Source organism: Chelon labrosus (assembly GCF_963514085.1).
Source record: "Chelon labrosus genome assembly, chromosome: 14".
Taxonomy (NCBI): Eukaryota; Metazoa; Chordata; class Actinopteri; order Mugiliformes; family Mugilidae; genus Chelon; species Chelon labrosus.
Window position 1 is genome coordinate 16,348,750 of NC_140347.1, and position 60,948 is coordinate 16,409,697.

The window sequence follows — 60,948 nt, forward strand, 5'->3', positions numbered from 1 at the left end:
TAATTGAGGATTTCCACTTCAGGTTTTACATGTAATTGTGTGGTGAAACTCTGTGAAAACACAAGTACACTCAAAGTACAGTCACGCTTTATTTATTTGCTACTAAGTATCTGAAATGTCAGTGATTTGGAGCTCTGCAGGCAGAGTTGCATGTGGTTTGGGAGAAAGTGACTGTACCAACGAGCTCACTAGGTATTTTGCAACTTAAACGAAAAACTTGAGCCATGGAGAAGTGAAACTACTTTTGGGGTTGAGCTGCTGGAGCAGCTGGAAGGCAGCGTGTTCCAAGGTTCATGTAACAGGAAAATAAAAGTGGTACTTCCCCATTTTTACACTATATGTAATTTCAGACTAAATAAAAAAAAAAATAAATGTCTACAGCAGAGACGGATGGGGGATGTGTAATCTATACCGTACTGAGTGGTCTGTAATGACTGGTCTCACCATTTTAAAAAGGTTTGCTTTAATACTTTGTGCTTTCCTGGGTCAGTGTTAAAACAGCATCACTCTTAAGGTCATTTAACTGGTGACTTGTAACTCATAATTTCTCCAGAAAACTATATTGATACCGCAGCATCTTTACTTCCTCATTCTGATAATGACACATTGTGACCGTTTCCTGTTTTATTATCATCAGCGTTACAGGCAGCAAAAGACTGACAAAGAAAGATCAAGATTAATAAAGTAGAAAAAGTAAGGTTAGGTATTTTATGTCACAGATGTATTAATAAATATGAAACGGTTATGATTTTGCTGTGACCATGTAATGTTGCCAATGTTGTGCCATGGACCACATGACCTTGAAGGGCAGAACAGCATGGTGTTTCTGACATTTTTCAGTTTACGCTCAGCCGGTCTGTGATGTGCAGCCAGACGAGAAACATCAGCAGGCATGAGGCGCAACAAGCAAAGAGGCCCGATGTTATTCTTTCTGCCCTACGGAGTGGCAGAGACGAGCTAAATATCTACCCATAAATTTGACCCGGTGTGGGTCAGGCTGCTGGCTGAGCATCAATAGGGTGTACCTAGTGTGTGCCAAGAAGCCAAGCCCCTTTAACCACAGAGCTGCTCATATATCTGACTCCTCACATCATTTTGAGCAGCTCTCCGCATGCCCACAGCACCTGAAATTGACATTACGATGGGTATTTTAAGATGGAATTCCGAAACACCACATTTCAGTGTTCAAACATGTCATTGTCAAAATCATTTTGATACATTGGTACTGGTCCTTGCCAAAATTAGGGCTGAATTATCCATTAGTCTAAAGAAAATATTGTTACTCAGCCCTCTGGATACTGACCTTTTGTCGGACTTGGCGATATTTAACTAATTTTACTGATTTAATTTATTGCTTTTATTACAAAAAAAAGCTTCAATTGCAAACATGAGACGTACAGCAAACACTTTTTCAGTCAAGTAACATACTGTGAACCTGTCTTAGTCAACAAAAAAGCTAAAAGCATCTTGCTCGCTGATCATTTAAAAGTACGTCATCCCAAGCAGTTTCCTCGTTTAGCGGTACCCTTTATCTGATTGCATGAGAATCTTTTTTTTTTTCTGTTTAACCTGTTGCCTAAATTCTCACATTAGTCAAGGCTGCAGATGTCAGAGGGTAAGGTGAAGGCCAGAATAGATACTGCATGGTCAACAAAAATAACAAGGCTACAGGTGATCGTAACCTAGGATATTTGCCATTAAGCCACACCACACACTTTCATTAACATATTTGTAACTGCCAGCTGAAGGACTGACAAATGTCGACTGGTACATTTTAGCATATGACCCAATCGTAAGTAGGTAAGAAAATAATGTGCATTCCTAATCCTGCTTCCAAACCTCAGATGAGTTCACCATCCATCAGACTGAAATAATTGTCTGTGGTCACAACACATCACCTATTTCATTCATTTTAACCTTTTTGCCGGCTGGCCAACTGGAAGTCAAAGTGTTTGTTGAAAGTGAGAGAAAAGTATGCCTCGTATGCAAAACAAATTTTAGGTAACTGATGATCCAGGATATTTTCATCATGAATTTCCATTTTTAAAGAGTTACCTAAAACAGTAATGGTTGAAAACCATATTTAAACGGGTCACTGTACTGGAAAAGTTTCTGTAACTTTCCTCCTTCATCACAGATCTTTTATTTGTTTTATCTTGGCTTTTGGATATATGAAAAGTGCTGCGCTGATCAGTCAGCACATTTCTCTGGTCGGGTAGCCTCCCTCAGATTTGCAGGGTTTCATGTTGACACGACCGCCATCACCATCATGACAAGGCACATGGTAACTGGGCTGCATCCAATTTCTTCATGCCGAGTTGACAAACAGTCACAGACAAGATTAAACACGTTTCAAAGGAAGAGGTTTGGGAACTATTTTAGCTGATGCTAAACCGCATTTTTCATACACGTATCTGCCAAGAGAGTAACACAATCTCACATCCCACTGGCAAAATTAATGTTTATGAGCATTTTTAATGGGCTACCTCAGACCGAAGCTTTTTAAAATTATGCCAGCGCTACCAGAGCCTGTGAAATGATTTCAGAGCTATAAAAGAAGCGTTATGTTCTACCACCTTCGCTATAATTAAGAGCAGCTCGCTTCAACAAGTCATGTGAGTTATGGGAATGATGGAGAGGCCTCATTATTGAACTTTAAGTAAATCAGCGCTGAAGGCTCTACAGTTAGGTCTTTTGAAAATAGAGTATATATATATATATATATATAGGTCTAGGTGTTCACTGACGAGTTTCAGAGTGATGAACTGTGCATGCCGTTTTTTTTTTTCACTATTGAAGCAAAGAAAGATTTTAAAGAGACACAAAGAGTAGACAAAATGGAGACCTGAATTTGCCCTGTGACTGACTGCTACTCCAAATATTTTTGACCTAAACATGAATCCTGGCTAATGCAATATGGTGTGGACTGTATCTTAACGTCAGCCCCCATATGACCCTCGTGGATGCAGACAATTGCTGCAGTCACAGAAAGAAAGAGACATAAACTTCATTTCAAAACCACACAGCCTATTCCAAAACTAAAGTTCAAAACGCTCCGCTAAAGGTCAAGCCAAATGCAAAATATATGCTTCCACGTTAAAAACTACATTTAGTTGCTCGCTAACCAACTGTGGAACAGCTGCAATACGTCAAATAAAGAAAATGTGTTGTGACAAACATGTTTCTTTTGGCTCCATTGGCACTTTGCAAGAAAAATGAAACCCACACCAACAGAAGACTATTGTAAGTGCCTTATTCGACATGCAATATAACTGACGTTGAGCCAGAAATACATGAAAAACACAGGGAAGTTTGGGTTCTGCAAATCTGCATGCATCCAACACTGATCGAGACTGAGAACTGCTCTTCACTATGAAAGTATTCGCCCCTTGTTAGTGGTTAGAGCGGAAGTAAAACGGGTCTCCTAGTCATAACAGGAATCATTCATTTTAATCACCAAGCACAGGAGACAATAGAGTTTGTCCTGTTGTCACCGGTTCTTAGACATTTTGAAAAAGTTCAGACTTTCACAGCCCACACAGACATAAGGCAATGACGCACAGTTCATGCTCTTATTGGCCTTATGGACGGCCGTTTGTTTACTATAAAGCCAATAATAGCATTTATCTAAAATCCTTTCAGACGTCTGTTTTCACTACTCTAAACATGCAGTTGGCTCTTGGAAATAGTAGGAAAAAAAAAAAGAAAAAAATAAGCTACAGCTTCATGGGCTAAATGGTTTCACACTTAATGCCCTGCACTGATTCCAAAAATAACACATTACATTAAAATTATATGCAAAATTGAAAGTAAAATGTTACTCACCAGTCATTAAGAGGCGTGTCGTTGACTGTACCTTAATGTCACGGCATTCAAATGTCTGAAGCAAATGAAAAAATCCACAGTATTACTAAATAAAACAAACTTAACAACAATAAAATTCACATATAAATCTGAACCAACGGAAAATACGTACCGACTTCCGCGTTAGCGACGTATTCTGCGTAATGACGTCGCGCGCTAGCTTAACGTTAGCACACTAGTAGCTAGCTTCATGGCTTCATTAGCTACTCCCGTCAAAGGTTAGCTGCTAATTTGGTGTTAGCAGCGGTTTGACTTTACTCGGAAACTCTACAGATAATCGTGAAAGTTCACCAGTGGTGTTGACGTTCATCTCCCCGCCAGTAAATCCTCTGCACGGTGAGTGGTGATGGTGAGTCGCACACGCACCTGTTTCCCATCTCAGCCAATTACAAATTTGCATTCACCGCTAGAACGCCTCATTGCTTTTAAATTAAATTGTTTTATTTTTACAAATACATTGGTTAACCTGCTAATTATTCTAAGCAAATACTTAAAACACCTTTTTTTTTTTTTTTTTTTACTATTTAAATGTATGAAAACACAATAGGCCTTTTTGACTTTTTTAATTAAGTTATGCCAATTTTGCATTTTATGGAATAAGGTTGGGGAAAAAATACACTATGAAAAACAGGATTTGAACAAAACTATATATATTACAGTGAGAAATTTAAAATTACAGCTTCATTAAAACATATTCTCACTGAATGATTTCAATTATTCATACTTACAGCACTTTATCCTCTAACATGAACCTTTATGACTGCAATGCTACAAGAACATCAGTACAAATAGAGAATCCAGACACATTTAGGCTATAGTAATACTCATTATTCAGAACACTCCAGCTACATCTTTTCCATATAACCTGGACATTTTTATAAGTGTTATAAAATTATTTTTTATAATGTTTGTTATAAGGATGTCTATAGGCCAGCTGCAGCCAGGTTGGCCATGGTCGCGTTTTAAGCTCTTGTAGTAGGGTAGGTGAAATGTTGCGTCAACTTGAATGGATGTGTGCGTATGGCCGGACCCCTGTGGGAGAATCTGGGAGCCCTTTATCACCTTCCCGAGCTGTTGAGCAAAAATAATGCCCCCTCTGTTATCCTCATCACCGACGCGCTGAGCACGTCTGAGGGGATATCCTGTTGGCCAAGTAAACGCATTCATCCTGCTCGCGGCGGTTTTGGTGACACAAGATTTACAAAATGTTCCACCGGCCTCCACTTACCTCTTTACAATACTCCATATATAGAGTAATGGGCCTTAGATCCTCTGTTATTTCATGAAAACGGGATACTAAAAATGGTGCCAACTTGAGCCGGCACAAAGACCAATACCAGCGGGGCTGCTCTCACTTACTTTGACAGCTAGGAGTTTGACGACACACTGCACTTTTTGTAACCAGAGCAAAACAGTCTGAGCTTAATTTAAACTTATTTATGACCCTTGTAAAATGTATATACACCATGAGTTTAACGTGTTAATTTCAGGGAAAATTAAACACCCTTCTTTGGGTTGGGCAAATTCTTTCACCTCTTGACTTTGACGTTAAAAACATTAAAAGCAAAGCTGTGTCAATAAAAAAAAAAAAGCATTTCTTTACTATTTTCCCTGAACTTTTAATATCTTTAAACACCAGCTTTTACGTAGACCACTAATATGTTTTATGCCCTTCGTGTTGTCTAATGTTAAAAATGTGTAACCTTAATAGCAACCTTAAGCAACTATGTAGCTTTTTAAGTGAAGAGAACAACCTACGTGCTTCAATGTGAAGGACAGGTTTAGAACGCAGATTACTCAACATCCAACTCAATGACTTAAGCAAAGTTTTAAAACCACTATGAAACAATTCTGTGGGCTGGGTAAGGAGGAACCATTAAGTAGTTGAAGTAATTCAAAACATCCACTAACCATAATACACCATGTGGTTTCTGATTTCTGGAAAAGTGAAGTACTTGAAAACAATCGGATTTGAAAAATTTCATCCTCCTCTTCATTCCTTCCCTCTCTGCGGCAGCCGGCTACACCGTGGGACAAAAATACCCAGATACACGCTGAGCGCATTTCTTCCTTTTCTTAAAAAATACATAGTATCCTGCTATCACAGCATGTCCCCTTTGTCTGACCCAAACCACACTTGTGGTGGAGCTTCTGTCATACCAGCAAAAGCAATGACATTAACATCAGAAACCAGAGGAAGCCCGGTTGCAGGCCACCCAAGTTTTCCTGGGGTCTAGAGAGCCAGGGAAAGTATATCTTGGACAAGTCACTGGACTACCCTTGCATTTCCTATTATTAATTTTACGCAGGCGACCAACCCCTGCTCTGTAAATCATACCTGTGGTTTAGGATGGGCTGATGTGTCTCTTCTTTCTAATTCATGATGAGTTCTGCTCATTGTCTGTCGTTCCCTGCTTATATGCCTATCCATCTAGTTATCCAGGAGATTATGCTTGTCACTTACAATACAACACACACACACGTGATGTAGTCCTGAAATGCTACAGCAATGATTGGGTTCAGGTTTAAAAGGTCTGGACATGTTGAAAGTACCCTTTATCCTCTCTTTGAGTAGCGTCTTTTTTTTTTTGGCAAATTTGTGTTATTGCAGCATCAGAGCTACTGAAGAGAGGAAACTGTGGTGAGAATTGGCAGCTCAGTTCACCCTTTGCCCTTCAACTTAAGGAAGGGAGGCATATAGAGTATTACGCTCTCAAGTCAGTATAACGCAGACACACAAGGTTTAACGGCAAGGTCGGGAAGGTCGTTAAACGCGTACTCAAAGGTCTCACTTTTCTTTAAGGTTTAAACTCAAATTTATTGTAGAGGGTAATTTTATTTTTGCAAGAAAATGGACTGCGAAAAAAAAAATAAAAATCCAACAAATTTCAGAGCTTTCTGATTCATGGTGCTTGGAGGAATTTCAAGGTTACACGGGATATTTCTGCCATTTTGCAGTTCAGTAGTCAAGCCAAGCACATAATATATGAGCCTGTCAATGTAAAAATAAATGAGATTGAGGCAGATATTTGATGCGCACGTCGAAGTCGAGTGGTCAGCTATCGATATATGAGCAAAGCTGCGTGTCGAGTGCCAGTAAAAACTGTATTCCCTCAAAACGCTTCACCCATTGTGGGCACTCATGTCTCAAAATAGAGACTTTTATTCTGACAATTTTAAGCAGCAGCTTGGCCCACAAATGACTAATCTTCCTCCAGAGTTAAATGGATCTGCATTTCAGGCGTCTCCATGCTGTCCACCATTTATCCAAATATGTTGAGCAGAAACCACACAGGGACTATCAGGTACATCTTTTGTTTAACACAGTAAGCCCATTCATCCCCCCTTCTGTTATTATATGTGCATTAATCCCATTTGCAAAAATTAGATTTTTATCTCCCCGGTGTGTTTAGCCCTACAGCACAGAGGGAGGCAAGAAACGGCCTGTGAAACCTCCAGTGATTTCTGGAGTCATTCATTTTAAGCTTCTGGCATGCTCACTGTAAGGATGTGGCAGCTCCCACTGTGACGCATTTACTTAACTGGAGTCCATCAGAACAGAACTGTAAGGTATAATAAGTGGAGCTTTTAGGGATTATCGGAGGGATAATGAAATAAGGGTTTTACATGGAAAGCAGAATGCAGATGAGACTAAATAATGGTTGTGGAAAGTACCGTGACTCTACCCAAGAACTAATCTGAGGTACTGCCCAACACTGTTTACACACTGATAACATTTAGTATGCAGTGTGGTAACACATGATTCTTAGTAATACAGATGCCTATGTTTTAAAAGGAAATTCTGCGTTATGAGTATGTTTTACTTTTGGTCTACATTGAGGCAGCTTGAAGTGGAGACTCTGCTCCTTAGCATCAAACTGGCCCATAAAGGTGGCTTCGGCATCTGGTGAGAATGCCTCTTGAGCGCCTCCCCTTGGAGGTTTACCGGTCACAGACCGCTAGGAGAAAACCTAAGGGTAGACATAGAATTTGGGATTACATATCTTGTCTGGCCTGGGAACACATTGGGATTCCTTGCAAAGGACTAGGAAGCATTGCGAGATACAGGGACGTGTGGAATACCTGTTGCCTGGGCCGACCCCGGAAGTGTGTCCGAATGATGATAACACGTTTTACTTTTACAAGAGTAAAAAATGTGATCGTTTGTTTTTTTTGTACTTTGGCATTGCTGCTACCTTTTACCTCCTGGTAACTCCAACACTGTCTCATTCACATGTACATAGTGTTCTTGTTAGCCGTAAAGCCTCACTGTGAAGACTCATTGAGTGGCTCATGCAGTGTTGGGTGCTAACAGCGGTGACAGTTGATGATCAATAAGTATCTCCAATTTTGGTTGAGTAATGAATGCGATGGAACTAGTTACTGTTACTGTTGGCTGATTAGTAATATAAAATATGTTTCCGGTGAGTAATATATAATGAGAAGTTAAGTAATTTTGCAAGTAACATGCCAAACACTGCTTGACTAGACAAAGAGGCGTCCACTCACAGTGCAGTGAAATGGTGCAACAAACCATTACTAAGGAAATTCATCATCAGTTGTAGTGATGGCATGCAAAAAAAGAACATTTGGTGATGTTAGGCGACAAGGTCAAACTTGAGGCGACGCGATTGAGGCAATGACCTGTTGGATAAACTGATACAGTTGAATGGCATATGTCACACAGTTCCCCAAGTGTTGAATGCATGGAAACTCCGCTTGTCCACAACTTTGGTTCCTACCATCAAATTCACCATGTTGATGCCGGGCACGGAGCATTGGAACCCAGATTCTTCTTAGTTCACTTGGAAACATTTGTGGTTTCCGAGTCTTTCCTAATGTTTTGAAGTTTTAAGAGGGTTACCTAGGCAATGATTGAATTGCTTTATATGTGGACAGGGCATAACACTTAATAAAAATATTTGACTGAATTAGTTAATGGCATGAATGAAAAATATTATTACTTTAATGCATCCCCCTTATTAATATAATAATATACTTTATTATGTAACAGAATGAAAGTGACAGGTGCCATTTTGCCATGAGTACTTTTATTGGTACTTTCACTCTTGATACCTTTTTAGCAAATTGCTTAATAGCTTTTTAAGCACAGAACTTGTGACAAACTGAAGCTAAATACTTCCTCCGCCTAAGCTAAATACTTAAACAATAAAAATTCCTCCTTTTAGGACTGAACATAAGTCAAATCTTTGTTGACTTAGCGAGCAACTGCTTATGTTTAAATGCTGACCGGTGAGAAACTTCAGCTTCAAGGCAGCTGGACTCATAAAGATGGACCTACTTGGAATGTGCCAGTAAAGCCGAGCAGTGCACCGTCTCTGTGTGAATATGTTTAGATTCAGTGTCATCTGAGTGCATTAGGTAGAATGTAAACACACGCAGCAGACATTTACTGAAACCAGTCTGCATACTTACTGGTGGAGCAAACAGGCAGCAATCGTAGCCGCATGCAAACCTCGAATCTATTGATTTAAACACCATAAAGCTTTTGTACGTTGAATGGGCTGAACGGACAGAGTGTAGTGCTCAAGTCATCATCTCCTCGAGACTCCAGACAGACAGCTCGAGGAATTTTTAAACAAAGTCGGAGAAATCCATCATATCAAAACCGTTTTAGGTTTTATTTGGGCCTCTGGTATCTCTCATCTCTTTTGGAACATGACAGTAATTACAGCCATCAAGGTGCTTGTCTGGAGCCAACGGCCAAGAGCGTGGAGACTGCTTCTCCTCAGAGGGTCCAGCTCTGACTCCTTACATCACCGCTTCGTTTGTTTTAACAGACCCTGAAGTATGTAATGGCGATAATCGCAGACAGGCCAGATTTATTCCGAGTTGTCGCCCTGATCTAATTCATACATTAAGTTAACAGTTACTGGGAGGATAATCTTATAAACAAGGTAAAGTATTAGCCGGGGTAAAGAATGTGCGGATAAACTGAGGTTGTGAAATGGTCAAGAAGGGAGTTCTCCTGCTCCGTCTGAAACCATATCAGTGATACGAGTAATAATTTTAAATGGGCACTGAATTTACACATGAAGCTCCATTTACTCAACATGAGGAGTCCTGCTTAGCCTGAGAAAACAGTTGTATAACATCTTCTTGGGCTCCGGATGAAGATGCTTTAATGTTTTAAGAAATATTTGAAAATAGTGGGCTTTTGGAAGGCAGGAGATGTCTAATTAAAGTCACATTAGAGTTGCATCACGGGACATGTAGTATCCAGTGTGTTTGGAGCTTGTGTCAATGTCTTGGCCTCCACGTGTGGTTGTTAGACCTTTTATGAAATTGGAGTACTAAATTACTGAACAACGCCTTTATCTAAAAGGTTACAGGTGGATCGCCTACATATCAGACCAGTTTGTGATTTTTTTTTACAAAATATTGGCACATACACCGATGAGGCAAAACATTATGACCACCTTCCTAATATTGTGTAGGTGTCTCTTGTGTCTCCAAAACAGTTGTGACTCATCAGTGAATGGACACGGGCCTTCTGAGGGTGTCCTGTGGTGTCTGACAACAGAATGTTGTTAGTGGGGGCCTTTGGGTCCTATGGGTTGAGGGGAGGGGCCTCTGTGGATCATCCCACAGATACTTGATCAGTTTGGGATTTAGCGAATTTGGAGGCCAGGTCAACACCTTCATGTTTTTTTTTTTAGTTGTTCCTAAAGCGTTTTTGTGTGTGTGCCTGTATCAGGCTGCATCCTGCTGGGGATGGCTGCTGCCATCAAGGAGTGTCATTGCTATGGGGTGGGGGTCCCTGGTCTGGTCAAGGTGGGTGCTACATGTCTAAGTAACATCCACACTAATGCCAGGTCCAAAAGTTTCCCAGCAGAACACTGAATTGTCACAAGATGGTCAATGTTGTTTACTTCTCCTGGTCATAATGTTGTGGCTGATTGGTGTACCATTCAAGTCAGGCACCTGAATGGCAGGCCATGAGACATTTTAATAAAGAGAAACTAAGACTAGCTTAGTTATTATGTTATTGGACTAATTTGCTTTATTGCCCAAACACATTGTCAGTTATTCAGGTATCCATGGTACATCCAAAACAAAGCTAAGATAGAAGCCACTTGGATGAGTAGTGAAATGTCTGTAAGTACTGTTGACTTTATTTATATTTGTGCCGAGCAAATTGAGTTTCTTTTCAGACCAGGAAAAAAAAATGCATTATCTGCATTAAAGATTTTAAATCTAATGACAAAACCAAATTTGCAATTGATAGCATGGAAATGTGCTGGGCACGTTCCCCATGTCGTACTGCTAGAGTCTGAGCTCTGGACGGTTGGAGGTTAAGTACCTTGCTCAAGGGCACCCCAACGGTTGCACCGCAGGCAGGACGAAGCATTAATCACTCGCTCTCCCTGCCAGATTTTCTGAGCCAGTCCAGAGCTTTGAACTGGCAACCATCCAGTTCCATCCGCACTGATATACAGTAGTATGTAGAAAATTTATGTTTATTTTGTTTTATGGTTGGATTCATGAGGTTCGGATTACACAAATATGCTGCAGTGGACTGAAACGGCAAACACAAATTTTCTGGATGCTGAAAAGCGGCCGTGATTAATACCGTTATTAAATCTTGTTAGCTTTGTGTTTTAATCAGCTTGTCAGCAAACAGAATCTCCAAGACGTGTAAGATATGACAACATACAACAGAAGTTACGAAAGAAAAACCTCATTGATAAAATCCATAAGACTTGGAAACTTTTGGTTGGATCTCCACTTGTGGGCTTTTAAAAACTCTGGCAAAAACACAAACCATCGTTTTGCAACCTTTTCTTAAAGACAGGGGAATTAATTTAGGTGATATACGCTGGCTTGTTGGTAACAGTAGGACAGAAAACACAGCCGAGCGGGACTTGGCAGCCTCACTCCGCAATGTTCCATGAGTGGTGAACTGTGCTCCAGTTTCATGCTTGTTTGACAATGTTGTCACCCTTTTTCCTCTTAAATATGAAACACTAAACACATGTGTAAAAATTATGGCGTTTTAACAGCTATTAAATGAAAAGACAAATTATTTTTCTGCATAAAAAAGAGCTGGCTGATTTGCGGCGCTCGTTACTGAGGTGTTACTCTATTAGGTTTCATGGTATTATGTCTAATGATGTCAACTTTTCCCTTCATGCGAATGTGCTCCACCGCGTATTCATTCAAAGGGGAAATGGCGCAGCTAAATCAAGTATAAAGTCTTTATAATGCTTCAATAAAACACAGGCCCAGATAGAAAAAAAAAGTCACCTCTGGAGAGAGAAATGTGCATAACATCAACAATCTGCTGTGAAATGTGAAATGAAGAAAGTGACCTCTAGTCCCACTGCTCCTGCCCCACTCCCATTCATCAGCTTCTAGTCTCCACTAAAAGCAGGCTTTACAGCCGGTTGGCGCTCCTACTCTAAAATATGTTCTACTGGATGGACACAAGTGTCGATGAGGTGGTATTTCTCAGGCCCCTTGTCTTTCCGTTATCGCAGGATGTGGAGTCGGGAAGAATGAGGGAGCAGAGTGGGGAGGACTGGAGCCCTAAAGCATGATTTACTTGACCTTGCAGTGCTGGAACTCACAGCCAGAACCTCATTAATTCCCAGGGTCATTCCGCTCGGACATAAATTGGTTAAAAATCGGAACGCGTGGATGACTTCCAGACATACACCAGGAATTATGAAATCTCTGGCCTTACCCCAGCCTCCCCGACTCTCCCTGTACCCACTCCAAAACCAAAGCATTTTCAGCTCGCAGGGTGTAAATCACGCCGGTCCGCTCGGAGGAGTCACCTAATCCTGATCGAAGGGAGGAGGCCGATGGAACGTTTTGCGCTTATTAGTCGGCAAATACGTCGTTGTTTTATGTGATTATCAACTGGGAATGATTTTTAACTCCCATCCATTCTGAAACCTTGGCCTGTCTTTTGTTTGGGAAAAAGGAGCTGGAGCAACAGCAGGGGAAGCCCAATAAATTACACTAATGCACACATTTAAAGGGGCTCATATTCCCTCTGGCCTGTTATCAAGACTACTCCAGTGAGAATGTAAACTACCTCTTTCTGTCCCCCTCCCCAGACCCAATATTTAATGTTATCATCCTTTAAAACAACTCTACTGTTTATGTTATCGCAAATAAAAGGGCAGATTATTTCAGCTTTTTCTCACTATTTCATATTGGCTCCAGATTAGTGAGGCAAATAGTTGTCTAATGGTGCTGCCGGCCTCATTAATTCAAGAAGATAGACCCAGAATTGTATAAACACAGTGCAGTCAGGGCTGGTGAATCACACCTTCAGTTTATAGAGGCCGACAGAGTGGGAGGATGCTCTATATGGGCCCACACAAGGAAAGTTGTGGAAAGGAAAACAAGCGTAATCCTGCTGATAAAAGCAGGATTGTTTCAGCGTTTATTTGGACATGCAGTGCCTGGCTGAGGTTAGACCCTAATGAGACAGCGGCCTGTCCAGGGTGGATTCATCACCACTGGATCGGGGTTATCTCCCTCTGCCGTGCCCCACTACTTTTAATCAGGCTGCTCTCTGGTCACTCCCTATCAGCAGCAGTCCATCTCTGGAGCCGTCGGCATCCATCAGGAGCTGCAGACAGACCCGGGGAGCACGGCCGAGGAGTGCATTAGTAAATTATTGCTTTCTAGTTCAGCTTTAGTGTCTGTCACGTCGCAGAGCACAGGAGAAGTGTAGCACGCACATGCACACACAAGCATGCATGTGTGCTTACATGCTTGAGACATTTATTTATGGGAGAATTGATAGAGATGAGATGTTGTAGTAAAACCAGCTGTCTGATACAAGCTCCATGCCGTCAAACCCTGCCGAGCTGAAAGTCAAGAACTCATAAAAGCAGCACCTGTAGAAGTTAACGCAATCCAGAACTTGCAATACGTGCTAACATTGAGGATGTTACGATGTTAAATTCCCGAATAAACACACGATTCAGATCTGACCCAGCGCAAACTCCGCAAAACATTTGTCCTCTGAAACACAAACCTATCCTCTGCCCTCACACAGTCATAATGCATGTCTCTCTGTTTGATTAGTTTACGGTGATTTACTGTTGTTAGTGTTACTCACTACCATGACATGACCCTCTCCCACCTCATCAACACACCCCCACAACCCCAAACAAGCACATTAAAGTCACAACAGCTTTTCGTCTCGTTTCGCAGAGATAAAGTGACACGACTGTGCAGCTCGTGGTCTGCATCTTCATCTGAAAGAATAAATAAAGATTCTTTTTTTTTCCCCCTCTCTTCTACCTCCGGTCAAGTTAAATACACAAATCTCAAAGTCTAAGGAGGGGGGGCCTTTAAATCACTCATTGTTGATGTTTAGACCAGTTAAGACAATAATCTCCATCTTGCCACAGTGATAAGTGATATTGCAGGGAGAGGCTTTGCCATTACTTCTCTTAGGGAGTTAGAGTTTGCTTATAGCAAAAACATCAGTTGGACCATGTGTTCTGAGTAATTGGTCCTGGGGGAGAAATACCCTAAAGAACAGTGTGGCAAGTTTCATTTCACTTTTTTGCATTTCATGGCCACAGAAGACAATGTCAGTGTTACCAAGTGGTTTTCGAGATGTCTGCGAAAGATGTACGGGCCTGTGTTGCAAGATGATGGCGACAGGACCGTGAGAAACTTAATGAGTGATGCTGGTTAGAGTAAATTCACTCTGACTCTCTCGTTGAGCGCTCAATAGTGGTTAATAAGCAGTAAAAGGGAAGTGTTTCCCCACTCTTTGCCTCATTTGGTTGCAAGAGTAGCGCGTTGAGACTAGATCAAGACGCATATCCATTACTCTGATAGTATATACGTAAAATGCCTAATTGGTGTTCCTAATTTTAGTTGCATAATAACCTACTAAGAATCTAAATTAGTCTAATTTAGGGCACATTTTGCAGAACTGACTCACAACATTTTTCCTTCAAAGATTTAAGACAGAAGAAGCTTTAATGAAACGTGAGTTATCCAGAAGATGCTTGATATAAGTTACTGGCATGAGGGACAATATTTCATTGTTGGTTTAGCTGCTGAGTGGGCCGTACAAGCCAGCAGCATTTACTTAATTCATTTAGCTTGTAGGTTTAATCATCATCTCTCATAACTGTAGGTTTGTTAGGGTTTCTCAGCTGGGCAGGGCCTCTAAATGTGTTTTGCCTGGGATCTTGGCACAAGGGATTCAAATATCTAATCCTGTGTATTAACGAATGCTTGATGTCAACAATAAAAAGTCAATGTTAAGTTCTGATCGGAAGTAGTTACAACTCTTTTACATTTTTACCTTGTAAACGTAACAGAGCAATATATATTTCAGTATGCCCCACATGTTAACTGTTAGCTACTTGAATATATGCATTAACAACATGTTAGCCTTAGACTGCTAGCACAATGGCTAGCGTGGTTAGTGGGAAACCAACTATAGACAACAACAAACAAAGGTTAGCCAATGTCACCAATAAAAAGTCATTATCGAGTAATGATAGGGAGCAGTTAGAACTCAGTAATTCATCTTGTAAACATATAGTTCACAAGACTAAGATTAGCAGAGTAAAATATAAAACAGAAAGCTCCGTATTTTAACAGTTAGCTACTTGAATCAATGTATTAGCAACACGTTAGCCTCTGACTGCTAGTGTAATAGCTAGCTGGATAGCGGTTCAATGGTTCTTTGGCAAGGGACTATTTCATAGAGTAGTGTATTGAGTGGTTTAGAGCAAACTTATAGTCTGACTTAAAGGGGAACTACTGTTTTTTATAACCTGGACCTTATTTCTGGCATAAAATACGATTTTTACTCACCCATATAACTTTGGTGTTATTTGGAGTCATTCGTCAGATATTCTCTGGACTCCATGGGGAATAGCACTAGTGTATCATAACAAAATATTGGTGAAATGAACGTCTTTAGTGGCAGATAATGCGTTATTTAGAGGCTGTGTTGCGGTGCCCCAGTCACTCCCACTACATGGATATACACTGATGTGTATATCTGACGAATGACTCCAAATAACACCAAAGTTATATGGGTGAGTAAAAATCGTATTTTTTGCCAGAAATAAGGTCCAGGTTGTAAAAAACAGTAGTTCCCCATTAAATTTATTGGAGTTAACCAATAAATGTATTTGTTGCATAAAGTTGTATAACGTTTTGTCTTTCTGGTAGAATTTAGCAAAAAACAACAACAAAAAAGGTCCAAGGTGCAAGCAACCCTCACAAAAAAAAGATGTTCAAAAAAGATGAGATGCAAATCAAGAAATATGTAATAAAAGAAAAAAAAAACAGAAAAAGCTGCAATAACAGTGCTGAAAAACTACTGGTGGACACAATCGGACCATATTTTGTCAAAAATGATTGTTTGATATGTTTCAATGCCAAGATTGGGTGTCACTTTGAAGTAAAGAAAGTCTGTACAATACAGTTTAATAAATTGGGCTTTAATTGATGGTGAAAATAAGTTTCAGTCCTACTATATACACTGCAAAGCCATGCTTTGTAATAACCAAATGAAGTCATTCAGCAGTTGGACAGGTATAAAAAATGAAAAGTTAAGCTTCCTTTAATATGGAAAATCCACGATAAACCTGTTTTGGGTTTAGATGACATAGCATCACTCCACAGCCCCCAGACTGTCCCATAGTCAGTAATTACAGGCTGTGTAGCATGTGTCTGTACGTCGTGTGGCCTGTGCTTCTGGCTGCCGAGGAGCCCTGCATCCCATCACAGGCCGTAATGGAAGCCAGATGTCTCCCTGTCTGTTTAAGACTCATAATCAATAGCCTCACTCAGAGCAGCTCTGACTTTCCCTGCGTCTCTCTCTCTCCCCTCTGACAGCTTGTTATGAGAGGATCTGTGTAGGAATGGCGTGTCTGTGCCGCAAACAAGGACAAGTGTGTCAAGAGTGAGATTAACTAATTGGATTCCCCACATGAGTTCTTGTTTGGGGGAGGAGGAGGGTGATGTGGTTGGGGTGCAAGGGAAGGGAAGTGATCCCTCCCTGTAGCCTCAACGAGCCACACGACACTGCAGACTTGTTCTTCCAACTCCCAGACATCAACTCTGGGAATTCAGGAGTAAAGGGATGGAGGGAAGGGGATTCCCATAAAAAAAAAAGGAAAATCTGTCCAAATAAATAACCTGAAGTGGCACTCAGAGCGACGCAGTGCATCTCCATTTCCTGTGACTGCTTCCTGCCGTCATGCAGGATCGCTTTATATCTCAATCCACGAACGTGGGCCAGGGGAAACATTATGGAGCCAATGACTTTTTGTTTCAGCGCGAGGGGAAGTGGAGGGTATGTATAGAGCGCTGGCTTACTGCAGGAAGAGGCAGAGGTGTGGTGATTGGAGTGTGCAGGTCGTGACCTCCAACTTGTAATGATCACCTGATGGATGTTGCGAGCCTGAGGTCAACTTTGTGTCAGGGTTGAACGGAGGAAAGCAGAGTGGCAGTTACGTGTGGTCGGGATGTCTGAGTGTGCTACACTGTGAAAAACATTTAACACCTCTTTATTTACTCCATCCTGTGACTATCAAGAATCAGAAGCGTCCTCTGGGTAGTTGGTATTCAGATAAAACACGTCACCCAAACAAAAACGATAAAGAGTTTTACAATGCTGCACGGGTTCCTTTCAAAATAAAAGCTTCGTATGGTAACTTTGGATCCAAATATAATTATTCCACCAAACATACGTTAAATAAGTTGTATACTCTGTGTAGGAAACCTTGTCACAATTACTTTACCCCACTATCTTTATTAAAGTGTGTACAGTTTGCATCCCAGTCCGAAACGGCAGCATTGGTAAAGACTAGTCGCTAACGATGGAGAGCAGAGGATTAATCTGATTTCTGCAGCGTTTCCAGCTTTCATATTCGCTGTTGTGACATTGCACATGTCAGTGTAACTCTTGACATTTGGCAACATGCCTGCCAATGTCACAAAGCCCAGCAGGGCAAGAAAAGAGACATTCATGTTGTGTATAAATAAATAAACGGTTTAGTGGTATTTCCCAAGTAGTTAGTTTGGAGCAAGAACAGAAAGTGAGAGCACCGCAAAATGTATGTGTTCAACATTTTTTTTATTTTTTTTAAAAGACAGTTTCAGTAATATTTTTAACATTTGCTCATGTGTTCACCTTCAAATCAGTCCGGATGAGTTTTTTTTTTTTATCATTTAACTTCTTGTTTCTTGCCCCATCTGGCCGTCAAAATCAGTTTCTCTAACACATAGGAAGAAGTATAAAACATATACACTAAGCATTTACCTGACGCTAGTTAATAATAAACTAAACTAAACAAATGGATACGACTAATTTAGGATGCATGTACTCACAAGAACTTCCCTCTTGTTGTGAGATTTGTTTTGTTTGCTTGCGTGCACGTTAACTGAGGCGAGTGTTTCTACGTCTGTGCGAATATCAGCAAATACCGCTGTTTACAGTAAATGTACAGTAGAGTGAGAAGAGCAGTTCCTGATGAGGGCCACTGGGAGAGGAGCTGCAGATTCGGGGTCGAGGCCTCCCTCCGTCCGTAGTGGGAATAGCTCCATCTCTCACTGATAAAGGCAGCTGGCTCTGGCGACGCTCAGTAAAGTTTTATAGTCAGATATGCACAGATGATTAGGCCAGCTGTGCAGTGTCATATATTCCTAAACAAACCCTGCAGGAACTGAACTCTCACCCCTTGCACATATGGGTTACAGGGCTCGCACTCACACTCTTGTTCATGCACTTAAATATGTGCAAACATTACGCACACCCACACACACACACGCACATAGCAAGAAGAGAACAAGAAAGTCACAGTGTGCTGGCTGGCTTGCATGAAAGCTTTGACTATGTGACCCTTATTAAACCTGTATAAATTATATTCTCCGTCAGTGCCTTAAGGTCTTAAAAATGCCTTTACCGTAACCACACAGATGCAAATAACGCCAGTAATTATGATCTCTCACCCGCATCTGAATCTGTCTGCTAAATCAGTTAAAAGGAAGTGGGACTAAAGGATGTGAAACTGAGCAGCGATTTCTATAAATCACCTGTTCACTCTCACTTGCATGTCTCCTCTCTGGTTGCTGTGGTGACAACCGTGTGGCTCGTTCTCTGTCCAAATTGTTTTGATCAAAGTAACTGTATAATACTCAGCAGCCCCCCGAAAAGCCCCGGCAGTTCGCTCTGCCACAGCTCTGTTTATTTTGGAACAAGAACAAGACAAACCAAAGTGACGTTTTATTTATTTTCCCGCTCTTGCCCTCTCCTCCCCTTAACAAGCCGAGTCGTGAAGAAGAATTTCGTGATAATCCATCAGCATCAGTCCAGAGTGTGTGTTCTCCAGAGGGCTGACACCAAACACACACTCTCACATGTAGATATAATGGAGTGTGACCAGGGCTAATGCAACAACACAGTCAGATAATTAGGGCTAATATCAGATAAAAGGGACGTGAGCAATGAGGCAAGGGACACACTTGATTGTGTTTGGTCCCTGGGGTGGTCCAAATACTGCAGGCTTGTAGCTTTTCACATCAAACTAAATAAATTAAAAGTGGTTTTCAAAATATTTTAATGACAAAAATAGTTGCTCTTGACCCCCCCCCCCCCTTCAGTTTCTGTGCTCGCATTTTAGAAAAAGTTGCTTGGCTCTGGTGAAATAAAAAGTCAAGGAGCATCTGATTTGATAAAGAGACAGCGTGCCCTGGTGACTTAACATTTACAGATTAAAGAGGCGAAAACCTTGTTAGTCATTTGACATTAGGATTAGCGGACATGCAGTTTATCTTGTTATTCACTGAGTGGTGTTTCGTTTTAGCTGTTCTCTATAAAACTACATCTGCGAGCCACGATAAGCACCAGAAAGGGGAAATGAGGAAACCTCAGACTATACTCAGCAGACTTAACATTTATCTTCTGAGAGGCCATGCAGGTGACTTCAGCTGCATCATTGGCTTCATTTCTTTCAGACTGCAACACAGTTTGTCCGTGCTTCATAATGTAAAATGAAAAAGAAAAAAAAAAACATCTTTATGGAACCTTAAAAACCTTAAAAAGTCTGGATGCAATCGCTGGTTTCTGGAGTCAGAGTCCTACATACCCACCATCCACCCTGGCCACCTCCTTGCAACTGGATAACAAAACGACAAAAAAAAAAAAAAAAAAAAAGATAAAAATAATAAAGTTGTCAGCACAATTTACATATTTAGTAATTTTCTTGTTAACTAATCTTGTGAATTAGACTCAACTGACTTTTTCATTTATAGCAGCTTAAACTTAACCCCATTTGAAGTGTCACCTCTTCCTGACATTTGAACATGAACCCTAAAATCTAACCTCATAACGTGATATTCTCATCACCGACAGAAATAATAATCTCATGTTCCCTAAAGCCAGGGCTGAGGTCGAATGTGCAAGCAACTCTCTCATTTGCACACACATAAAATCAACTCTATCTGGTGCTTGGACCCAGCGTACGTTTAGCCCGAAAGCCGCAGGCAGTTCAGCCCGGTTTCGGGGAGCGGAGTGAAAATTTGCTGCTGACGACAGGTCATGTGAAATGAAAGTGCTTTTTACATCCTCTCCTTTGTGTTTGCATCTCAGCAGGCAGCCAGAGCTCGGCCATAATCCCCCTCCCAGTGTGTACATCACTCAGTGAATTCAGCCTCTATGGAAACAGGCAGGCGGTCGGGCCGCTGCCATTTCGCAGCCTTAATTAATACCAAACCTCTTTACCCTTCACAAATTACAGCGTACACCGCACGAGGTTGGCTCAAGACAACAGTCTGCAGTCTGCAATAAAACGGTTCCTTCATGGCCACATTAAAAAACAGGGCGGTAGGTCAGAGGACGTCGAGCTTAGAACTGATTGCTGTTGGCCATCAGCTCAGAGTGTGTAGGCAGTGTATTATTTGAGAAGGGTGGTGAAAGAGAGCTTAAGTAGCTGCTGTCCAGGTGGCAGATTCTCAGAGGGATTCTCCAGCCATCCAAGGACAACCAGGAGAACGTTTTAGTGGAGCTAGAGGAGGGGAGGGAGGGAGGGGGGCGAGAGGGAGGAACTGGCCACCCCACAGTGCCCCGCTGGCTGTGGTCCGCAGCCAGTGCAGCAGTAGGTAACTCTGGAGCCAAGGTGGAGTGAGAAAGGAAGGGAGGAAACTCAGAGAGAAACCATGAAAAATGTGGAGCATGAAAATGTCTCCCTTGGTTTATGGCAGCGCAGCCTGGCTTCCAAGAGAAACACATCTTTAAATTTAACTTGAGATGTCTCTCCTTTTTTTTTTTTTTTTCTTCTTCTTCTTCTTTTTTTTTTTTCTTCCACTCCCAACTGCTGGCAAGAGCCTGGTTTTGAAAGCAAAGCCGAGATGCTTGGAAACTGCGACCATGTTAAAAAAGCACTCAATAATGTGGCTTTTTGGAAATGTGGCGACAGCTTCTGTGTGAGCGCGCTGGCGAACATGTTCGGTTCGTGTGCAGCTGCAGAGAAGACCTCAGCGCCAAGTATTCAGAAAAACACTCAGTTTACACGCTGATGGTATATTTACTGGAGGTGAATACGATGTGTGAGGAAGAGACTCTTAAAACAAGATCATTTAGCTCAGTTGATTAGTTTTGGCGATTTCAGTTTGACATGCAGTACATGAGACATAAACTCTTGGCGCTGGAGTCAGTTAATGTGCATTTGACTGTTTCTCCATAGCAACGTCAGCCACACTCTCCTCTAATACTCAAGGAGAAACGTCCCATGTGTTTGGAATAAAAGGCTATAAATAACAGACTTGATACTGGTTATTCCAGTGAATTGGATTAAAACGACTTGGGCGGATGGAAACATTTTGGACCGGTATCAAATTGAAGCTTCGTACCATGTAATAATATTTTGCTAGTCTCAGGGGGAAGTCATCTCTCAAACCGATGATTCAGAGCTCATTTAGGTAAGGAGCGTCCAGCCCATCTCATAAATCAGTGTTTGATGGAACAAACATACCTCTGAATGAAACAGAGCATCAACACTCGCCTCCTGTCATTACAATAACTGAATAAAATGCTCCATTGATGGTGAACACATTTTTTTGGACACATGTTGGCCAAAAGTTAACACCTCTGAGTTCAGTGGAGGCCATAAAACATTAGTTTATATGTAAGAGATTAAAATACTTTTGGTAGATAAAGCTAAGGTGTGAAAAGATGGAAACAGCGATGGAACGCAGCTAAGAGCATTCGCGGAAATGTTGTACTTGAGTGGACGTATTGCACTTGAGTATTTCAAGATATCTTTGCCAGATGTAGGTACTACTTCTGATGTTCTTCCGGACTCACGAGCTCGTGATCACGACATGGGAAGTCATGTACGCAAATTTTTTTTGTAATTCACGTGGTAATATCAGCCGTAAGTGATGGGAACGCTGCTGATAGGCAACTTCTGCCGTCTTGAACCCACCATTGCCGTAGCTCGCCAAAATACCAGTATGAAATCCAACCATTTTCATCCGCTTATCTCAAGTTAGGTCATGTTAGCAACAGGCCAACCACAGTATTTCAGACGTCACTCTCCCTAGCAACACGTCCTAGCTAACTCATAAAGAATCCCAAGGCATTTCCAGGCCAGTCGAGATATGTAATCCCTCTGGGCGCTCTCCAGGGTCTCCTCCCAGTTCGCCGTGCCCGGTTAACCTCCAAGGGGAGGCCAGATTTCCAACTGGCCCATCAGCCCATCTCTAGGGATCTCAGATGCTTCCATCCACAATGCCATTTTTTCAATCCATACCCAACCTTACCGAAAATGTCCACTCATGAGGTTATGTGCGCCATAAGAGGAAGTTGCTTTTATGGCCTGTTCTCGTGGCCCTACGCAAATGCAGCATTACACAGAAACCTACCCAACAGTAAGAACTACACGCTAAAAATCACCTTTGAGTCAATTGAGCACCAATAGAAGTAAAAATAAGAATACATAGTGTAAAATGTACCCAGTGTCGATCCACATAGTACCAGTTCAATGCTGTGTTAAATTAACTTGTTGCCTTGTTGGATTATTGACCCAATAAGTTTATTGTGAAGCTGTATTAGACACCTTAAAACAATTGTCACAGTTGTTTATGGCGTATTTTGGGCAAATGACACAGCAGTAATATAAAAACCAACACTAACACTGGGTTAGCACTGAAATGCTACTTACGAATGAATTAATGATAAACATATCACCTGATAGGCGTGATTCTGAGTACATACTGTCAGCTCTTATTTCTTATTTCTAAAACCCAAAATAGATTTTGCAGAGTCACTGAATGCACATACCGAGAACAATTTTGAGGCCGCTGTACTTTTACGATACAACTTTTAATTCTACCCAAGCGCATTTTGGAGCAAAACGTTGTTTTTAAACCGCCGGGTTTAGCATTTTTAGAGGCACCACAAATATTTTTAAAATGTGATGCACTGGTAAATGTTTCTCACAAGTAGATAAACCACATAAAAGTCTGCTGCTATAGTGCTTCATCCACATTTATGCAATAAATAATACGATGAAGAGTCATTGTGGTGCACAATAGTTTTGATGCTTAAAGCTTATTTTGCTGATACCTGCGTGCTCTTTCTTCAGAGTACTTCGTTATAAAAATAAATGGTGTTTTCCTGAGATGTTCCTATCGTCATAGTTATCATCCTCATCACCGTGACAATTAAACCGCTATCAAAGTCATCTCCCGAAATGAGGAAGAAGCAGAATTACTAAACTAAACCTGCATCTTTTTTTTGCACACCGCTTTCTTGAGTTACGGTTGCAGCTTTTTCTTTTTAACTCTGGCCGGCCTAAGGGGCTCTAATGCCTCCTCTGATGCATTACGGCAACGGGGGGAGAAATCTCCATCAGCCTATCAAGCAACTTCACAGATAATGCCTCAAAGCACTTGAGACGTCACCGCTTTTAGTCGCGTTAATTCCTCAGCGCCTGCAGACAGAACCCCCCCCTCCCCCACCACCAGCACCACCTCCTCCTCTGCTCTCACAGAGGTAATTTGTTTTACACAGTTACTTTTTCAAAGCGTTAAATATTGACGAAATCTGCGAGGTTTGTTTTATGGGTTGCCCTGTCCTGGGGTTGCCAAGAGGGACGTATAGGACAGGCTTTTAATGGAGGCGGAAAGGCTGACATTAAATACCGGCCAGATGGACTTTCTCCTATCCTGCTCATAAAAGTTCTTAGGACAGTTCACAAATCAAGGCCTCTCAGTATTATGTTAAGCGTTTGGATTGTTATTGTTATTGTACATTTGCAAATACAAATGTAATTTATAGCTTTTCGGGCATAATTTCTGGACTCAACCCACCCAGACATTTAATACATGAGCGTTTAACAGTTAATATTAGGTTGATAAAGTGCCCGGGGCTTTTACAGCCTTCCATGGAAACTGGGTATCATAACTCTGACAACTTCTCATCCAGCGTGAATTAAGAGCGAAGATTAAGACGCGTTGCATCCACTTCGTTATATGTCCTATCGAGTTTAGGGGTAAACTATCTGCTTTATGGAAACAAAAGGCAACAGGTATACCGTATAGCCAGGCAGAAGAAGAAGAAGGGGGGGGGGGTGAAGAGTGAAATTCAAGATGCTAAGCTAAAACGGAAAAACGGCAGCTCTCCTGGGGTCAGTCCTCTTTCCGGAGGAGAGGAAAGTGGACCCCATAGTAGACGGCGTTTGCGGTGGTCCTGGTTTTTGGGTCAGTCATTATGATGTTGCTGCTAACATGACAACGAAAAAAAAAAACAATCGCTTCAAGTTCCCCGACTGAGATGTGATGCAGTCCAAAGAAGGGCCGGGGATTTATTTTACATGTCTTTATATCAAGTTTTTCCACCTTCCAATACAGTTTGCAATGCAACGTTTACTAAAGTAGCCGCATGAGACACAGCACTTGAGTATTTTCAGCTCAACCTACTTTTTACTTACATTTCAAATGCAAATATTGAACTTTTTACTCTTCCGCATTCATTTTAAAGCTAGATTTACCCCTTCAAACACCAGACACTGTATAAATTAGTCAAAATAGCTCCCACTGGATCATGATTGAGCTTCTTCTTCACTCTGTGATGCTCTAAAACGTTATTTTATTCCACTGACGTTGAGTGAAAGTGACAACAACTGTGGAAGAAGCACTACAGTGCAGAAATACTGTTTCTTTTGTGAAGGTACACAAGTATTGGCATCAAAATATACCTCGGACAGAATAACACTAATTATATTGCTGAATTACAACTCACAGTGTCGTTCTTGCGTTGAAAAATATATAATATATAATATAAAACAAATTGAATCTGCAGGTTAACCACGAATAAAAGCTATGAATTAAATCTTATGAATTAAAATGCAGCATTTATGTAGTAGAGCATTAGCATGGAGTAGCAGAAAATGGAAAAACTCAAAGTACAGTTGCATCAAAATTGCACGTGCTTGAGTAAATGTATGTGCCAACACCGAGAGACAGAGCAGTAACTACCTGAGAGTTTATCCTCGGTATTATATTATAGAATTAGTAAGTTTAGTATTTTTATTATGTTAGTAGATCTTTATTGGGCCAACAAGTAAAAGAGTCTGGGATTTATTTCATGTGATGTGGACAAAACCTTGAAGCTGAATTATATTGATCTCCATGTTGTGTAGAAAAAGTATAGTTTAGCTAGATCAAAAAACAATCGAAATCTGGTGATTGTTTTGTATTAGTATTAGTATTTCTAAGATCCGGAAAGAGTACTTCAGGAACACTTTGCGGCCAGTACTTTTGTAGTAAAAATTTAGATGCAGAACATTGACCTCCAATCCTAAGTCCTCACACATCTTCCACTTACGGGATACTTCACAAAGCTGTTATTTATTTTATGTAAACCATGCACCGAGCTTGTTTTACCATTAAGGCCTATTTTCCATCAACAAACCTCTTAACGGGCGAGGAACGTTGTCACAGATTAATGCAATAAAAAACAAAAAAAAAGTCTCTTAAATTTATAGTGGCAAACAAGAATGTGACTCAGCTTGTCATGTTACACAATCGCTGTGCAGCGACTGAATTTGAAAGAAAAACACTTAATCAGGAGGAATTTTCTGGATAAGTCATCACTTTTTTGCACAAAAATACTTTAAATGGAGCAGAGTGGCCCTGACTGCAGCGATGACTAAATAAATATTGAGCTTTGTAAGGACATTTACACAGTCATTTTGGAAAAAGGAAGGAGATGCATTAGATTCATGTGTGTCTTATAAAACATTATTACTCTGACAGACTTAATGGACATGCAAAAAGGACAGGGAGCCGTCCTTAAACATCAGGAAACTGGTTTTAATTGTGCTGCACAGATCCACTGCTGCCATTTTTCTGTCTTATAAATTCTGAGCAGTCACCATTAAACATCACGATAAGGCTGATTGGGAAATCGCATTTCAACACCACAGTGTCCTCGTATTGCAGTGGCATAATTTTCTCGTGTGATGTGGGACATTAAGCCCCCGGTGAGTGACTGCAGGCAGCGCTGCTGAGAAGGACACGTCGACTGGATGCGTGTCTGGATGCGTAAAATATGCTCATCCGGGTCGTCGCTGCTATCTGGAGCCAGTGAATGTATACAAACTATAAATTAGCCTCTTCTTCTACTCCTTCTGCCAGAGCCACGGCGTGCACGGGAGAAACTTATAGAGTTATTAATGTGCTTATGTGTAAGAGAATGAAGACATTTGTCACGGAGGAATGACACGACGATGGAAGTTTAAAAAATGGGTTGTTTACGAGCCATTGTGGTTTAAAAAAAAAAAAAAAAAGTGGTTCAAATAAAATAATATTAACTTAATATTATATTTTAAAAGGGCTCTTATGCAATGTATTTATTGACATGTATTTAGTCATTATTTTATTTAATTTTCGTGGACTAAACCACGGATTTCGGACAGCAGCTATTTTCACGTTTTTATTTTTTTTTATTTATGTATATTTCCTTGCATTCACATCGTTTAATTGCAGCTGTTGTTTTATTTTCTATATATTTTTTAATTTGAATGCAAATAAAAAAAATTAAGAAAAATCGATTTTGCAACAAATATATCAGTTTACGATAAAACCAGGGCGTGCACGCAGCTTATGGACATTTAAATAATAATAAAAATAATGAAAATAAAAATAATGATGATGAAAATAAAATAATACGATTCAGAGTAAGATTTTTTTTATTTACAATATTTTCAGTGCAAATTATTATTAACAAAAATAGCACAACTACATACAAAATAAAAACAACAATATATGAACACTGCCGTGATGTTCTGAGATTCCATTAACGAGTGGTTCATAACCTACAAAATAAAATTTCACAACTGCAGGTTTTCCTTCGTTTGAGGAAAACACATGATGCACACAGAAGCTCTCGGTAAACGACAGTAAGGAGACACTGAAAGAGGCCGGAAGGGTGGATTTATTTTATTATTTAAATATGATTTGTTATTATTATTATTGTTATTATTGGACAAGACGAAAAAAAAAATGGGGACAAAATCTAATAAAATGTACAATTTATTTTGGAGCATGTGTCTGACCTAATGAGCGAATAATAATAATAATAATAATAATAATAAAAAGTCTCTTCGCTCCATTTCTCCCCAGGTATTAAACCGACATGGTTTTATTGCTACAGTCTCCTGGCATGTCCGGTCACTGTCGTTCTTCTGTGAAAAATAATAAAAACATCTCATTGTTCTTGGACCAGCGTGGACTCATAATAGCCTTCATATTAACACCTGGGAGGCCGCTGTGTCCGTGACCGCGGCCGCTACCGCCGCCGCCGCGTCCGCGCCGCCGGCCGGCGCGCTCCCGCTCATGATCACGCTGGTCTTATTGTGCTCGGAAACGTCCAAATGTCCGTCAGCGCTCTCCTCGTCGGCCTCGTCGGATTCGCACTCGCTCCTTCCCTCGCTCTCACACTCGGACTCCAGCGGCTCTTTGGGCTCCCTGCTGCCGGCCTCGGACAGACCTTTCTCCGGCTTCTCCTCCTTCTCCTTGTCCTTCTGAGCCTGGGCCTCCTTGGAGTGTCTCCACTTCATGCGTCTGTTCTGGAACCACACTTTCACCTGCGCACACACATGCAACCAAACCAGCGTTAGACTAGTCTGCCTCTCAGCCGTTTATACAAATAGCAGTCCAGCCACAGCTGCAGCATTTTAGCACAATGCCTGGATTTAATTTCCTCAAATATTCCAGAAAATGTTTTGCAGTAAGATGCACAATCATAAAGATGTGCTTTTTAAAATGTATATCCTTTCATTTAATGATAAAAAATAGTTTGCACCCATTGCACTTTGCACAGACTATATCCAACCAGGAAATAATTGTTTTTGCAAGGAAGACATAACAATGTGCAAACGTGCTCCTAAAAGATCCACTGAACACGACAATAAATGTGTTGGTAACCTGAAAAAACAATATAATCAAATGCAACAATGGTCAGAAATAATCCTGAACTAGCGCTCGCATGCTCCTAGGCGAGAATACAAGTGGCTCAGACATTTGCAGGCTGACAGAAGCATGGTGAAATGTAAACAAAAACAAGTGTTGCTCTAGATGTGGTGAAATCTGGCACACAGCGAGACGCCTCGCAGCCAATCAGGACGCCCCGCGTGCGGTCATGATGCCGCATGTCAGTTGCAGGCCTTGATCACGGCCTCTTAAGTCTGCTGTTTGTGATTATTTGAAGAATCTGAGTGAGGGACAAACATGCAGTTGGCTCATTTTTATTTAATTCACTCGATGCTTTTCAAGACTATAAATGTACACAGGAGCACATAATTCATTTCATGTCTTCGGTGACTGAGGACACTGAAATGTCTCTGAATGTCACTGAGTGTGTCTTGACCAACAAAAGGGACATAGTGAGGATTTAAAAGTGTGTTTCCAGTTATTTTAGTGATCACAGGCTGCATTCAGAGCTACGAAATTAAATACCAACAGAAAATATAATTTATAAACAGTTATTAAATTTGATCAGATTAAAAACAACTCTATTTAATGTGCTCACATACGCAATATTTATAAGATCCTGGCTATGGCCCATGGCAACAACAAGTCTTTCTACATACTCAAATAAAACAAATGCAAAAATAATACAGTTTCCACCAGCGTTCACCTTTCAAAATTATATGAAGGCCATATATATATATGGATTAACAAATCCTCAACACGGAGGGGTTTTTAACGGGTACAATAACAGCCAAATAATAATCTCAGTCTAGTTTAAGATCTAAATTTAACAGAAATTAAAGAGCATCTATTCTGTAGGAATAAAAAAAAGAATAAAACGATGCGGGCCTAAATCTATCTGCGTCCTCTTACCTGAGCGTCTGTCAGTCCCAGCATCGCAGCCAGCTGTTTTCTGTCTGGCTTGGTGACATACTTCTGTATTTCAAATCTCTTCTCGAGTCCTTTCCTCTGCAGGTTCGAGAACACTGCCCTCGACCACGACCTTTTCCTCTTGTACGTCTGCGGCATTGTGTCTTTCGTGAGGACGGCGTATGGACCTAGAAGACATGAAGGGAGGGTGGGGGGGGGGGGGGGGGACAGGAGGTTAAAGCGAGGACGGTCCCGTAATCAGATTGCCATTCAAAAAGTCTCACGTCTAAAGACAGGCCATCCTTCCGTCTGCTACGGTCCTACATGTGGTGTCTACCTGGGAAGGTGTCCTGAAACTGATGCTGGCCTGAGTGTCTGCTGCTGCTGCTGCCTAGTGAACTCATCATGGAGGACGCGTCGCTCATCCCGGGGTCTATGGAGGAGAAGTACTGGCTGGCCGGAGGCTGAACGGGGATGTGGATGCCTGACTGACGGTTCGAGCTAACGATGGACGTGAGATCTGTCACAGAGCGAGAGATGAGGGGCTTCAGTCAGCAAAGTGAGTTATCGCAGTGACACACATGCAGCCTGCTTGAAGACTACAACGCACTCTTTGAGGGGCAAAGATGGTCTAAAGTTTAGAGAGGAGGAAGCTTTGAATTCTGGGCTTTAGCTGCTTTTGAATGCACTTCCAGCTGTGTTGCTGCTGTTTGTAGCTGATCCTGACCTCTGACCTCTTGTTAGGGGGCAATAGAGGAGATGAATTCCCCACATGGCTCCTTAATAGGAGACTATTTGCGCTCTAACTACTCTGTGAACAAGTCAAGCAGTGTTATAAAGTGGAACTGACTGCACATGTGCAAAGTTATTGGTTGCTTCTGGTTTGCTGGTTTCATTTTCTAAACTGTGTGTCTTTTTAACTCACTTGAGGAGATCACAAAAATATTCTCTCAGGGCATTTAACACATACTTGTCTACTGATTTCCTTGTGGCTGACATGACAGGAATCTACTCTGTAAACACCACTTCTTTTAGATATTTTAATGCAGTTAAATCTCTCTGCTCACCTCTTAGCGACGACTTTTCTTTGCATTTTGGATCAAAGTCTGTTGACAGTATCCGATCAATTCCAAATTTGAGGTCTTTGCTTGAAGGCGGTGGGGCTTGTTGGGAGTTGTACGCCGTTCTGGAGACTGAGGTTAGCTGTAGTCCGTGTCTGTGGTACGGAGACGCCGGACTCATCCTGGCACCGTACACCGACTGCTCCGGCGCGACAGGAGAAGGGCGCAGAGGGGAGCTGCCGGAGTGGCCCGGCTGAGCGCGGTGGTGGTGGTGGTGTCCCATGTGCACCATGAGCGCTGAGGATCCCGGGATGTTCTCCGCATCCCCAGCCTGCAAAATATCTGCGATGCAAAACGAGGGCTTCTTCATTGTATCCACAGCGAAGCCCCCTGCGCAGTACGCGGACCAGAGGCTGAAATTTGATGCGTAAAACGGGTTGATCCCGGCCGTGTACATCCCGGAGCCGCGTCGTATTGTTACTCAGAAGAGAGAGTTTAAAAGGAGAGGCATGTAGAAAAAAAAAAAAAGAAGAAGAAGAAGCACGGGTAGCGTTTTAGGAGGACAGATGACCGTCCTCTTTGTGTAAGTGCCAAAATCGCTCTCCCAACTCTGAAATCCTAACCCTGCAGTTCCACTCCGAAGTTCCTCCGCTGACACTGATTGGTCGCCGTTTGAGCCAATGGACGCTTTGCGCTCGCTCGCATCACGCCCTTAACAAACGAGGATGATGTGTAACCGACTCTCTCTCTCCCTCTCTGACACGCACATGACCAGGGACACTTCGGAGCAATTTTAATCCAGAGATGATGGATTGATCACTTAAAGAGAACCTCCTTCTCACCCATATCACCGCACGCAAAAATAGTCATTACGCAGGAACTCTAGGGTTAATTCGGGTTTCTGGAAACGTACGTGGGCCATTCACGCACACACACTACAGATATTTGCAAGATAAAAACTGATTTGTCAGCTTTAAGCACGTACTATATGTTTAAAAATAAATCTAAATCGACGCACTCGATAATAAACTGCGCTCCTATAACCAGGGGGCCCAGGAGGGTCTCTATTAGCTCCGGCTCATCCTGTTTTTGATGGGCCGTGATTCGTGTTAAATGAGCGGATGTGCCCCGCTAGATTTGCCCCCCTCCTCCCCAAAAATAGAACCCGTTTTAGTATTTTAGGATACAGCAGAAATCCTTATTTCTTCCGGCGCAGAAAGGGGGGAAACTTTATAATGACCGCTAGAACTTCCCTTTTTCAATATTTGTGCAACTTTATCTCAACCTGCAAGTTGCACGGTGACGCAAATCCGTCCCCATGCTCATAATAAACAGAGGAAATCTATTCCCCTCTAAAACGAAAACACAATTAACTTCAGAGGCGATACTTCATCCGCAAGGCCCCTCAAGATTCACACGTTGGGTCGCGGCCAATAAAGATTTTATAATCAGGGGACTTAAATAGGGCTTTTAAGTAGTTTTCCTGCAGACTTAGAAGACATTAATTCTTTGATTTTATTGTTCCTACGTGTGAGTTTGTGCACTTTATATATATTTAATAGTCAATTAACTCCTTCTCTTTCGCTTTCTTCCCCCACTGTGGTGCCCTGATACTGTTTGGATCCCCCCCACCACCACCTCCTCCCTCGGACTCTGCAGATCGCATGTTTCTCTTGCATGTGTCGAAACAATGGCTTCTGAAGCCCGCATTCATTTAGTCTTGATTCATGCGGGCGGAAGGGCCGATGACCCTGACTCCCCGCTATCATGATGTTTTCGAGTGACACTTTTCCGGGTTAAAATTAGAAATGACATTTAACGTTTGCCCTCCATCACGCAGTCAAAACAATCCAGGGAAGAGGATGTAGCAGACGCAGCACGCCTCGAGTTATTTCAGGTGCTGATGAGCTTTTCAGTGGGAAGCGTTTAGGAAAAACACGCAGGCCTCGGATCGGACTTTTACGCACGGCGTCTGTCATAAAAAAAAAACCGTGAGGAGCAGGGAGACAGAGGGGAAACGGCAGAATTAATGTTAGTCTAGTTAAATATCAGCTGCACCATAATTTATAATTTGCACCAGAAGAAAAGGCAGATTTGTATTTTCAGACAGTCAGAGCGGAATCAGTTGCAGTTTTCTCAAACTTTGCGCAAAATGTTTATTTTTAACGTGGCTATATGTTCGTGTTAAAAAACAAAGAGTAGGCAGCAAGCTTCCAAAAATAAACTCCAGCCTTTATATTATTACAGCAGGGCTGAAAAATTAATATATAATTTTTTAAATGTCACACTTGATCTCCAACTCACCTGTAAAAACTGAAATATATATATTTTATTCTTCCACAGCTCGGCTGGATACTATTATTCACCTTTATTTCCCCTTTCTGAGCCGGAGTCCTCCGTGGAGCTGTGTAAATGATGGCAGGTGGGATTACTGCCAGTGCCAGCGACTCTCTGGTTAAAGCAGCGCTCCAGATCTGAGTCTGTCTGAAACAATAGAGGAGTCAGAGTTACTGTCAGTCGCTTTTTTTTTCCTCGGAGGAAGAGTATTTCCCTTGACATATTGTGTTAGGCGCTTTATAGGCAAAGGAGTTCATGACTGTGTTTTTCCACTGTTAGTGTCCCCTCACGGTTTCAGTAAGCACAGTCACAATCCAAGTCCTGTACTTCATCACTGTGATATTTTAGTTTTATGCAACATTTATATCGCATAATTCTTCAGAGTCCTCAATTGCTTTTTAGATTTAGAATTTATATTTAAAAAAAAAACACACAGTTGATAAAGATTTTGATTCCTTTGAAGCTTTTTGTGATCTCTATACAGAAAAGCTCTCCAACTATCTATTATCCTTTAATTTAAATAATAAATAATAAAACCCAAACGGGTAAAGATTGCACATATTTCTCAAACAAATACAAATATGTGTTGCAGAAGTTATTTTCCCTCCGCTTCTTTCTGCACCGTTAGTTTTCTTATAACCCGTAAAGTAAATAAGTTGCGACCCTCAGGGCAGGGCCTTGACCCCTAGTCTGCGAAACCCTCCAATAATTACCGACAGTTTATTATATTAAACAAACAAACAAATAAATCTAAATCTGTATGGCAAATTTATATATCTTCCTTATCCCATTTATTATCTCACAACCCATCAGGTCATCATGTTACAACCCTCTGGAGGGCCTTGACCCCTAGTCCGCGAACACCTCTTTCAAACATTTTTGGCCTGTGACCTCTTGGAAGAAAGCTCTTGAAACTTCTAGTAAGCTTTCATTTAAATAACACACACATTAATAAATGCAAATTAGTGCAGCAGAAGCTTTTTTTTCTGCTTTCTTATCACATAAATCTCACAACCCATCAGGTCGTTATGTTGCGACCCTTTAGAGGCAGTTGACCCTTAGTCAACGAACCTCTTCAATAAACTACCTACAGTATCTATATAAATAATTATTCTAGGCCCAAATAGTTAAACATTGCATATATTCAATAAACAAACAAATAAATACTAATTTGTATAATAGACGCTTTTTTTAATCGTTCTTTTTCATCGCAGTATTTATCTTATGACCCATCATTTAAATATGCTGTGACTCTGTGGAGGGCCTTGACCCCTAGCCTGTGAACCCCTCCAATAAAATGTCTACAATAACTGTATATACACCGACCAGGCATAACATTATGACCACCTTCCTAATATTGTGTAGGTCTCCCTTGTGCCTCCAAAACAGTTGTGACTCATCAGAGAATGGACATGGGCCTTCTGAGGGTGTCCTGTGGTGACTGGCAACAGAATGTTGTTAGTGGGGGCCTTTGGGTCCTATGGGTTGAGGGGAGGGGTCTCTGTGGATCATCCCACAGATACTTGATCAGTTTCCGATCCAGTGAATTTGGAGGTCAGGTCAACACCTTATGCTGTTCTTAAAGCATTTTTGTGTGTGTGTCTGTGTCAGGCTGCATCTTGCTGGGGATGGCTGCTGCCATCAAGGAGTGTCATTGCTATGGGGTGGGGGTGCCTGGTCTGGTCTAGGTGGGTGCTACATGTCTAAGTAACATCCACATGAATGCCAGGTCCAAACACTGAATTGTGACAAGATGGTCAATGTTATTTACTTCTCCTGTCAGTGGTCATAATGTTGTGGCTGATCGGTGTAAAGTAATTAGAACTTATAATGTCTTCCAGCATTAGTGCATTTGTATTACTAGTCCAATAATGTTATATAATAATAATAATAATAATAATAATAATAAATGTTTTTCTGCATAGTGTGATACTGATATTTTCCTGATTACAAAGTTAAATGCAAATCTTAACACGGCTCAACTTTTACTGCTTCAACCTCCAAAAACGTCCAAAAAACATGATGCTTATTTTCCATGAATTACTAAAAATTATCGAAATGAAAAAATGTCTAAATAAGTGCTTTATCGACTAATCCTCTCACAGGAGACAGCTGCTCTGCTCTGCTCTGCGTCCATGCACTCTGCACTGAAGCTAATCAGAGCTTAAACAAACAACATGAAAACAAAATGTCATTTATGAGTCACATGCTCGCCGCGGACGAAAACAAAGCCGTGCAGTTGTGCACTGTTGACTACCTGAAGTTTAAAGCATCGGACGGAGCCCATTGTTGTCGCCTGATTGCTCGCTGCGTGTTTTTCAGGAAGTCTTATCAGGCGGAGGAAAAACTGAATGAGCGCCTCGGACTGTAGCTCCTCTGGATCACATGCTGCCGGACCAGAATTAAATGATTTCCATTATTACACCGAGAGTTATTGCTCCCCTCTCGTACGGCTCCGGCTCAAGCCAAGATTACTATTTCTGGCAATGTTTGCCTCAGGAAGGAACTTTCGCAGATTTAATGGGACCTGGGCCATTGTACACTGCCTTCTGTATGGCACGCTGCCATCATTTCCACAGAGAGAGGAGAGAGAAAAAGAACCGAGGGAGACGTCTAAAGGCAATTCAAAACAAGGCCGTCCCGTTTATGTGACCCCGAACACATCCAATATGTTTCAGACGCTGAACTCTGTCCGATGGTTTCTTTGAGTTGCACGTAGGAGGTCAAAGGTCAACGTCTGACCTGATTTTATGAGCGGGCGGATTATTTTTAATGAAGCATCTCTGGCGGCATGTTCTCGGGAATAAAATGCTCCGGTATTGTTCCGCACAAAAGTATTTAGATTATTCGATAAGAGCTGCAGAGCTCAAGTGCTCATTATATAGAAAATCATTTGTTATATATTTTATTGTCTAATCATTATAAATCATGCATTAACCAACTGTAAGATACAGGTTCGCTTGTAGTTTACAGTTTACAGACCTAAACTCTTTAGACTGCAAAAGCTATAAACATATACGTATATATATATATATATATATATACATATTTTATTAATCTAAAAAGAAAGTAAAACAAGAATGCATTATACTATATGATAGCATTTCATAGTAATACTAAAAGCATAAAGAAATTGCTAAAATCCAACTTTAATTCAATACTTTCTATTTCATATTCTGGATAAGCTGTTTATATATAATCACATATATTCTAATGAGTCACGAAAATTACTGTAACTTATATAAACTGCCCATTCTCCGCGTTGTCTTAATGCACCACCATTACTTAAATACTGCATCACAACACGTCCAGCTCTAGTTTAAAGCTCATTCATAGAGGTTAATTAACAGAACGCTGATTATTCCCACAGATATCAAGTTAAATATTAATGAGCACATGAAGGCCTTGAATGTACAAGCAGCTCCCCCCAGTGACTAAATGTTCCCTCTTCTTCTCCTTCTTCTACAAATGTGGGTTTTTGTCTAAAAATAAAAATCAGTCCATCTTGACGTTTGTAAACAAAGAAATGCTTCAGCTACCAGCGGTGGATTCTCTGCTATTTATAAAATTAACATTGAGGATATTTCTTAGCTGCCACCCTGTGAAAACGAACATTTAAAGATGTCACCTTTGTCATTTTTTTTTATTGTTTTCTGACGTTTTATAGACCAGACATCTAATCCGTGAGCAAACTAATAATTCAAATAAGTAGGATTGTGTTTTTTGTTGTCTGAATATGACATATTTTTGAATATTGTGACGGCAAACTCACATTAAGCAGATGAAATTTGTCTTTCTGTGCAACTTGAACACAGCCATAAGGCACTTTACTGAACTACATTTCAGATGACGTTGTATTCACCCTAAAATTATTCTATAAATTTAGATTGAGAATGTAAAATATAACCAACAAATAAATTATGATGTGTTAATACGCATTAGGGTGAGTGGCTATTACTGGCTGCAGCTATAAACTGACGGACACTAAGACATTAATGCAACAGTCGGGCATTATAACATCTTTTCTTCTCATATTTCTACCGTCACAAAGTCAATTTCCTGCAAAACAAACTGTACTTAATCAAAAGAAGTTAAGTATTTTTAGAAAAATGAGCTCAAAGTAAAAGTATCAGTTACACGACAAATTGTTTCTGTGCAGCATTTAACTGTGTTTTCTATCATTCATTATATCATGATAGGTTTATCAAGTTGCTGCTGTCGGGGAGATGGAGTAAAAGCAAAGCTGCAAAGGTAAAAATACTCAAGAGAAGTATTTGTACCTCACAATTGTACTTCATTACAGAAGGATTTAATAAGTTACTTTCCTCAAGGTGAAGATTTTGATTGTAAAATTAATATTAGTCTTTAAACAATAGATTTGTTTCATTTATTTATCACATTTCATCGACCGTGTCATGAATCAGTGTGCAGACTGATAATTTGATTATGCAGGAAAACACTTCAGGTCATTTTTAACTTCTCTGACTGTGACGGGTTTTTAATTTCATAAAGGCAAACTCACATTTAGCCACTTAATTTTGTCTTTGAATGCAGGCCCCCATGTCAGTTCAGCAAAATAACGAAACACCATTTTAAGGTAATTGCGCTTAAAATATAATTAAAAACACTTCATTCCCAAACTTACTTTGGGAATGTAAATGATTAACTGTGAAGTAAACGGCTGTATCATTTTTATATCATGATAGGTTTTTAAAAGCAACGGCAGCGGTCAGACAAACGTGCTGGAGTGAAAAGTACAGTATGTCCCCCTGAAATGTGGTTAAAGTTAAAGCAGAATACTTTTAAAATACCAAAGTACATGCAATTGACTGTATTTACTGCATTAGATCTGAGTACTTCTTGTTGAGACTGAAAAATAGCAGACACAGACAAATACGACCTGATAATCCTGATGATGGAGACATGAAGTAAATGTTTTATTTTGAATTTAAGTATTTAAAGGCCTCTAATGACCTGCTGATTACCCAAGAGAGTAAGTTTTGTTTAACCGCTCTTCAAAATAAAGGTCCAATAAGGCAGCTACTTAAAATGAATTCACTGAATCCAGATCAATGAGGATGACTGAGGAGAATAAATCCCACTACAGCCGCATGTTTCCTTTTGTGGTAGCGGGCTTCTCACTCTTTTCCTCTGCACAGTCCAGCGCTGAAAACATTAAGTGGTCATTAGCTGGACATTGGAGTGGTAGACTAATCACACTCACCACAGGCTGCCCTCTGCTGTAAACAACCTAAGGGGCTGCTTTAATGGAAGCTTTTAAATATGACGGTGACTCTGTGCCCTTGAGCAAAACCGTGTGTTTACACTAAAACAGATTAAAGCTGTGCAGAGGTTCAGGGCCCTCTGCAGCTCCAGTGTGCAAATGTACACACGGTTAAATCACATGTACTGTAAGCAGAGCCGAATGCTGCTGGAGAAGAGACTAATGGAAACACAAAAGGTCATAATAACAAACCATTAGGCCTAATGCTGCTCCTCCAGCACGGTGGCAGGACGCCACAGGGAGCATAAACCGCTGCAGAAGTGCATCACAACATGCGGTCGTTTCTGTCGCATCCGTGTGAAATATTTATTTTTAATTGTGTAAGAGGATGCCGCTTCCACTCTTTACTTATTTCATCAATGAAAGAGGAGATTTGAGTCAGCGAAGACGGAAAACTTTTTGTATTTGGTTTGACATCTTGGATAATTGTGACTAAAAAAAATGTCTTCTGAAATGTGCATCTGTGTCTCCGCAGACTTACTTTGTATAGCAATCTTTCTGCAGATGCATCGAGGGCAGTTTGATGCAGAGCAGAGCATCTCGGCCTGCAGCTTTACTGCGTCACATCTCGGGTCAAACCAGCCAACTGCTGTTTAACGCTGCAATGGAAAAATATGATTCATCAACCGAGAAACTTCCAAACAGCAGAAGAACCGTTTAAACACGACAGATGTGACGCAGCAACTAAAAGGTGTGGCTATCAAGGCTTTATTTATGCACATCTATCTATCTGTGTTATTATTTTATTTTGGGTTTTCTGCACTTTGTCTCGGGGGAAGGACACACACACACACCAGGGACAAATTTGTCCAGAAAGCAGCTACTGGAAATGTTTTTTCCACGCTGTCCCAGGGGAGTCTTTATTGCTTCTTTGGCTTTTTTTTTTTTTATTTTTATTTTTATATCCGTAGCTGTAGCTCGTGATCTAGCAGCTGAACTATAAATTATATAAAGTTTCTCTCACACTACATTAGATTTTACGTGGGTTTCTTTATGCAAAAAAAAATAAAAAATACGTGTAAAAATGTCCCCTAAAAGAAAACCATCCTCCATATACTTCTGCTCCATCTTTACTTTTTTTTTTATTTAACAATATATTTACAAAGGAGTTATTTTATTTTATGACATAAATGTTTCTGTACTGTAGACAGCGTGATGTAAAGTCATATTATTTTTTATCTCAGTACATTGTCATGGTAGCAGGTCATAAGTGAAACCAGCCGCTCACAGTGAAGATGAGGTTTCTATTTTCAGCTGAACGCTGCCATCTAGTGGCCAAATCCTGCTTCACAGAGACAGACACGATGCTATTACTGGTGTTATGGACAAGCCTCCCTTTTTGGAGACAAACTATTACAAAAGCTTAGTCGGTTACATTAATAAATAAATGTAAACTCACCAGTTGTTGGGTGGTGCGTCTCAGAGCTCTTAACACAGCCTCAGTTCTTGGTCGCATGTTGGAAACACTCCTTTCAGATCCTCCTCCATGTCGACATTTCTGCAGATTTGTCAGCTTCAATCTCCCCTTCACAAACATCTTTTACTGCATCCACATCCTCTGAACTATTCATTCATTCATTCATTCATCTTCTGTAAGCGCTTATTCCTGTTAAGGGTTGCGGGGTCCGCTGGAGTCTATCTCAGCTGTCATCGGGCGAGAGGTGGGGTACACCCTGGACCGGTCCCCGGTCTATCGCAGGGCTAACACAGAGAGACAGACAACCATTCACACTCAAGCTGGAGTACCCGGAGAGAACCCACGCAGACACAGGGAGAACATGCAAACTCCACACAGAAAAGCCTGATGGATTAGAGCCCAGAACCTTCTTTAGATAACATCAGATTGCATCAAAATAACTTCACAGCATAATTTACATAAATGACTGAATATATAAAAACCGTACCAAATCGGGTGGCACAGTCAGTTAGCACTGATGCCTCACGGCAAGAAGGGTCTGGGTTTGAATCCATCAAATCTGACTGGGCCTTTCTGTGTGGAGTTTGCATGTTCTCCCTGTGTCTGCGTGGGTTCTCTCCAGGTACTCGGGCTTCTTCCCACCGTCCAAAGACATGCTGGTTAGGTTAATTGGTGATTCTAAATTGGCCATAGGTGTGAGTGTGAATGTGAATGGTTGTCTGTCTCTCTGTGTTAGTCCTGCGCTAGACTGGCGACCTGTCCAGGGTGTACCCCACCTCTCGCCCAGTGACAGCTGGGATAGGCTCCAGCCCCCCCGCGACCCTCCAGAGGACAAGTGGTGACAGAGAATGAATGAATGAATGAATGAACCTTACCAAATCAAAACAACTAGTAATTAATGATTTTAGTTTTCTAGTTATTTAACTAAATCTGCCGTGACGATCATCTTTCTCAGTGTGTTCTTAACCCAGTTAATTAACATAAGTCAGTGTGCACGCGGTCAGTTAACACCTTCGTCCTGTTGCACGAAGCCGGACGCGTGTACACGTCCCTGGGGATTCCTTTCTTCAACCTCTGACCTCCCTCCATTACGGCGGCCTTCAAGGAAAGGGTATCAGCTGGACCCAGGAAGTGAAAGCAGGTGTCAGCTGCTGGTGTTGCTGACATTAGACCCTTCTACTGACACCTTCTCTTCACTTCAGTGTCAGATGTCGTTGCGTTTCCCTCACAGATTCGTCTCTTCTCGCTAAACACGAGCAAACGTGTTTACGATGAACGCCTGCATGTTGTGGGTCAGTAAGTGGAACGTATGTTTTACTTTGAAGCAGTTAAAATTTTCTTTTCCGTTCAAGCAATTTAAGATCTGATTTTGATTACTGGAGTAAATGTGGTCATTGGAAAAGCAGAAAAAACAAGTTGCAACCTGAGAATATTTAGCATTAGTCTTTGAATTACCATTAGATGAAATCTCCTGACCATAGTTTTCTTCACACGCCTTAATAAAAGAAATGCTGTTACGACATTTAACAAGTGAGATTTAATGGCAGTTCCCTTTTTTTTTTTCTCTTACTGTGCGTTACAACCAACGCCTTGGACAGCTCAACGGGGAAGGAGAAGCAGGACTTACAATAACAAGTGCAAATCACTTGGTGCCGATCTCCGACCTCCTCATACACGGCCCCCCTGTTCAAATAAAGCGACGGGTCATAGATCAGATATACAGACATTCCTTTTAAAGAACTTAAACTTACATTAAAGTCAGAAAGATCAAGAGAATGGCTGTGAAGTTTGATTCCTCGAGAAATCTGGAGCAAGTGAATTCAGTGCACATACGTTTCCATATTTTGGCACAACTGATCAAACCACACAGTCATCAACCTTTAAAAAAAAAACAAAAAAAACCAGTTGGATCCCGTCCCGAAAAGAAATTAGAAATAAAAAAAGACCACTTAAATCAACACTAAAATCATTATCATAAACAATATGATGATGGTTCAGTATTTAAAAAAATAAAAATTATATGTAATTTCTTTTTTAAAAAAATCTGTACTTTAGTTTTGGCACTAAATAAAACAAAAAATTGACGATAAAATAGAAATAAGCTTTAAATGAAGAGGATCCCTTTAAAACATAAAACCCGTTTCTTTGACTGAACCGTTTGGGATAATGTGTCTCGCAGAGTTTAAGAGGATTAATAACACTCTCATGTCTGTGCAGTAAATATGTAGCTGGAACTAGCTGATTAGCTTAGCTTAGCATAAAGGCTGGAAACAGATCTAGATCCTCACTTCTTGTTTTCATGCAAACAAAACCTGAAGTGTAAAAGCTTGCTATAGTGTTTTTATGGCAGTAATATAGTTGGACTGAGTCAGTGTAGCTGTTTCCTTCAGTTTATCGCCTTTATGCTAAGCTATGCTAGCAGCTTCATATTTAACGTACACATAAGAGAACGGTATCAATCGTCTTGAATAAGCACATTTTCCCCAAATGCTAAACAGTTTCCTTCAAAGGTTTTCACACGCCGATGTACAACACGTGTGAGGTCAGCTAAAATCTGAGGTGTGTTTAAAAACTGACTGACAGCATTTGTGATAGATACAGCGTCGCTGACTGACAGTTCACTGCAGACGCCGTCCGAGCTGAGTGTGCCAGCTTGTTCTAGCTATCATCACCGCCACGCAGCAGTCTCTCCCTTTCTGCCGCGCTGGCGTCGTCTTCCAGGTCCATCCTCGCGGCGAAGTACGGTATCCTGGCCAGCAGGGGGCGGTGCAGTCCGTTGTACAGGGCCGTACCCAGGAGCAAGACCAAGAAGCCGAGAACCTGCAGGCCGTGAAAACGCTCCCAGCCCAGCGCCAGGCTCACCACCCAGATGACCAGCGTGCGCAGGCTGTCCAGCACCATGCGCGTGGTGGCGCTGATCTCTTTGGTGACGCTGATCCCGGCGAAGTTGAAGAAGGCGATGCTGACCGTGTTGCCCAGCAGAGCCAGCAGGATGAGGGGTTGGTGTCCGATCTGACAGAAGGCATCCAGCGCGTCCTCCAGGACCTGCCGAGGGTTGTCGCTGAAGTTGCCGACGTGGATGAAGTACATGGGGATGAGCAGCAGCGTCAGGACCACGAAACCAAAGAAACCTGGGGATAGAAGGGTGGAATTTAATTTGACCTCCAAACAGCCTGTAGCTGTGAACGTAGGTGTAAATAATCTTCTGTCTCTACATATCAGCCCTTTGATTGAGTGGTGACACGTCTAGGATGTAGTCCTGCCGTGCTAACACACAACAGGTCAATACAGTAGCTACTGGAATCACAGTTATGCTGCACGGTTCCTGTATCGTCTCTACTCGTTTCTCTTTTACCTCTGCCGTGCTTTAATCAAACCTGCCGTCTGGAAATGAATTTTTCGAAGGACCTTTAAATACTCTCTAATGTGACTTTGTGTTATCAGTTGGAAAACAATGATTGAACTATTGGTTGTTGATGTTTTTTGGCGCTTGACCTTTGCCTTCCTCATTATTGACTTCTTTTAACATTGATCATTCAGGAATGTGGCTCGTCCTAGTTGTGTGTTCGCCACCAAAAAAAAAAAAAAAAAAAAAAAACATCCTCTGAGCTCCACTTCCAATATCAGAGATTGGATGTGACTCTGGAGGAAATGTTGCTCTACCTTCAGTTCCGACAGCCCGAAGAGGATGGACGTCATGTTTGTAGATGAACTTTTCCTCCAGGACCATCTGCACTGCAACGATGATCTGGGCCATGATGATCAGAAGATCTCCTGCGGGACAGAACAGAGACGTCCTGGTTCATTCACTGCTCATCAGACGTTTTTAAGGAACCAGACAATTCTCTGGTTTTCACGCACAGTTAATCACCACAGAAACTAAGACGTGATCCTACCCGTGATGACGTCGCTGAGCTTGCGTGAGTCGTCTTTGTTCCCGCTGACAAAGTCGGCGAGGCCCACTATCACCAGGCCCAGGATGGTGATGCAGATGCCGAGCCACTGACTGGGGGCCAGGCGACGCCCCAGAAAAGCCACCGAAAGTAGACCGGTGAAGATGATGACAGCTCCGCGAAGCATCTGGAAGCTGGAGGCGCTCGTCATGCTGAGAGCTGGAAAAAGACAAAAGGGTTTAATGGGACAGTTCCGCAAAAAGGACATCCAAGGAAGACAAACTTTTATTTACACACAACTCATACCTGTCCTAATGAGTTGAACGCATCACTGTCTGTGACTGAACTGCGCACCGCTTTTTAGTGAGTATGCAAACTGAGTGGTCACTTACCAACATACATGATGGAGGTGCCAATCATGTCACACATGGCGGGAGGGAAGAAGAGGAAAGGGTTGAAGCTCTGGCCGGCGTTCAGGCTGGGTTCTGGTCTACGTCTGTCTTGGCAGACGAGGATGTAGAAGACCGCAAGACAGCTGAACTCACCCAGAAACATCGCCACTGCCTGGACAGAGAGCGTGAGAGAGAGGATTACAACTCTCATTTGATTTATTCAGGACATAAATAATTTCAGCCCTTATGCCCTGTTTTAAAATGGTTACGATGTTAACATTAAGGGACATAAGTATGCACTTCAAAACGCCATAAAGATAGCATATGTTAAAGTTGTTTTTTTTACATAACTCTTTTAATTCCACTTCAGCCCTGATCATAAATACCAAATATTTGATATGTTTGATTTTTAACCCTTTATAAGCCACTGTTTGTGACGGCATCGCAATTTTTTCTTTAAAGAAAACACAAAAATTGAAATATTTTCAATATTCTGAATTCAAAGTGGATTTGTCTGGGGCGGGGTGGGGGGTATTAGTCTTCAATATGTCAATGATTAGCAGCAACATTTTTTGTAAAGAGTGTCCTCTTCAAAAACGCCCTAACAAAAGTTAAATGTTTTTTACTGACGTATGGATTACAGTGTCACCCCCTTCGGACAGATTCCTCACATGTTGACAGCCCTTCTTATTTGTAGATATGTTGGCACAGTAAGCCTCCTGAACAGGAAAAACTATGGTCGGCAGGAAACAGAGTTGATTTTAAGGATATTTTTTTTGCTTAAAAATGAGACAACATTTACCTAAAATAGGAAACTTAATTAAATTGTAAAGTGATGTCTAAACACAAAACAAGAACTTTTTGCCTGCATGAAACAATTTTATGTTATTGTGTTTAATATGGGAAATACCTGAGCAAATAATATGCATAGAACAAATCCGATATGGCAAGATGTAAGCACCTGACAGTGTTCAATTCTTTCTTCAGTCATAATTTTTTAATTAGTTGTCTAAAGTTCTGAAAAAAAATAGTGACTTCTGTTTTCTTTTTAACTGTACCTGTACAAACGGGTGAGAAAACGTATGTTCAGGGTCATTACGGCAACCCTTAGCGGAGAACAGGTCAGCCCATCTGTAAGACGAAAAGACAAATCAGTTGTGGATACCTTAAACAATCAAACATACACACACTTGTCAAACCTACATTTACACTCGTGAAAATGAATGTATTCTAATATAACAGCCGTGCACTAAATCTCCCTTTATGACTGTAATAATGTGCAGTTCCCGTTGCAGCATCAGAATTCAACTGTACTATTGTTTTGGAGGATTCAGTTTGTGGTGCTGTTAAACAGGATCGCATGAAGTGTTTGGTTATTAAGCTAACTAACTAAAATGGGGTTGTCAAAGTAGTAGGAACATGTGTCAGTACAATACAATTCAACAGCAGTACAAACCACAGCCTTCTGAAATGAAAACACGGTTGAATCAACATCTCCCTCAGTTATTTTTAACAAATGTTTAACCATAACCTTCATAAAGCTAAGATTTAGTGCAACACTGTTGTATTAGAATGTATTCACCTTCACTAGTGTACCTAATGAACTGGCAGGTGAGTGCATAAAAGGAGATGGAATTTTTTTATTTTTTATTATCTACTTATTTAAACTTACATGTACCATTAAATGTGGTACATTTCGTGGTACATACGTTTCACTGCCCATAAAGAGCAGTTCTTTACAGCACTGTACAGTCACACTAAATGATCCGATCACGCTGCTGTTGTGAAGGAGTGCTTAGGTTCGCATAAACCTTTGACTTTTATAGTCAGGCAGTTAAAGGAAGCATGACTGGCATGTGAGCATCCAGTTTGTTTCCATGTACGAGACAGGAAAGTGGACTTTAAAAGGTGATGACGCTACACATCCTTGAAACGCTTCCTTTAAACTACTGAGCTCATCAATACAAACTCGCAGCGGGCCTGTTGACTGATCCAAATCTGCAAATCCTATCCTCCTTTAATGTGGTCAGTGTGTGTTGGATTTAAATGGCCCGTGGTTGCATGAAAGAAAAGATGGAAGCAGAATCAAAACTATCAACCTAAAAGCTGTAACTGATCTCAGCTGCTCTAAAGACAGACTGAGCCGGTCTCAGGTGGCAGTGGTGAAACTCTACCTGTTAATTGCCGTGTTCGTCCTGGAGCGACATGACACAGCACGTTTTGTCTGACACATTAGAGCTACACAATCTGCAATTCGTGTCCGATTTGTTCAGCTGACGAGAACCCACAAAAGGACAGAGAAGTGCGTGTGTGTGTGTGTGTGTGTGTGTCAGGAAAGCTGACATCACAGATTATTGGAGAAGTAAGAAAACCGAATTTCTTGTTTCACTAAATGACGATCCCTTTCCTGCCGTGACAACGAGAGAACTCAAACACAGCCATCTTGATAATATATAAATCATTTAAGTGTCTGTGAAGGTTATCAGCCATCCAGGTCATGGTATGTCCAAAAAAACAAAGCTGAAACGAAGGCAACTGGACTTGTTTGAGTTTTCTTGAAGTGGTCCAAGTGGTTTCTTAGGTTCTGTTGAGTCTAGCTCTTAAGAAATGGAAAAAGCCACTTGGAAGAGTGGTGAAATGTCCAAGAAAACTCAACAAATAGTTTTTTTTTATTTTATATTTGGGTTGTTGCCCAAGCAAAACCTACAATTAAAGCCCAACGGATAAATTTACTGCAAAAAAAATTACTCCAGGTTAGTTTATAATGAACCGTGAGGCATGGACAGAAAACATAGTGGGTCGAGGTACTGTGATAAACAGTCTGAAGTGTTAGGTTAATATATCTGACACAGAATTACAGTGGTTTGCAGTATATTATTCTGATTACTGGGTGTTTTCTTTTGTTGTTTCATTCTTTATAAAACATGCGGAGTGCCCCAGGGTTCCATTTTAGGCCCATTGTATTTTTATATATTCAGTCAGATCCTACTTAAACATAACACCTCTCATCTCTCCGTTTCTTTTAAAGAAGAAGATGTGAAGGACTAGGTGTCGCCAGTTAATACATCCCTTTACTGTTTTTAAAATGCAAAGACATACCTTTAATAAAACCAGGCAAAGAGAGCACATTATGCCATTTACGGCAAAGAGTAATTTGTGTTGTTGTTGATTATCTATCCTCCTGTCACTATTTTGATTGTTTTCTCTGAGTGTAAATCACTTTGTAACACTTTTTCAAAGACATTGTAATAAAAATATTTAAGGAAACGTATGAGCTGTCATTTTAGGACCTGGATTTATTATGAAACGATAGAAAGCTGTCGACTGTTTTGGTAACTTTTTGTGGTATCAGTGGTTCAAGTGCTATACACGCACTTTCCAGTTCATTACGTACACTAGTGAACATGAATGCATCTTTATATAACACAGTCCTGCACTTAATCTTAGGTTCGTGACTGTTACAATGATCAGTCGGTGTTGAATCAGCATCAGAAAGGTGGCGATTTAACCGTATGATCATTTTGGAGGATGTAGTTTGCGGCGCTGTTAAACCGTGTTGAAATAAACATTACAGTGTTTCTGTTATTTAACGTACTGACTAAACTGGAGTTGCCAGACTTATAGAAACATGTGTCAACATGTATACAACACAATACAACTCAATAGTACCACAAACCATGGCCTCCAAAATGAAAACACAGTTGATTTTAAACAAAAGCTGAACACCATAAGCTTTATGAAGATAACATTTATTTTAGATTAGTGTGCATTTGTTTGTCAAGTGAGTATAAACAGTTAACATTAAGTTATCGTGGTCTAGTAAGATGTAAAGGTTAATTTACGTTTCAATGGCTTAAAATAGCCATAAAGTTTTTCATGCCAGCTACTGTGTGTACCTGTGCCCTCTACAATGAAGGCTGAACTAGACTACTTCCTAATCTTTGACAGGACATAAACGCCTGCATAAATATACCAGGTTTGTTCAGCACAGAAACCTCCTGAAAGCCAAAGACACCAACACACTTGTAATGCTGCTTCTGTTTTATCTGTCCTCAGATAAATCCACCATTTACATCCCATCAGCAGCTGCTTCCTGACAGCAGCTTTATCGTGTCAATAACGTTCAGGTGTCGGCTGTCTGGACGCAAGTTAGCTTCCTAAAACCCGTAGCTGCCTATCACACAGCTAGATAAGGGTGTTTATATTAGCTTTGCTAGCTTGACAAGAAGCTAACAAGTCGTTAGCTCGTTATTACCGGCAAACAGATACATTAGCAACGATTAGAAATTGATTAGCAAGCTCTTCGTTACGTGCTAACACTTTGAAGAAGAAAAAACTCTAAACGGTTTAGCTTTATTAGTAAACGTTTCTAATTATTTAGCTGATAAGACTATAGTTAACGTGTGAATCCAAACAATAGATAACAACAACTAAAACGACTCACTTGGCGGATAAAGTGTTGAGGGAGCCCGTTGTTAGCATCAGTCCCGCCAGGAACAGCTGGTATTTTGTCCACGCCATGTTGGGGACGAGTGGACGGGACCAAACGGACCAGGAGTCGACGACCACCAAGCTGTGTTTTGTTGAAAAGGTCTTCCCCGGTTGTTTACCCGCACACTCTCCGCTGCCTGTGCCCTGTCTATGAACGCCACATGACAACTCATAGTCAGCTGACCGCAGCGCAGACCGTATGCTGCCTTCGGGGACCGTCGGAAATGAGGGAACGCGGCAAAAAAAAGAGAAAACTGAGCGAAACACACATGTAATCAGATGATGGAATATAAAAATAAATACTTTATAAATACTTTATAAATAAGGCTGATCCGTGGGGTAGAGTTTTGTTAAATGTATTGTGTATTGATGGACATTATGTAGGTTTTCAGGAGGCATGGATAGATATAAATTAGATAATTAACTAGGGATGCACCGAAATTTTTCGGCCGAAAACCGAAAATGCACTTTCGGGTCATTTTCGGCCGAAAATTTTTGCGGTTGTTGCTTGCACGTGTTGTTTCGGCGATAAAAGTCCGAAAATGACCGAAAATTTTCAGTGCATTCCTAGTATGAACCTAAGAAGTACCATGATACCATGCTCCAAAAATTGTGCTTTTGTATAATTTTAATATTCAGTAATCTTAGTATTTCTCTACTGTTACATACTACTTTTGTGTTAATGTGTATATTGTATTCTCAGTTTGCTTTCCCCTTGGCTAAAGTGTATGTTTTAAAAAGCAAGTTGATTCAATTAAAAAAAGAAATATATTCAGTTTAATTAATTAATAATGGTGTCATAAAACTTGTATAAGTCTAACTAGTTTAATAAATATTCTGTATTTGTGACTTTATAAGATGATATATGGAAACTAATTAAAAATAAATGTTTTTTGCAGAGAGTAAATTTAATTATTTAGTCCTAGCCATTAGTGAACTTCCACAAAACTCCATTAATTAAATAAAAGTCAGATAATAAATGTGGTGACAACTTTTTTTTTCTTCTTTTCAGCTAAAGCTTACAGGTTTCCAAACCGGCTTGCAAAATTTGATGGGTAAATTAATTATAATTTATGCAGACAGGACCTTACAGAATCTAAAATATCACCACATCATCTAAACTCCAACTCTTCGCTTCTCTCCTCCTCTGAACTTTTCCCCCATTGTCAGCTATTCTCCAGTTTCCAACTCCCGTCTGCTTCAGAAATCACAGACCTCATCCAGAAATCCAAGCCCTCCACGTGTCAACTAGATCCCCTCCCCATAACTCTGGTCAAATCCTGCCTCTCCTCCCTGCTCCCCCTCATTACTGCCATCATCCACTCCTCACTTACCACTGGAATTGTTCCTCCACTCTTCAAAGTTGCTGCTGTCACCCCTATACTGAAAAAACTTGGCTCAGATCCTAATGACTACAATAACCTCCGCCCCATCTCCAACCTACCTTTCATCTCCAAAATCCTTGAAAAAACTGTTGCTACTCAACTCCACTCCCACCTATCTCACAACCACCTGTATGAACAATTCCAGTCTGGTTTCCGCCCCCGCCACAGCACAGAAACTGCTCTACTAAAGATCACAAATGACCTCCTCATGGCAGCTGATTCTGGTTTACTCACCATCCTCATCCTCCTTGATCTGACTGCCGCCTTCGATACCATCTCTCACTCTATCCTCCTCAGCAGATTATCCTCCATTGGCATCTCTCATACCCCCCTAGACTGGTTTCACTCATATCTCTCAGGCCGTACCCAGTTCATCCAACTCAAGTCCTTCAGATCCCAGCCCTCTCCCATTACTTCTGGTGTGCCCCAGGGCTCTGTCCTGGGGCCCCTCCTCTTCATCACCTACCTCCTCCCCCTTGGTAATATCTTCTGCAAATTCAATATTCACTTCCACTGCTTCGCGGATGACACCCAGCTCTACCTATCCACCAAACCAACTTCCTCCCTCCCTCCCTCCTCCCTCATCACCTGTTTATCTGAAATAAAATCCTGGTTCACCTCAAACTTCCTAAAACTAAACAGTGATAAAACAGAACTCCTCCTCATGGGCACCAAATCCACACTTTCCAAAGCTGACAATTTTTCCCTCACAATCGACAGTTCCTTAGTCTCCCCCTCCCCCCAGGTTAAGAGTCTGGGTGTCATCCTGGACAGCTCACTATCATTTCAGTCTCACATCAATAACGTTACCCGGTCTGCATATTTCCACCTAAGCAATATAAATCGTCTCCGCCCCTCTCTCAGCCCCCACACCACTTCCATCCTTGTTCACAGCCTTGTCACCTCCCGCCTTGACTACTGTAACTCTCTCCTCTTCGGCCTCCCCCACAAATCCCTCCATAAGCTTCAAATGGTCCAGAATTCAGCTGCTCGCATCATCACCAAAACCCCTTCGTTTCACCACATTACCCCCGTACTCCAGCATCTCCACTGGCTCCCAGTCAAATCCAGGATTGACTTCAAGATTCTTCTCCACATCTTCAAGGCCATACATAACCTCGCCCCTCCTTATCTCTCTGATCTCCTCCACATTGTCACCCCCTCCCGCTCCCTCAGATCCTCCTCCTCTATCCACCTCTCTGTGCCCTCAGCCCGCCTCAGTACCATGGGGAGCAGAGCCTTCAGCTGCTCTGCTCCCCAACTCTGGAACTCACTCCCACCGGACATCCGAAACGTCGACTCTTTCCCTATCTTCAAATCCAGACTCAAAACCCACCTGTTCCAGAAAGCTTACTCCCCGTGACTGCACTGTTCCATTTTTTATTTATTTTTTCTGCTCTGTCTTGTTTTGTGTCCTTGTGTTTTGTAAAGTGTCCTTGTGTGTCTTGAAAGGCGCTTATAAATTAAATGTATTATTATTATTATTATTATTATTATTATTATACGATATCAGATTTAAAAAAGTGTACTCCTGAGAATTTAATTTATACTCGTGGAAAGTAGCGGAAGTAGTGGTCATCCACAAAGTCTGCTGATTCATCACGCTGGCAGGACTTGTGTCAGGGTTGATGCAGTCATGACTAATCACCATATCAGACATTAATCTGAGACTCATATTCTACTTTTCCCATTTGTTCATGGAAAAAAAAAATAAAAAATCCGGTGACTCATCTGCTTTGCATTTGCAGCACAATCTACTAGACCATAAACGCAGCACGGCAGGCCTGGTGGATAAACAGCAGGTGGAGTCAAAGACCAGACAGACCATCCGAGATCTTAAACTGGGACCAGAGTAGATCCCCCCTCTCTGTGGCCTCACATTGCTTAAAATTAGAACATGCATTCCACTTTCCACGAGGATGGTGTCCCTTATTAGGTCAATCTGCAGCTTTCTGAAATCTATAAATAAAATGTCAACAATCATACTTGGTGGTAAATTAGAGTTAGGGTCTAGATTCGTCCCGAGGATCCAAGTCAGATAAATACTAAAACAACACACGTGGAGAAAAGATATGACAATGCCCCACTTTTTCTGTGTGATACCTGGACTGAAACTATCTTTAATCCTCTTAAGAAGAGCTCACTCAAAGCTCTCACACAAAGATTTTTATTTTTTTTTTCTGTGACTGCAGAGATATTTTCAGCTCTTCTTCACCTGATTTCACTGCTCTGGTGTCATAGGGTGCTAAACAGGATTCTTGGTGACTTCCCAGACAGCTGATGAGAACAAGGAGTCACCAGATCAGTGACTCCCAGTGAAGTGTCTCAGCTCTCCTGTCTCGGTTCTGCAGACAGCATTGGCTGCCACCATTTAATATTTGGCATTTGGCAACATAAGTCTGCCCAGGTGTGGTCATGAACATAAAAGAAAAAACCAGTTCTTCTTACTGCCTTCCAGGATTAGCACCTAATTGTAATAAAGATACCTGGGAATTAGATCAGAATATATAAGCCCAACATAGTGCAAGGAGCAGGTTGTATGGTTTATCCCCTGAGTTTCATGACAATGCATCCAATATCTGTTGGGACATTTTAGTAAAAAACACGTCAACCATTTGACATATGAGTCTTCACGTATGCAAAACTGCATCTTCACGTAATGGAACACAAAACAGGGTAAAAATGTTGGTGCAGAGTGAACAGTCATCCCAGAAATGTGTGCGGCGGGAAACCGGGAAACACGTAAAACAACGATTAAGAATAATTCATACTAAGTAAGTTAGCAATCAGCAAAGAGGACGTTTACTTTTCCTTTCATCATGTTTTAAAAATAGTTTTGTATCTTAAAATAGAAAGGGAACATGAGTCAACGACATTGCTCCCTTTAATCCATTTCACAGTCCATTACATATTGCTCCCTCAACATTACATAACACCGACTCTCAAAGCTGGGCATAGGAGAGTGCAGACATATATACTGCAACATGTATAATACAGGCCAGGTGCAACTAAAAAAGATACAAATGAACAATTATTGTAAAGGACAACAGTTATTCTGCAGAGCTAATATTTAACCCTGTGCGCCCCTCCGTCGACTAATTTACCATGAAAGTTAGAATTCAACTTTTGGATATAAAACTCTTAAATGATTCCAGATGACAGGAGCAGAAAACAGGAGTAAACATCTGTTCATGAACATCTGCCCTGTCAAATGTCATCAGCGGTACACTGACACCTTTGGTCCCTGCAGCCACTGAAAGGTTAACTGCTCATTACACACAAGCACTTTGGGATTTTTCTGACAAACATCGTCTTCAGAGAACCTGCTCTTTCCTTGAAGACTTACAACAAGTGTGGCAGCCATGCAAACAAAGACACGAGTGCCCGGGAGCATTATTATTTCATGCCGAACGGCCTGGAAACGCCTGATTGACAGGCAGCCTCCAGTGGTGTGAGGTAGTACTTGCGAGAGGGAAAGGTGGCGATGGAGCAGCTTATCTGAGGCCACTGAGATGTCACATGGCAGGTCAGCTGAGCAAACTGAGGCATGTCACGGCATGTCACTCTCGCGGCAGAGCTGTCCACCTTGCCTTGCGCTGTCAGCCCAAACCGAACTGAGCGCAGAATTATTCATGGCCGCTGCTCACCTGTGCATGCTTTACATACATATCATCGGTGATTGTGTTGTGTAACGACATCTGCTCTGTGCAGGAGAAATGCTCAGATCACAGAGCACCTGCTGTCATATGCTGTACTGTATTCTGATTATCTTTAATTACACACTTCTAAGTCCATGTCTCTTTCCCTTTCTGTAAAAATGTCGTGTTTCATGATAAAATAATAATAATAATAACAAAAAATAATAATGTACAGTGACGCTTAAAAGTGTTAGTAGCTTTCTGAATTTTCTACATTTCTGCATAAAAAATACTCAAAACATCAGCAGATTTTCACACAAGTCCTGAAAGTACACAAAGGGAACCCAATCAGAATTTATTTATCATTTATTTAATTAGAATTTGAACCCTTGTTTTCGGTATCCGTCTTGAACCCTTTGGGCAGCAATAGCAGCAACTAGACGTTTCCGGTAACTGCTGATCTGTCTCAATACAGAACCACTTCAGTTCTGAGATGTTTCCTCACAGGAACTGCTTTCTTCAGGTCATCTTACAACATTTCTGTTGGATTAAGTTCAGGACTTTGACTTGGCCGTTCCAGAGCATTCGTTTCGTTCTTTTGTGGAACGGCTTGTGTCCATGGGCTCATTGTCTTTCTGCGTGACCCAGTTTCTCTTAAGATTCAGCTCACAAAGAGATGTCCTGATGTTTTCTTTGAGAAATCATTGGTATAATTCTGAATTCATTGGTAAAGCCGTCCTGGCCCAGATGCAGCAAAACAGGCCCAAACAAGGACATTAACTCCCCCATGTTTCGCGGACATGATGAGGTTCTGATGCTGGAATGCAGTGTTGTTTAATCTCCAAACATGAGCCTCTCATTCAAACCAAATATTCTACTTTGGTCTCATCTGTCCGTAAAACATTTTCCTAATAGTCTTCTGGCTTGTCCACGTGATGTTTAGCAAACTGCAACGAGGCAGAAATGTTCTTTTTGGAGAACAGTGGCTGTGTCCTTGCCACTCTGGCATGCACATTATGGTTGTTGGGTGTTCTCCTGATGGTGGACTCATGAACATTAACATTAGCCAATGCGAGAGAGGCCTTTAGCTGCTTAAAAGGTACTCTGGGATCCTTTGTGACCTCTCAGACTATTACGCGTCTTTGCGTTGGACTGTGGATTTGCGGATTCCAAACTCTCCAGAGATGCTTTTGAAACATTTTGTGGTCCTCAGATTATGCTGCATCACTCTTGGAGTTAGGGTGCAGCTCTCGCAGTAATGCGGGCGCTGTATCGAACTGTCATAGTCAAAAGGGACCTGAGCTGTAAGGTGAAGCTTTTGATTTACCAGTCTGTCTTTGTTCCAATCCTCACCTGTGGTCATGAGCTGTTGGTAGTGACCGAAAGAATGATATGACCGTTACAAGCAGCTGAAATGAGGTTCCTCCAAAGGGTGGCTGGGCTCAGGCTTAGAGATAGGGTTGCTCCTTCGCATCAAAAGGGGCCAGCCGAGGTGGTTCGGGCATCTTGTTCGGCTGCCCTGGGAGCCTCCCTTTGGAGGTCATGGCCAGTCAGAAGGAGACCCCGGGGCAAACCCAGAACTCGCTGGAGGGATTATATATCTCGTCTGGCCTGGGAACGCCTCGGGATTCCCTGGGAAGAACTGGAATGTGTTGCTGGAGAGAGGGACGTCTGGAGTTCCTTACTTAGCCTGTTGCCACCGCGACCCGACCTTGGATAAGCGGATGGAAATGAATGAATGAATGACCACTTGGAGTCACAGTTACAGTCTTGTATATTACCAGATCTTCGTCAGAGAATAATCAGTTCCCAACAGAGTGGTTCCAAATCAATTTTCCATCACAAAAACTTTTTGGGCACCAAAGTTGGTATTTTGGCTTCAGTGCTAAAGCAGTGAGGCAACATGGACACGGGAGTTTTTGATTGAAAAAATGGGGTTTATTTCACCCAACAAATGCAAATGCAATCAAATTACAAACTTAATAACCAACAGCCCAATAAAATACGTTAACAATGGACACACAAGGGGAATTAAATATGGGTTTAATCAAACCAAATGAAACATGCAGTAGACAAACTGACACAAACTGAATACCAAATAAACCAAAATACACCCTAATCCCCCCCATGCCACGTCAGCACATGGTACATCCTGAAGATCTGGCTCCAGCATTTATGCATGCCCCACCCTCAGCCACGCCTTTTTGCTCACCAGGAAGAAGGACACCAGACATCAACCAGGTAACTCAAAAAGCAACAAACTAAACTACATTCAACAAACTTTTTAGTGTGTTTAGTCTAAGTGTTTGCCTGCAAATGAAACTAATGGAAGGAGAGCGTGGGCTGCACTGAGTTTACCGTCACAAGCAGGTTCAGCGGTTCACGTTTATAATATGACCTTGTTAACACTTTTATTGTAGAGCTCTGAAGACGAAAGTAGTCAGTGTTTCAAAGCTCACTCTGGCCTTGTGATGGAGACTTATTTTATTGCAAATTTCAAAAGCGGCTCTTATCCGTCGGCTCCAAGGTTGTTTGTTTTAGTCTTACAGCAGTGGAGCTGTTACTGACTGAATCTGAGTGTTTTTTTCAAGTGGAAATGGTAAAAAAAAAAAATATATATATATATCTATATATATATGTATATATAGATATATATACATATATATATATATAATTACATTTAAGAAATAGTGGGTTTCTTCTAAAGCATCTTGTCAGACCTGTTTGATGAGCCTGTAATTAAGATAATTGTTTAATTTCTGTTTCATTCTGTTTATTAATTACATATTTTCTATTGACTGATGTGTACAACTCTACAGCCAATTCAATGAACACAGGAATCTCTTTATTCTGCTGCATGGTCTATTAAAATCTATTAATTTCCATGTGAAATGATTAATTTTATCTGTCTGGGCAGAACTGTACTGGATGACCTTGTATGCGTTAAAGCAACAAACTCTAAGGTTTCTGTTTTAGCTGCAGTGGAAAATGTCAGCCTGGATGTGGTGCAGTAAGCAGCTGGTGGCAGTTCCTGCTTTATGGGTCATTTTCAGTTAATTGGCAGACTTTCCCCACTTTCCTATTTGGCTGAAAGAAAACAAAACAGTTCCTTTTTCCATCAGTGAGCACAGTTTCTATTTGTGCCACTTCAAGGCTTATACATTGTGCACATACTGTACCTTCATGTGGAGTGAGTCTTATGTAATGTAATTATTCATCTCAACCCCTCCGGGCCCTGGTGACCACTGAATGAATATCCTCATGCATGTGCTTTTCGCCAAATTAGACAAAGGTCAGTGGATAGCTGGAGTCATATTGATTAAGAGCAAATAAGTTAATTATCTGTTCGGATCAGCAGGATCAGCGGTTGTGTAATATTATCCGGTAGGAGCAATGCACTCGGTGTACACTCGCCAACGTGGCACTGTCAAATACACTCAGAGGTCCAACAGAAGTATCCAATAATGTTTGAATATTTTATGTTGTGATGCTGGTTGTCGCCTCGTTCAGTCCTGTTAAACACTTCTTTCAATTTATTCTTTGTTGCACACTGTGAATCCAAAATGAGCAAAGATAATTTGGAGAAATTCTCTTTATTTTTTATCACCGATCTTAAAACCTTTTGCCTAGTCAAAACTGGAAATGATGATGAGATGAAATAATAACATCGATCTGCAGGTCCCTCTGTCTAAACAGTGGTAATCATTGTTATTCTCCACTGAGCAGTCAAAATAAAATCGTAATGGAAAATAAGGCTGGGCGGTCGGCGAAGTCCTCTTCCTCTCCTGCACTTCATTCCCAGCCTTCAAACAAAGCTCACCTACAACAGTGAACTATAAACACGCTCCTGTGTATACACTCCTCTGTGTGCGAGTGAAGATGTGCAGGCTGTTATGGCATCGACAACTCTTATTGACCTCTTTGAGAACGTGTCTGCAGTCACTTGCGAATCATTAAAGGATAGTAATAACTCCGTGTTTCCATCACAGACCAACAGCATTCCCAGAAAGCCTTTCACTGCCCGGACCAGCAGAGCGTTCACCTGGCAGTGGAAAAAAAAAAAAAATCCCCCCATCATCTGGAGACCATCATGACCCGTGTGCTGTTGACATACGGTAAGTGCAGAGAAAAATGCTTCGTGATGGTGCGGCGTAAATGATGAAAAGGTTATTGTGTGAAGGTCAGGCCTCTTCATCGTTTTCACTCATCGAAACATGGAAATGAGGCAGAATGCTCTCGCTGTGGACTGATCTCCATGGTGTTAGCTATTACATTAGCGCTACAAGTGTTTCGCCACTCGTGGACTTTATCCATTAGTTTTACGGTAAACTACCTCAACTATGCTTTTGGTTTCTTAAGCTATTCATTAATATGTAACTCCACACCAAACCACCATCAAAGAACTGCCATTAACGGTGACAGCGACTCACTTTAAAGGTCCCGTAGGCAGGATTGCGAAGATCCAGGACTTAGCCAAAAAATTTGAACATCGACAACTTCTCAGTCCCTCCCCCCTTTCCGCTAAAGCCCAAAACGGTCTCCCAAGCCCCTCCCCCCACAAGGGAGAGCTGTGCACGATAGAGCGCGTGCATATTGGCCCTGGAATACTGTGCACGAGCAGAGAACCGAGAGAGAGCGAGTATACAAACTAGCATGGAACACACCGACGTAAGAACAACAAAATAGTTTTTATAATACCCTTTGTTATTGCTAAAATAATTTGACCTAAAGTACAACGATATGCTATGAAATGCGTGTCCATGAGCAGTGATTGACACTCTGTTAGATACACCCCTGGGCTTGATTGGTGCATCTGAATATGGAGCGTTGGATGTCTTGCAAATCGCGCTACAGGCTCTAGGTGGGGCCAGAGGAGCCGAATTTTTTTTAAAATGACCTGCTTCATGCAATTATACTTGAACATAGGGTCAGTTTCAGCAAATATGACAGAAAGTTAGTTTTATAAGGCTATCCTACTGCACCTTTAACAAACCACTGGCCTAGACACAGACTGTCTAGACCAGTGGTTCTCAATTATTTTCTGTCATGCCCCCTCTAGGGGACAGAAATTTTTCACTCAACGGGGAATAGCACTAGCGTATCATAACAAGATATTGGTGAAATGAACGAGTTTCACGGCAGATAATGCGTTATTTAGAGGCTGTGTCTCGGTGCCCCAGTCACTCCCACTATATGGATATACAGGGATCTAAATATCGTCCGAACGACTCCAAATGGCACCAAAGTTATATGTGGCCGTTTGAGGAACTACAGCTTCGTGCTGCTTCATTTTTCAGCTCCAGAAAAAGCACCGTGTGCAGCGGATAATGAACAATGGGAAGCTGTAGAAGACATTTCCACCTTTCGTTTCTCCTTTTTAAAAGTGTGTTCTTATTACAAAGCCAAGGCTCTACTGTCCATCTAAACTACGGTATCTTAAAATAGTTTATGCCATTTGAAGTGTGGGAATTTCACTATTATTTTCCACCAGACTTATCAGGATTTTCTTTTAAAAACTGAACGTGTCTTAGTTGTAGCTCTATTTATGAATCTAGCTGCAATAACAAGATTAGTGCCTTCTTACAGGCATTGTTTATTCATCAATTTACTGGGCTGGAAAATTTATTGCATAGGGGTTTTAATACCCGGAATAAACTACAGGTACTATGAACTCTGCAGACACAAAGCCAGACTGCCAAGGAAGCGCTGCTCTTTTAAACATAATCTTTTTCCATTGTGGAAATATTACGAGAGTGAGTGAAAGGTCAGATTTAAAAAAGGAAAAAATAAGAAGAAGCAGGCATGAATGTCAAATTGGGATTGCAAAACGAAATGCAGAAACCTCTGTATTTAAGGAGTTTGAAATTTAAATGAGACATCATTCACCATTTTTCCATGAGGTCAAACACTCGTCCATATTTGGTCGCAGTTACACAGGGACAGCTCCTCTTTGTGGGAGAGGGAGATCACCATAATTTGCTCGACTGTAAATCAGCCTCTATGGAAATTTGGTGGCTTCTAAAAAAGTTAGATCTGAGTGTTTTATGGACAAGCAGTTACACATAACGGCTTTAATTTATTGTAGTATAAATGAAAATCCTACTCTCAAGTGAAATCATTGCAGGTTAGAAAGCAGTTAAAAGTAATAAAAACTTGCTTAAAGGGGAATTATCGTTTTTTACAACCTGGACCTTATTTCTGGCATAAAATACAATCGTTTACTCACCCATATAACTTTGGTATAATTTGGAGTCGTTCGGATGACACTTATAGTGGGAGTGACTGGGGCACCGAAATACAGCCTCTAAATAACGCATTATCTGCCGCGAAACTCGTTCATTTCACCAATATGTTGTTATGATACGCTAGTGCTATTCCCCGTTGAGTCCAGAGTTACCTGTTATCATCATCCGGGGTCTGTAGATTGACCTTCTAACCTCTGACCTGGATGATGTCATCTCTGAGCGCCGCACGCACCTGCGACGGTCGGCTTGTTTACCTGTAATTTGCTACTGCGAGTTTATTGCAACATGGCTGAATATTTTTCCGATTCTGAAGTTGTGGATGACGACTTTGTTTATGATGGACGTCCTTACCATCTTGAGCCAGAGTATATAAATAAGGAGCTCATTGAAAGGAGGATGCAGAGGCAGAGAGAGGAACAGCTGACCAAAGAACAACAAACCACTGCACGTCCACGAATAGATAACAGGTAACTCCGGACTCAACGGGGAATAGCACTAGTGTATCATAACAAAATATTGGTGAAATGAACGAGGTTTGCGGCAGATAATGCGTTATTTAGAGGCTGTGTTCCGGTGCCCCAGTCACTCCCATTGTATGGATATACGCAGATCTAAATATCGTCCAAACAACTCCAAATGACAATATTGGTGAGTAAACGATCATATTTTATGCCAGAAATAAGGTCCAGGTTGTAAAAAACAGTAATTCCCCTTTAAATGCATATCTTTTTTTTTAATCTGACACAAACTGCAGGCTGTGATATTTTCTCCCTTCCAGCAACTTTACTGAGCTTTGCAACAATGTTAATAAAATGCTGTGATGTGCTGTACATTTTGACGCGGAAACGCCTGACCCGTGACCCGCTGTCTCCCGCGTCCGCTCGTCTTTTCTACTGTATCAGCAACACACCAGGACAGTTGTCGTGATTATGCATCAGGCGCCGAGGGCTGCAACTGGTTATGCAATTGCTCTGCCGAGTGGTGCTCGGCGCGCTTCCGCGATAGCACTCATGGGCCGCTGAGTGACCTGAAGAGGTCTCTGAGCTGTGGAGTAATTATCAAGCCCCCGAGAAGTTTCCAGAAAATGAGGTTATAATGTAAAATATTCTTGAGACAGAAAAGGAAAATCAACCTTCTAGAGATTGCACTTTTATTATTCACCTTTCTCTCGCAGCAAGCCCTCTTGACATTCATGTGGAGAGCGCAGAGGGGTGGTATTAAATGTGCTTATAACATTTTAATCAGCCTTTTGAGAGTGGAAAATTACATTGTAATGCAAATGTGAGTAACAGTTTGTAAAATCAGTTGGGTATGTTGGCATGAATCACCAAACATTTTATTTATCCGTGTTTAGGGACGGGTACAGTTGAACATTAACAATTTCAAAAGCTTTGTTGGATGTTTTGTGTATGTTTGTATAGCCCAGTCCCTTGATGATGATCAGTAAATTTCCTACTTACAGCTAACTAATTTTTCCTTCTAGTGTGTCATAAAACAAAACTGTATAAATTTCAGACACCATCTGTATTTTATTAATTGTGCTTAAATCGACTGGCTAATATGTTTT

At 41.2% G+C, this 60,948-nt stretch overlaps 2 protein-coding genes across 3 annotated transcripts; both read right to left on the reverse strand.

Annotated features, from left to right (window-relative positions):
* Positions 1-27,133: 27,133 nt before the first annotated feature.
* On the reverse strand, positions 27,134-31,034 carry hlx1 (H2.0-like homeo box 1). 2 transcript variants are annotated; one of them, XM_084560903.1, is made up of 4 exons: positions 30,306-31,034; positions 29,576-29,758; positions 29,242-29,426; positions 27,134-27,983 (listed from the first exon to the last, which is right to left on the reverse strand). In XM_084560903.1, the coding sequence occupies exons 1-4, from the start codon at positions 30,754-30,756 to the stop codon at positions 27,642-27,644; spliced, it is 1,161 nt and encodes a 386-aa protein (XP_084417029.1). In that variant the 5' UTR covers positions 30,757-31,034; the 3' UTR covers positions 27,134-27,641. The 2 variants fall into 2 exon arrangements, with proteins under 2 accessions (XP_084417029.1, XP_084417030.1); XM_084560904.1 differs by lacking the exon at positions 29,576-29,758.
* A 9,828-nt stretch (positions 31,035-40,862) lies between these two features.
* On the reverse strand, positions 40,863-48,426 carry slc35f6 (solute carrier family 35 member F6). The gene is made up of 6 exons (XM_084560305.1): positions 48,067-48,426; positions 44,681-44,753; positions 43,623-43,794; positions 43,234-43,449; positions 43,001-43,111; positions 40,863-42,468 (listed from the first exon to the last, which is right to left on the reverse strand). The coding sequence occupies exons 1-6, from the start codon at positions 48,141-48,143 to the stop codon at positions 41,996-41,998; spliced, it is 1,122 nt and encodes a 373-aa protein (XP_084416431.1). The 5' UTR covers positions 48,144-48,426; the 3' UTR covers positions 40,863-41,995.
* Between the last annotated feature and the right edge of the window lie 12,522 nt (positions 48,427-60,948).

What these genes read in the sequence shown, in the direction of transcription:
- hlx1 (XM_084560903.1), bottom strand. Translation starts at nt 30,756, where the DNA reads ATGTACACGGCCGGGATCAACCCGTTTTACGCATCAAATTTCAGCCTC. An exon ending in AGAAAAGTCGTCGCTAAGAG is followed by an intron (nt 29,759 to 30,305) that starts GTGAGCAGAGAG and finishes GCTCTGTGACAG; the next exon opens with ATCTCACGTCCATCGTTAGC. An exon ending in GTTTCAGGACACCTTCCCAG is followed by an intron (nt 29,427 to 29,575) that starts GTAGACACCACA and finishes CATGTCTTCTAG; the next exon opens with GTCCATACGCCGTCCTCACG.
- slc35f6 (XM_084560305.1), bottom strand. Translation starts at nt 48,143, where the DNA reads ATGGCGTGGACAAAATACCAGCTGTTCCTGGCGGGACTGATGCTAACA. An exon ending in TTTCTCACCCGTTTGTACAG is followed by an intron (nt 43,795 to 44,680) that starts GTACAGTTAAAA and finishes CTCTCTGTCCAG; the next exon opens with GCAGTGGCGATGTTTCTGGG. An exon ending in GCTCAGCGACGTCATCACGG is followed by an intron (nt 43,112 to 43,233) that starts GTAGGATCACGT and finishes TCTGTCCCGCAG; the next exon opens with GAGATCTTCTGATCATCATG.